The 71335-nt window shown below is 42.1% G+C and overlaps 3 protein-coding genes across 9 annotated transcripts in view; all 3 read left to right on the forward strand.

Moving 5' to 3' along the window:
- ADGRG3 (adhesion G protein-coupled receptor G3) overlaps positions 1-12171 on the forward strand; it is a 24574-nt gene extending 12403 nt beyond the window's left edge. Inside the window, exons 5-12 of the mRNA XM_074285861.1 lie at positions 2313-2447; positions 4010-4043; positions 4165-4265; positions 4424-4536; positions 8472-8752; positions 8884-8977; positions 9562-9836; positions 11593-12171. Coding sequence (XP_074141962.1) covers positions 2313-2447; positions 4010-4043; positions 4165-4265; positions 4424-4536; positions 8472-8752; positions 8884-8977; positions 9562-9836; positions 11593-11702 — 1143 coding nt within the window. The 3' untranslated portion in view covers positions 11703-12171. The remainder of the gene's footprint in view (positions 1-2312; positions 2448-4009; positions 4044-4164; positions 4266-4423; positions 4537-8471; positions 8753-8883; positions 8978-9561; positions 9837-11592) is intronic.
- A 6970-nt stretch (positions 12172-19141) lies between these two features.
- DRC7 (dynein regulatory complex subunit 7) lies at positions 19142-51067 on the forward strand. 3 transcript variants are annotated; one of them, XM_074285862.1, is made up of 19 exons: positions 19142-19311; positions 21896-22086; positions 23596-23796; positions 24740-24914; positions 28045-28170; positions 28912-29106; positions 29640-29798; positions 30258-30476; positions 31578-31709; positions 34319-34391; positions 36204-36332; positions 37629-37757; positions 40846-41066; positions 42140-42355; positions 42991-43101; positions 44483-44593; positions 46637-46831; positions 50438-50577; positions 50870-51067. In XM_074285862.1, the coding sequence occupies exons 3-19, from the start codon at positions 23615-23617 to the stop codon at positions 50961-50963; spliced, it is 2607 nt and encodes an 868-aa protein (XP_074141963.1). In that variant the 5' UTR covers positions 19142-19311; positions 21896-22086; positions 23596-23614; the 3' UTR covers positions 50964-51067. The 3 variants fall into 3 exon arrangements, with proteins under 3 accessions (XP_074141963.1, XP_074141965.1, XP_074141964.1); XM_074285864.1 differs by lacking the exon at positions 44483-44593; XM_074285863.1 differs by lacking the exon at positions 21896-22086 and having other exon boundaries at positions 19176-19311.
- Positions 51068-64942: 13875 nt separating this feature from the next.
- Positions 64943-71335, forward strand: part of KATNB1 (katanin regulatory subunit B1) — a 16753-nt gene continuing 10360 nt past the window's right edge. For 2 of the 5 annotated variants that reach the window (XM_074285874.1, XM_074285877.1), the window contains exons 1-4: positions 64943-65270; positions 66354-66662; positions 69160-69290; positions 70566-70683. In XM_074285874.1, coding sequence (XP_074141975.1) covers positions 66623-66662; positions 69160-69290; positions 70566-70683 — 289 coding nt within the window. In that variant the 5' untranslated portion in view covers positions 64943-65270; positions 66354-66622. The other 3 variants (XM_074285873.1, XM_074285876.1, XM_074285875.1) reach the window with 2 other exon arrangements.

Here is a 71335-nt window from a genome sequence, read left to right on the forward strand (position 1 = left end):
TCAGCTAATGCTATGAACCAGGACTTGATTTATTGTATTGCTGATTGACTAGACTTAAGAAAGTGATGTAAATTATTTTTTTTTCCTCCGGCAGAGTCAATTGTTACACATTGACCAGCACATGGATGCTTTTGCACCCAGTTGAACCGGTATCTCTGCAGGGAAGTTTTTTGACAGCCAGTCTGATTTCTCCTTCTGAGAGTGTGTCATTCTTTTAATTTTGGAATTTTACATTTTTTTAGGCAGTCACCAATTTCTTTGGGATCCTCCAATTGATTAGCATAGATAATCTTTTATATTTCTTCATTTCATCTCTCCTTTCTCACTTCTGATATTGATGATTTGGGCTTGCATTCTTAAAAATCATCTTTGTCTTTTCAAAAAAAAATCCTAGTTCTTGGATTTGTTATTTTAATTCTTTTTTTTTTTTAATTTTAAGTTGTTCTACACCCAGATCATTGTTATCTCTTTCCCCCTCCTTTTTTTTCTTCTTGTATACTGCTTTTTATCTGGAACAAGAATTTTATTTTTTTTAAATAGCTTTTAATAGCTATCTCTTGTTTTTTATATCACCATAAAATCTCCGAGTACTTCTTCCTTTTTTCAGATAGTTATCCTATATAACAAAAAAAAAATCTTTTAAGAGGAAGAAGTGTGTGTGTGTGTGGGGGGGGGTAGCTAGATGGTGCAGTGGTTAGAACACCAGCCCTAAAGTTAGGAAGACCTGAGTTCAAATCTAATCTCAGATACTTAACACTTCCTGGCTAGTGTGACCCTGGGTAAGTCACAGCCCCTATTGCCTCAGTGAGAAAAAAAAAAAGAGGAAAAAGGGGGAAAATCAGCGAAGCCAACAATACATGAAAAAAGTTTGAAAGTGTATGCAATACAACTCCCAATAAAATCTCCTTTTGATTTGTTGAGTGTTTTTTCAATTGTATGCAACTCTTTGTGACCCATTTGGGGGTTTCTTGGCAAATATACTCAAGTGATTTGCCATTTCCTTCTCCAGCTCATTTTACAGATGAGTAAAATGAGGCAAACAGGGTAACATGACTTGCCCTAATAAGTGTCTGAAGCTGGATTTGAATTCAGAAAGATGAGTCTCCCAGACTCCAGACATACTATTTCCTGGCCCACTCAGCTGCTCAATTAACACCTGTTTGGCTATTTAGAGTTTAAAGAGTTGCTTCAGGCACAGAAAAGTGAAGTGGTTTGCCCAGGGTTATATGGCCAGTATTTCTTAGAGACAGAACTTGAACACAGATCTTCCTGGCTCTGAAACTGGATCTCTATACTTTATGTCAGGTTGCCTCACATATGTTTTCATTACCAATGTTAAATATTGCTTAATGTCTTTAAATGTGTCTTTTATCTATTTGAAGGCTTAGTATGCCTTGTTTCCCATATTTTAGCTATTTCATGGTTCCACCATATTTAAATATATGTATATATAAATTTAATATTTTATTATATAATATAATAAAACATAATAAAAATTTCATACGTTTTTATTCTTTGCTCTTATTTTTTATTTCTATTTGTCAAATGTGTTTTTAAGCTATTTTTCTTCTTTTATGTATGTTGCTATTATTTTTACTATTCGAGGATTCTGTCTCTCTTCAAAATCTCATTCTGGTCAAGCCCTTAAGGTTTGAATTTGGGACATTCCTATGAAAGCCTTTACAATATATGTAACTCCCAGTTATCTATAAGAGATGTGGATAGTTAAAAACCTTTCCTATTTGGTTTTCTCAACCATATCTGAGGAATAAAATATTTATAAAAAATAACCTTAGAGATTTTGGGGGAAAAGTGATTTTCAAATTATATGTATAACATTGAAGTATTTTATGAAATATACAAATCATAGAAAATATTCCATATATTCCAAGGAATGAATTTTATTTTAAGTGTATAGACTAAAACACAGTACAATAAAAATGATTGTACATGAAACTTCAAATCTACCATGCACAGTTTGCTGTTCCTTTCAAATATACAACAAAATTATTATGTACATTTCATTTTTTCTTCTCCTGAACCCTAGAGATGGCTATCATTAGACACGATGTGTGTGTATACATACACGCATATACAAAATTCTATACATGCTTCTATTTATCAGTTCTTTCTCTATTTGTTGCTATTATTATTTATCTAATCCTGCCTTAAGTACCCAGATTTCAGAGATCCAGCTCAGAACTCTACTCCTCATTTCAATGTCCCAAGGGACTTTTTTGAGAGATAGAAGAGGGAAAGAGTTATATGAGTGTCCCTCCTGAAACCTAAAATGGTTTTTCTTTTCGCTTTAGGGCTCAGCCACTGGGCAGAAGTTCAGCAGCTCTGTGCTGGACAATCGCATGGTGGGCATTCGGGTCGGAACCGAGCCCATCAAGGACCTGCAGGAACCTGTGGAGATCACCTTTTCCCACAAGCAGCAGCACCAGGTAAACCCTCAGCCCTAATGAGTAGGAGAATGGGACAAGCACAAATGTATAGTCACATGGGCAAACCATGCATGTATTCTCTTGGGTGCTAATAATTTACAAATATATCCATTGAATACAAATATATATAGCTTTATATACATAGATACATACTATTTCACAGTTCGTGCGGCAAATGGACACTTGGCCAGGATCACCCAGTAAGTCAGTGTCTAAGGCTAGTTTAGAACTCAGTTCCTCCTGATTCTATCTATCTGGGAAGAATCACAGTAAATTATACATATTCTCTAGCAACTAGTGAGAAGGACTACATACCTGACTCTTCATGGGACTGGAAGGAATCTGTGGCACAGGAGGAGAAACAGAAAGAAGACCAAAACTACAGAAAAGAAGGGAAAACTGAGGACAGTGTTTGTGTTCTGAAAATGTCTTGGAAACAGAAAATTCGTGTTGAAACTACTGGCTGAGATCACTTCTTTAGAGAACTTAGGGAAATTGTAAAAGATAGACTATCTTACTGGGACTATGCTCAGGATCAGGCCTTTTAATACATACTGCTTGAATAACTGTGTGACCCTGGGAAAGTGATTTAAATGCCTTGTGCCTCAGTTTCCTTATCTACAAAATGTGATTAATAATAGAACCTACCTCACTGGATTGTTGCCAGGATTAAAAGAGATAATTGTCAGTCATTAATAAACATTTACTAATCACCTGTGATGTGTCAAACACAGTGCGTGGAAATACAAAAAAAAAGACAATTCCTGTCTTCAAGAATATTGTGATCTCATGAAGAAACACCTAAAAAAAGCTGAAAATGGTAGGGTAGGTGGGGAAGATAGCTAGATGGTGCCTTGCAGAGCACTATATAAATGCAATTATTATTATTATACACGATGCTATTATTTTGTCTAAGCATTTCCTATATATTTTTTCAAATATAAAGAAGCCAAGGGTTAGCTAGAAATATAAAAAAAAATTAAACTAGAAAAGAGAGCCAATGTCTGAATGTTAGGAATTTTCTAAAGTAGGGGCTCTGAACTCTTGTGATTGTATTAATCATTTTTCTTTGACATAAATCCCCCAAAAGAAAAAGACTGCCTGAATCTGGGGGCCCTTATGTTGCCCCTTTGCTAATGTAACTGTTAAATCTCTAGCCTCCAGAAGGCAACAGGGAACAGAAAGAACCAAAACTTAGCATAGGTCAGTTGTATCTGTGGCCATTCACACATCCATATGTGAGCACTTGTATCTTCACACACAAAAACAAACTCATACATGTATATATGTACTTTCACACATGACAATAATAAATGCATACTCACACCGATATGAGCACTCACATATTTGCAGATACATGCTCACCTGAACAAACACACAGATGTAAGTGCATGAAACATGAATGTAGAGTATGTTTGCATCCAGAACTCACACACAGTCCCCCACACACATGCAAAGCAGGGGATAGCTAGCTGCACATCCCTGAGGATATGTTCATATGTAGACAACACAAGAAACATATGGATATATTCTGAAATAAACCCCTTTCTCTGTGGTTTCAGAACCTACAATGCGTGTTCTGGGATATCAGTCAAGGTAGGTGCTTCTCTGCCACATCACCCCATCTCCTCCCAGTAGGAGGCCTGGGCAGGGTGGGGAGGAGAGAGACAGCTGGACCCTGGCTTCCCCTTCCGGAGCCTAAAAGATACTTTTGCAGGTACGGCTGGAGACTGGAAACCCACGGGTTGTTCCACAGAGCTAAGGACCAACCAGACTGTCTGCCGCTGTGACCACCTGACCTTCTTTGCCCTGTTACTGGTGACATACCTGGGCCTCTGGGGAGGAGAGTGGGGTACTACGGTCTCCTAATGGCTCAGGCTTCCCAGTGATCCTGGCTGGGGGAGAACTGGGAGGTTGCCTGCTATTCTTGTCTGATGAAGTGTGTTTGGGGTTTTTTTTTGGGGGGGACCTCACAGAAGCCTGTTCTTGATGCTACCACAGTGAAGGCTCTGATTCAAATCTCTCTTGTTGGCTGTGGCACATCCCTGTGCTTCCTGTTATTCACCATAATCCTCTATTTTGCTCTGAGGTAGGTCAGCTTCCTATTCCCACTTTCACACACTCAAATATGGCTTGCCTTCTCCCTCTGTCTCTGTGTCTGTCATTCTGTCTCTGTGTGTGTGTCTCTATCTCTCTGTCTCTCTGTGTGTGTGTCTCTGTCTCTGTCACTCTCTCTCTCTCTGTCTGTCTGTCTCTCTCCCTCTCTCTCTCTGTCTGTCTCTCTCTTTTTCTCTCTCTCATTCTCTCTGTTCTGCCCCCCCCCCCAGTTTTGGACCAGTTTCTTGGTCCAAAGAGATGGTCCAGCTCAACTTTTGGGTGATGTCCAGGACAGAGCTTCCTCCTAGGATTCAAGTCTCTAAACCTTCCAACTTCTAGTCTTCCCCCACTATCTAATAGGCACTAAGTTTCAAGGGGCAAAAAAATCACCTCCCTGTCTTCAAATCTTTTGCTTCCTTCCTGATGCCTACTAGCTTCTCATGTCTTATTCCTCCCCAGAAAAATCAACTTGTAATCAATATTTTAATATGTACATGCTTTCTCTTCTGATAGAATATAAGCTCCTTACAGATAAGGACTATTTCATTTTTTGTCTTTCTCTCCCCAAAACTTAGTCTAGTGCCTGGCACAAAGTAAGTTTAATAACTATTGATTTATTGATGTGGAAGGAAAGACTTCAATTAAACATACTCATGTGATCAACTATGATAGACTTGATTCTTTTCAGTGGTTCAATGATCCAAGGCAATCCCAATAAACTTTACATGGAAAATGCTTTGCACATCCAGAGAGAGAACTATGGAGAATGAACGTAGATCAACATATACTATTTTTACCTTTTTTCTTCTGTTTTTTTTCTCCTGGTTTTTCTCTTTTATTCTGATTTTTTTTTCTCCTAACATATGGAAATAGGTAAAAAAAAAAAATGAATATACATGTATAACCAAAAATTTGTTTTTTACAAGTAACTGGGGGAAATAAAAATAATAAAAAGAATTACTCATGATAATACATAGGCTCCAGAGCCAGAAGAAAGCCTAGAGATCACCCAGTTCAACCTTTTCATTGTATAGACAAGAAAACAGGGATTCAAAGAGGTATGGTTGATCACTTGCTTAAGGTCAAACAAGGACACAGGAGAAGTGAAAAAAGGAAAACAGAAATAGTGAAAAAAGCATAATTAGGGAACAAAAAGACTTTTCAAAGAACAGTGAGGATGCTGCTGTAGCTAGTCCCTCAAGACTTAATCAAAGGGATTCCTTTATTGAGGTTTATTCCCTGGTCTAGATAACAAGTGTCCCCTTATAAAACTGAATGGTATTGGAGGCAGCTAAAGTCATGTCTTAGGATCTGTCCCTGGTGCTGACATCCAGAAATTTGTTTTTCCTCCACGAGTCTACCTATGGCCTTGACTTCACTTTACCTCTAAATTCTTTCTTTTTTAACCTTCCTTCTTACTTCCTAAACTATTAGAGCTGGGGCTACCTGTAGAAATCACCTGATTCATCCCCTTCATCCCCTTCCCAGTTTTATAGAAAAAATTGAAATGTAGTGATTGATGTGAGCTATGATACAGAGTTTGTCACCAAATGATGGCAGCCACCAACAGTTGAGGTTCAGTCATGTGAAGAATTCAATATGGCTATTCTCTCTTGGCAAAATGTTGATTTATTTAGGGGAATAGGTTACAAGCAAAATGAAGAGATACAGCAGACACTGGGAATGGTAAATATGAAACAGAGTGGGAAAGCATATAAAAGACAAGTTCCTCAGTGGAACTCATAATTTCCCAGTAGAAAGGGAGCACCCCATGGGGTTGGAGCATGGCCTTGTCTGGCAGGCTAAATTCTGAAAGGGACTTATCACCTAAAAGAGTTAAGAAGAAGTGGGGTTGAGAAGTATGGTGAAGTTAGGGGAGATACCAAGTGGCATGGGGGGGCGTAAGGAGAAAGACACCCTGAGGCAGCTTGCCTTGTGGGCTGACCCTAAGGAAGGTAGCAGCAAAGCCATGGGCCACAAGTTGCTTTTTAGGGGAAATTTAGCCTCAGAGTCTTGCCATAATTGGGTTTCTGACTAGATTACCTTTAGAGGGTGGGACCAAGGAACTAAACTGATCTCAATTATCAGAGCTTTCTTCCTGCTTAGCCTAAGGGATTAATTTTTTTAATTTTCATTTTTTTATTTAATAATTATAACTTTTTATTGACAGTACATATGCCTGGGTAATTTTTTACAACATTATCCCTTGCACTCACTTCTGTTCTGATTTTTCCTCCCTCTACCCCCTCTCCTAGATGGCAGGCAGTCTTATACATGTTAAATATGTTATAGTATCTCCTAGATACAATATATGTGTGCAAAACTAGCCATATCTAACAATGAAGAGTTCGACAGTGATGGCCAAGATTTGCTAATTACTGGCAAAGTCAGGATTTGAATCCAGGTCTTTTGACATCCTATTCAATACTTTTCCCGTTAAACTAAGAATCTCTCCTACATCTTCCAATCCAGTGGGAAGAATGGCAAATAGACAAGAGGAACATATGGAATACTTCACATCCATCTGGCTGTAAAGATATCCTAAGGGTTTCTGAATAATCATAGGACCCCAAAATCTTTCTAAGAATGTAGTACATGGAAATATTCAAGCATTCCCTTTTCCCACAACCCAATTTGAGGTATTTGGAGTGAGGAGTAAAAAGTGAAAGGCACAACCAGGAAGGAAATAAATTAAAAATAAGAAACAAATACATTCAAAGAAGGTCCAGGCATAAAACAGTATAAAAAACCTTTACTTTCTCCTGGAAGTTTTGCTGCTTTAGTAACATCAAGCTGCAATAGGCAGCATAATATAGTAGAGTGCATACTGAGTTTAGAATCCCAAGACCAAGGTTCAAACCCTTTTCTATTTGTGTAACTGTGGAAAAGTACCTTCATATCCCCAGGTTTCAGTTTCCTTATCTGTAAAATGAGAGACAATGGACTGAGTAACCCATAACGTAACTTCCAACCATAAAACTTAATTCTTTCCCAATTTTATGAGCTAAGCAATTTTTCCTTGGGCCATGGTCCTGTATGACTCAGCAGCCTAGTCTATGCTGTTACCTCTACTCAGGAAACTCCAGGCACTATTTAGTTCTACTTCTTAGATGGCTTTGTCCTGATCTTAAGACCTTAAGAAACATGTCCAGTTCATCTTGAGCTGACAGCTTAGAGCAGGCATCAATTCACCATCCAGCAAAGCCCTTTATCAACTGCCTGGAAGATCCTTATATAGACTGTGAGGTCTTTTTTGTTCTTATTGTGTGACCTTGGACAGTCTACTTTTCCTTCTCAGACCTCAGTTTCCTTATCTGTGAAATAAGAGATTGGACTAGATAACTTTTAAGACCCTTTTCCAATTTTTACCAAACTATAAGTCCACAGCAAGAGTCAAGGAAGGAAACAAGTTCCATGTGCAATATTCATAATGCATGTACATACATTTACACAGATAAACATATATGTGTATATCTCTGTGCAAATATAGGCACATATGCATATACGTATGAGTGTATATAAGGAAGATAACTATAAAATGTTTTAAAGAAAAAACACTAGCATTGGGAAACGGAAAGTGGTCATTTTGGGAGATGGTATTAAAAGGGTCAGACCCAAACCCAAAGCTGGGTTTTAATTCCATCTCTGCCATTAACTGTGTGACCAGAGATATTGTCTCTGGCTCTGAATTTTCTCATCTCTACAATGAGGGTATGGGAGCTATTCTGCCCACTTCCTAGGACTACTGGGGAAAATGCTTCGATTATATAAAATGTTCCCTCATGAGGACTGCTATTATTTCTCTTCTCTGCCTTACATAAAGTGCTTCCTACTTTGGAGGAATCCAATAGCTTCTTTCTTAACCATCTTCCTTTTGTCTTCCCATACTCCATTTCCCTGACTCTTGTCCCTACATCCCTCTTTTAGATTCACAAGGGAGAGGTTCAAGTCAGAAGATGCCCCCAAAATCCACGTGGCTCTTTGCATCAGTTTGGTCCTTCTGAATTTCACCTTTATCATCAACCTGAAGCACACCCCCCCAGAGCAAAGAGTCCCCTGCCGGGCACAAGGAGGGATCTTCCATTATTTCCTGCTCTGTTGTTTCACCTGGATGGGTATTGAGGCCTTCCACCTGTACCTGCTGGCTATCAAGATCTTCAACATATACATTAGCCACTACTTCCTGAAACTCAGTCTGGTGGGCTGGGGTAGGTGACTGCCCTGAGTGTGTCTGGGGAGGGATAGAGCTTGGTCTCAATGCCAGGTCTGGGAACCAAATGGGAAGAGCATAGAGGAAAGTCCATGTTTTTTCCCTTTCTCCTCTCCTTCTGGGCTTCAGGACTTCCCTTCTTGGTGGTCCTCATCACTGGAAGCACCAGCAGCTATGGGCACTATGACATCAAGGATGGGGCTAACCATACTACCTTGCAGCTGTGAGTTACATCACTTTTCCACAGTTTCTATTGGGGTAAACGGGGAAGGCAGGAGGGATGAGATATCCAAAGCAAGAAGTTACTTTCTCTTCCTTGGGACAGGAGGTACCAAATTACGGGGCTATTTATCATAGGCATTTGAATTTAATGGTGCCTCAGAGATAATCTTGTTAAGCCCCAGACATCTCATTTTGCAAGTGAGAAAGCTGAGACCTTAGTTTACTCATCTGTAAAAATGGAGAGCATTTTTTCTCATGTCCATGTTGTAACAAGTCTAAGGTAGACAAGGCCAGTTCCCAAGGATGGTGCAGGACAACAAAAGTTAATCAAAGTTGGTTTTAGGAAACTTCAAGGGAGTAAGTGAGTTCTATATCACTAAAAACTAGATGGCTAATTTGGAAGGAATATTGCAGAGGCCGTTTCGGCTCAAAAATCAGTTTGGGATGGCTCCCGGGGTCCCCACCAATTTTAAGACTTAGGGATTCTGTGACAAATTCTGGGTGATGGGAAGGGAAACCATAAGGGAAGAAAAGATGAGGCAAAGAGGCTCACTCCTCACGCTGACCACCCTGGATATCGGTCAGGTGCTGGATAGAGAACAGAACAGCCCTGTACATCACAGTCCATGGCTACTTCATTGTCATCTTCCTCTTCGGTGGTGTGGTTCTGAGTCTGGTGGCTTGGAAGATTTTCCACCTTCGAGGTTCCAAGGCAGGCAAGGAGCAAAACCAAACCTGGAAGGGGGTCATCACCGTGCTCGGCCTCTCCTGTTTGGTAGGGGGGACGTGGGGGCTGGTCCTCCTCACCCCGATTGGTCTGACTATCATCTATGCCTTCACACTACTCAACTCTCTCCAAGGTAAGGATGCTTTCAGATCCTAGTCCTTTTGTAACTTGTCACATACTCTCATTTCTCCCCTCCTACCCTGGGAGGCAAGACAAAGAAACACCAATCTGTGCCTAGGAATGAAGAGAAAACAAGAGCCACAAATAGTAGTAGTCAGTAGTAGTAGTAGTAGTAGCAACAGCAGCAGTACCTTGTAGTAATAATAGTAGTAATTATAATAGTAGTAGCAGCAGCATAGTAGTAGTAGTAGGAGGAAAATAGTAGTAGTAGTAGTAGTAGTAGTAGTAGTAGTAGTAGTAGTAGTACTAATAGCAATTAGTAGTAGTAATAGTAGAACTAATATCAAGTAGTAGTAGCAACAGCAGCAGTACCTCTGTAGCAGTAATAGTAGTAACTATAATAGTAGTAGCAGCAGCATATTAGTAGTAGAAGGAGGAGGAGGAGGAGGAGAAGGAGGAGAAGAAGAAGTAGTAGTAGTAGTAGTAGTAGTAGTAGTAGTAGTAGTAGTAGTAGTACTAATAGCAATTAGTAGTTGTAGTAGTAGCAACAGCAACAGTACCTTGTAGTAGTAATAGTAGTAACTATAATAGTAGTAGCAGCAGCAGCTATAGTAGTAGTAGTAGTAGTAGTAGTAGTAGTAGTAGTAGTAGCAGCAGCAGCAGCAGCAACAGCAGTAATAGTACTAATAGTAATGGTAGTAGCAGTAGCAGCTATAGTAGTATCAGTAATAGCAGAAATAGCCTCAGTAACTGTAATAGTAGTAGTAGTAGCAGCAGCAGGAGTAGTAGTAATGGTGGCAGTGGTGGTGGTAGTAATAATAATACCAATAATGTTTATATAATACTTTAGGGCTTGCAGAGTGCTTTCTATATTACCTAGATCTTCACAAAATCCCAATGAGATAGATACTATTAATACCTCTATTTTACAGATGAAGAAGCTAAGGTTGAAAGTGGTTCTGTGTCCAGATAAAAGATAGCTAGTAATAACAATAGCTAACATATAGCTTTATGAGTTTTGCAAAGTATTTTACATGCATACATTATCTCATTAGAGATCCTCACAACAACCCTGAGAGGTAGGTGCTGTTATTAGCCCCATTTTACAGATGAGGAAATTGAAGCTGAGAAATGTTAAGTGGCTCGTCTAAGGTGACCACTTGATAATAATTAAAGTTGTAAGAGCTAACACAGTTTGGTGCTTTATATTTATGTGGTGTTATAGGGTTCCCAAAACATGTTGCATATATTGTCTCATTTGAAATGTTAATGGTTTTATGATGCAGGTCCTATTGTTAACCCATTTCCTGGGAGAAAAAACTGAAGCTTAGAGAGCAGGTCACACAGCCAGTCAGAACAATAGCTCACATTTAATGGGTTTGCAGAGCATCTAATCTTCCATCCTTCCAAAAGCTTTTTGAGTTGGATGCTATTATTATACCTATTTTATGGGTATTTTAATAGATAAATTACAGAGAAACTAAATTTCTTCCTTAAGGTCACAAAATTGAAAGTGGCAAAGGAGGGACTGAAGTAGAAGCCTCTTGATTCATGTTCACATGTTTATATGTAAGATCAACTTGTGGGGTAAGGAAGGAGGCAGGGACCTAGGTCCTGTCTTCCATAATGGTTAGAGAGAAGAAAAGCACAGAAGTCAGTGCTGAGAAATGCCAACTCTTGGTCTCTGTGTCCCCCAAGACCTCCCCCACTTCCCAGCCCTGCACTGGCTTCCAGCTCCAAGGCTCAAGGCAACCTCTCCTCGTTTACAGGTGTTTTCATCTTTGGTTGGTTTACCATCCTTTTCTATCCAAGTCTAACTGGGGAGTCTTCTTCCAGTACTGCCAAGTCAAATCCCAGCAATTCTGCATCCAGGGAGTAAGCAGATCCCTGCCCCTTTCAGCACTGGTGTGAGGAGGAACTGGTACCAGCTTGTGGTTGTGATGACTGAGGGGAGACCCAGGACATACTAACTCCACCCTAGATTTCTGAACTCCAGGTCACTGGCGTCTAGTCTGATTCTCCTCCAAATGGAAAAGGACTCTTGCGATGGTGGACTGGCCAACTCCAAAAGCCGTGAAGGAGATGAGGTGGATCTTTGGTGCTCTCTTTACCTCTCCTTTTGAGACTATGCTTGTTCTCATCCTATCTCCTCACCTTTGACCCAAAACCCACCAACCTTGACCAATTCCCAGAAATCCCCCTCAGAGAATCTTATATCATGAAGGAATTTTAGTGGTCATCTATAGTCTAAAGGTTCTCAGTCTTTGTCATAGACCCCTTTGGTACTCTGGTGGAACTCCTCAGGAAAACATTATTAAATGTAGAAATAAAATATATTACAAAGGAAACCAGTTATATTGAAAATTAGGCATCAATTTTTTTGAAGTTCATAGACTCCAAAAAATACTTCTAAATCTAACAGCCTCACCTCTACTCTGTTATTTTATCAGTGAGAAAATGGAGGCCCCAAGGTCATAACCAGGATACACTAGGGGGATCCCGAAATCCGGTCCAGTGGCCTTTCTACATATCTTCAGAACTTACCTGTTCTTATACCCATAGGGCCCTGAAGTTAGCTAGCTGATAAAATGAAAAACCATCTCAACTAATAATACATTCTCTCTCAGGGACACTTGTTTTTTAAGAGCAGGCTCTTAAAGACCAAAAGCCCTTAGCCCAAAGGAATCTAATGTCAAAGCCTTACTCAGTGGGGCTAGCAGATGGGTGGGATATTTCAGGGGATGGGGTGTGATATCCTTCAACTTACATCCCCTAACCAGCCTCCTATTCTAACAACTTCTAAGGCCCATTTGTCTACCATATTAATACTTATTGTCTGATTGAGCCAAACCTAGATTAAGGATTTCCCAGTTCCTTCTCGTCTCCATCTTTCTCATGTTGGATACATCATGACTTTGAGGGAGCTTACGCTGATTTGTAGTGGAGGGAAGAAGTTAGATGGGGGAAGTTAAGAGCACCAGGTTGAAGTCCCTGACCAGCCTTGGCAGGTCATGGAGCCCTGGGAGAACAGCTGTTGCCTTTTTTATTTCCCAAGATAAATCTTGTTATCCAAAGCCCCAAGGAGGACTTCACATTTTGATTACCTTTCCTGTGACTACTTTTCCTAGTCCCAGAGGAAGATGTCAGAGGAAGAGAGGGTTCTGTTTCTGTGCCCAGAAGAGTAGGGCAAATATAATACAATAAGCATTTTTGAAGTGCCTCCTGTGTGTAGAACCATGGACTGAGCACTGAGGAAGATGTCAACTCTCTGTCTCAGGAGGCTTACTTAATTCCCAACTTGAGCTCAGAAAAATAGACCAAATTCTACTTTCTTTTTATTTTATAGGAATCTTCACTGGCTTCTATCATTTCCTTCCTTGGTTAAATAGTTAATATTTTTCAATTATAATATTTATATGCCATGTTAAGATTTGCAAAGCACTTTATGAGTTACCTCATTTGAGCCTCATCGCCCCTCTAAGAGAAATGTATTATTATTATCTCCATTTTACAGATGAGGGAATGGAAACTGGCAGAGTTTAAATGACTTGCCCAAAGTCACACAGCTAATAAGTATCTAAGGCAGAAATTGAACTCAGGTTTTCACAGTTCCAACTCCTCCCCTTCATACAGCTGCCAATATAATTTTTTTTAAAGTAGAGAGTTGCCCATGTTACTCCCTTGCTCAAGAATAATGAATCAAATGGTTAAAGGATATGAACAGAAAATTAAATTAAAAGAATTTATTAATTTAATAATTAAATTAAAATTAAAACCATTTCTAGTCATATGAAAAAAATGTTCTAAATCACTATTGATTAGAGAAATGCAAAATTAAAAAACTCTTATCTCTCTGATTGGCTAAGATGACAGGAAAAGATAATAATGAATGTTGGAGGGGATATGAGAAAACTGGGACACTGATACATTGTTGGTAGAGTTGTGAACTGATACAACCATTCTGGAGAGCAATAAAGAACTATGCCCAAAGGGCTTTCAAACTGTGCATATCCATTGATCTAGCACTGTTTCTAATGGGCCAATATCCCAAAGAGATCATAAAAAGGGAAAGGGACCTGTATGTGCAAAAATGTTTGTGGCAGCCCTTTTTGTAGTGGCAAAGAACTGGAAACTGAGTGGATGCCCATCAATTGGAAATGACTGAATAAACTGTGTTATATGAATGTTATGGAATATTATTGTTCTGTAAGAAATGACCAGCATCGGATGACTTCAGAGAGGCCTGGAGAGACTTACATGAACTGATGCTGAGTGAAATGAGCAGGACCAGGAGATCATTATACACTTCAACAACAATACTATATGATGATCAGTTCTGATGGATATGGCTCTCATCAACAATGAGATGATTCAAACCAGTTCCTGGTCTTGTGTTGAAAAGAGCCATCTGTACCCAGAGAGAGGACTGTGGGGACTGAGTGTGGATCACAACATAGTATTTTTACTTTTTATTGTTGTTTGCTTGCTTTATGTTTTCTCTGTCACTTTTTTTTCCTTTTATGATCTGATTTTTTTGTGTGTAGCATAATTATGAAAATATGTATAAAAGAACTGAACATGTTTAAAAAAAAAAAAAAAAGAATGATCAATGGCTCCCTATTGCCACAAGAACAAAACAAAAACTTCATGGCTTGACATTTAAAACCCTTCATAATCTGCCTCTGGCTTATTTTTCCAGACTTAATTCACATTATTCCTCTTCATACATACTATAGTCCAGGCAAATCCAGTTTCCTGAACTTGGTCCTATGACCCCTATGTCTTAGTCTACCCCCCATCTGTAGAATATACTTTCATCTTCACCTCTGTGTCTTAGAACTCTTAACTCTCTTCAAGGTCCAAATCAACTGCCTCTTCCTCCAGGAAGCATTTCCTAATGCCTTAATTCTGATTTCCAGTTTATACTTTATCACTTTAAAGGATGTTGCTTTTATATCTTGCTCTAAATTTTGTACCCACATTTGCACCAATTAAAACAAATTTTTTACTGGTAAGGATCTTTTTTGTGTGGTGTTTTTTTGGTGGGATGATATCTTGGAGATTTTTTTGAAGCTCAAAATAGTGTCTGGCATAAAGTAGACACAATAAAAGCTTGAGAGTAAAATACTGGATTAAATCATTTTAGTGGGAGGCTAGGGTGTTCCATAGTGCATAGAGCACTGGATCTGGAGTCAGGGAAGGCTTCTCTTCTTGAGTCATATCTGGCCTCAAATACATATTAGCTTTCTGACTTTAGGCAAATCATTTAGCCCTGTTGGTCTCAGTTTCCTCATCTGTAAAATGAGCTGGAGAAGAAAATAGCAAACAACTCCAATATTTTTGCCAAGAAAACCCCAAATGAAGTCATATACATGACTGAAACTATTCAGCAAAATGGTAGATAATATTAATAATGACAGAATGCTCTATATTTGCCAAATTATCCTCTGATTGTAGCCAAAGCTCAAGGAAGGCGTGTGGATCACACAGTTAAGTTGCTTGTGATCACAGAATTTGTGGACAGCAGAGTCTAACCTAGACCCCAGACCTCCATATTCTTAATACACTGTTTTCTCTATGACTTTTGTTAACTGAATTTTCATCTCAGATATAGAGCAGAGAGAAAACTTAGAAATCATCTAGGCAGTAGTTCTTAAACATATTGGTCTTAGAATCCCTTTATATTCCTAAATAAATCATTGAGGACCCCAAAGTACTTTTGTTTATATCAGTTATTACTATCTATATTTGTTGTTGTTGAGTCATTTCAGTCAAGTTGCACTCTTTGTGACCTCTTCTGGGGCTTTCTTGGCAAAGATACTGGAGTACCATCTCTTTCTCCAGGCCATTTTAGGCAAATAGGGTAAATGACTTTCCCAGGATCACACAGCTAATAAGTGTATGAAGAAAGATTTGAATTCATGAAGATTTTCTTCTTGATTCCATGCCTAGTGCTTTCCCCACCTATATTTATTGTACTTAGAATTAAAATCAATAAATTATGATATATATAAAATACATTGCTTGTTAATAAATAACTGATTTTTATGAAAACCATATTTTTAAAAATAAAGGAAATTTAAAAAGAAAGTAGCATCATTTTATATCTTTTTTGCAAATCTTTTGAAGTCTAGGTTAAGAAAAGACAGCTGAATTCTCCAATTTACTTCAACCCACTATGGTGTGTTATTTTGGCTGAAGAAGAAGAAAATCTGGCTTCACACAGATATATGTTTGGGAAAGGGAAGTGTATTTTAGTAGGCAAATAATGCTTTAATTTTATTATGAAAACAATTTCCACCCTGAGAATCCTGTGGAAGGGTCTCCCAGGATCTGTAGACCAACCCCATATCCTGTCAAACTCCTCCATTTTACATGGGAACTATTTGTGTGTCCAAATTATGGCAGGACATTCTGAGCTTCTATTGGTCTAATCAGTCACAGTGGAACACACTAACTTTACTCTAATATGGTGATGTCATTTTGGTCCAGTTCGAAAACAAAGGACAACAACCAACTGACTGAGAACCAAGCAGAGAAGTGATGTGACTTGCCTATGATCAAACAACTAGTAAGGGGCAGACTGGTATGCTCTAAATCTAGGGTTCTTCCCATCAAATCTCATTGCTTTTCAACTGGTCTATTTGTTGATCCTTGCAGATTTTAGAAGCTAGAATTTATATAGTTTTATACAATTTCACTTCATTTGATCCTTACAAGAACCATGGAAGATAGTGCTATTATTATCCCTAGTCTATATACATGGGGAAACTGAGGCCAAAAGATTCTAAGATTTTGCTTCCTTAGAGTTGGGCACATTTAATTCTGAAGAGGGAGGAGCTGAAAATGAAATGAAAGCCGTGGAAGAGGTTTATATATCTGCTTTATCCCTTCCCATCTTCCTTTCTTCTACACTAAAAGAAGGCTTGTTCACACCTGCCCCTCCCAAATTTCTTCCTAGTCCCTTAACTGACTGTGAAAACCACTTGAAAGGCTGTGAAGACATATCTCCTCTCAAATCAAGGGTCAACACCCGCCCGGGTGGCTGCCTTGAGGGGGGTGAAACCTCAGGACCCCTCCTTTTCTTAGTCCCTCTGGTGGTGAGAGAATAGAAGGAGTGTTGTGAAGGTCACATCCTAGCTAAGGATGCTGAGGTTAACAGCTGCCTTGTTTGAGAGCTTGTGCACACTCACACTCCATCTCCCATCTCCACCTCTTGGTCTTTTCCATCTCTGGAATGCCCACCTTCCCTCACTTTTGCCTCTTGGAATCCTTATTTCCTTCACAACTTAATTCATGGACCATCTTCTACAAGAAGCCTTTCCTGATCCCTCTTCCACATTTCCCCAGCTACCTGGTATTCATTTTGTATATAACCATTTATAGATTTGTATGTTCACATTATCTCCCCGTTAGCATGTAAGCTTCTTGAGGGCAGGGACTGTTTCACTTTTGTCTTCATATCTCCAGCCTAAATAATAAATCCTTAATAAATGCATGTTGATTGTGGAAAAGAGAAGCATACAAATAGACCATTGGGGAGATTGTGAAGTGGTCTACCATTCTGGAAAGGCTGGTCTAAGAAAGTGACTAAAATGTTCATCCCTACGCTCCAGAGATTCCACTCCAGGGAAGCATTAACAAAGTCACCCAATACACCAAAATATTGGTAGCAGCACTTCTTGATTGGGGTTAGAATTGATTTGGAGTTTGAAGAATGAACACTAGAAAGGCAACTAGAATGGAGGTGGGTGGGTTTCAGAGGCAAGCCTGGCCCCTCTGGGTCAGCTGGAAAGAAGTAACTTGCTGGAGTGGGCAGCGCCCATTCCAATAACTATGGGCATCATGAACGCTGACCTGGTCTGCTGCTCGGGTGGCTGTTCTGAAAGGATTGTTAGGAAGTAATGAGAAGGGGGCGGCTAATTGGTATAGTGGATAGTGGCCTTGAAGTCAGAAGGATGTGAGTTCAAATCTGGCCTCAGACACTTAACACTTCCTAGCGGAAGGAAGAAATGGAGAGTTCATTCATTCCTTTCAAGATATGAGAGACAGTCACCCAAGTAAGGGTATTGGATAACCTGCTGCTCAATTTAGTTCCTGATATGATCTTATTAATGTCTTCATTGAAATGCTTCTACTCATGTGATCTGTCTTGGTTTGGCAAAGGGGATTATTGGCTAGGGATTCACAAGCTATAGATTGAATAAATGGCGTAACCTGAAAGGAGTACCTAGAACTCTGGTATATCCATGATGGGACTATATGGATTCCCTCTTCTGTACCCCACTAGGGAAACAAACATATCAAAAGACAGGCAAGCCGGGGGCCAGCAGAAACTCAATACCTCCCAGAAACAAAGTATAAGAAAGATGAAGGTCTCTCAAGTTCCTCCCAGAATGAGGGTCCCTGATGCTTTTTCAAAAAATAATTTTAAAATATTTTTAATATCACAAACCCAACGAATGTCAGCAAAAGTTACAAAAGAAGGGGTTCAACCAACAAACAAGTGGAGAAAATGCTTTTATTATGTAGCTCCCTTCCAATCTGCCCCAAATCCTAGTACCATTGATCCTATCATCCCTCCTTCTTCCTTTTTTTTTTTTTTTTTAAATGTACAGCTTTCCTTAATCACTGATCAGGCTTTGACTCAGTCAGACTGAGATGTGTTAAAGACCTTAGTTCGAAAAGGTCTCCCATTGCCCCCAGAGCCATCTCCAGTCATCGGGATCTATTTTGCCATTAGACCCAGATGGCCTTGCCCAGCCCCTCTTGCTTCCGTCCAGTTCACTTGCATGTCATGATGTCACCTCTCAGATCCCATGCTCCTCTTCAAGAATGAAGGACAAATAGCAGCCAGCCAATCCATATAAAGGAGTGGTCAGGACATGTACGTTCCTGTCCTGTACAGAAATCCCTCTTTACATCACCTTGCACAGACTGTCCGTATCTCCTGCTAAGTTCCCCAGTGAACATCCTTGTGAGTTTAATGTCCCATCACATTCAGATCTCTTTCCTTGTGCTCAGCTGTCCTCCGGACATCAAACTTTGAGGGTGTTTCTAGTGTGGGGCTGTTATAAATAGAGCAGCTGCAGATGGTTTCTGTAACTGCAGTGGTCATCGTCAGTCAGTATTTGTGGATGATTTAGACATAATGGTTTCTCCCTCCAAGAGATGAGAGGGAGGGAAGGATGGGAGGGAGGGTTTCAGAAGAAGCAGTTGGGCAAGTCCAGGGTCCAGAGGCTAGGGACTGGCCTGGGAAGTTAAGAGACTACAACTCCCAGAAGCCTTCTCTCCCCAGCTTCCGGAAGCTAGTTCCTATGGAGACGGGACTAACAAAGTAGAGCAGCTGTTTAGTGGAGGAGGTTGCTGCTGCTGTTCTAGGGAGTGAAGACGGTCTGGGGGGGTAGGGAGGATCACAGCTCGACCTCCCTAAAGGGAGGGGGGGTGGGCATACCAACTGCCCAGAGATCTCTAGCTTTCATCTCCCTGTAAGCTAATATGGATTGGGGAATGGAGGGGAGCTGGGGTGAGTGGGGGACAAGGGGAACAGCTGAGGAGGAGGGGCTGGTCAGATGGACAGATGGAGTAGGTAAGGCTGAGGAGGAGGAAGAGATGAAGCAGCCCTCTAGAGCCCAGCGGTACAGGTTGGAGGGAAGTCTCTCTCTGCCTCTGTCTGTCCCTTCCTACCTTTCCTGAGTTCTGATATGGGAAAATCCTCCCTACTCTCCAATCTCTCCACACACCCAACATTACACCTTGCTCTTCTCACAAATTCCATCCAGTGACTCCATTTTTTCTCTTTGATATGCCCCATGTCTGGAATGCTTTGCCTCCTCACCTCTGCCTCTCAGTTTCCGTGTGTGTGTGTGTGTGTGTGTGTGTGTGTGTGTGTCCATCTCTCTGTCTCTCTCTTTCCTGTGTTTCCCTCTTTCCTCTCTCTGTATCTCTCTCTCTCTCTCTCTCTGTCTCTCTCTCTCTCTCTCTCTCTCTCTCTCTCTCTCTCTCTCTCTCTCTGTCTCTCTCTCTGTCTCTTTTTGTTCATCTCTGTCTCTGTTTCTCTCTCTCTCCTCCCTCTCTCTTTCCTCTCTCTCTCTTTCTGTCTCTGTTTCTCTCTCTCCCCCCCTCTCCTCTCTCCTCTCTCTCTCTCTCTCTCTCTCTCTCTCTCTCTCTCTCTCTCTCTCTCTCTCTCTCTCTCTCTCTCTCTCTCTCTCTCTCTGTGTTTCTCTGTCTCTGTGTCTCTGAGTGTCCATCTGTTTGTCTATTTCCTATCTTTCCCTCTTTCCTCTCTCCATCTCTGTCTCTTTCTGTCTCTGTTTCTGTCTCTCTGCCTCTGTGTCTCTATCTCCCTCTTTCCTCTTTCTCTCTCTGTCTCTATTTCTTTGTATGTGTGTTTGTCTCCCTTTTTCCTCCCTCTCTCATTTCTCTCTATCTCCCTGTTTCCTCCCTCTCTCTTTCTGTCTCTATTTCTCTCTGTCTTTCTGTCTCTGTCTGTCTCTTATACACACACACACACACACACACACACACACACACAAACATGCGCACCCACAAGCACACACCCCTATACAATAAACTCCAGGGACTCCCTATTAGTCCATAATAGTTTGGCTTCTTCCTACCTTTCCTGACTTCTGATAAGTGAAAATCCTCCCTACTCTCCAATCTCTCCACACACCCAACCTTATCTTGCTCTTCCTCACAAACAAATTCCATCTAGTGACTCCAAATTTCCTCCTTGATATGCCTCATGTCTGGAATGCTTTGCCTCCTCTTCCTCTCAGTTTCCCTCTAAAACTCAGCTCAAATCTTACTTTGGGGAGTTTTTCTAATTCCTCCTCTCTGCAATTGTCTCCTAATTACACTATTATATCTTACACACTGTCTAACTGAGGACTGGGACAGTATTTCTGCCTTTCTTTGTATTTCCAGCACTTAGGATAGCTCCCCACACATAATACTTATCAATGCTTATTTGGCTGACTGAGGGGGGCAGAGAATGGACTGGTTCATAGGACTCTGAGGTACTTAGTTCAGTGCTTATTTTTATTGTTATTATTTATTATTGTGTGCTTATTTTTATTGATGAAAGGAGCAATAGCAGTAATTTGAACATGGAACTTCAAATATTGGAGTCCTCCTACTGAGCAAAAATTATCAATATCATCATCATCACTCACCATTTATCATTAACACTGTTATAACAAGCATTGAAGATAGGGATTTGACCCAAGATTTCACTGATTCAGGGAACTTCCAGATGAATAACTCCTTTTTACAAATGGGATTGTTGATATTTACTTTTGTAACTTAAAGTCTTGAGAGAGTTGTCCAGACTAGTAAAAGGTTGAAATTTAGAGTTAGTGTTTTGATCCAGATGTATCAAACCTGATGTATCAGACCTGAATCCTGGTCTTCTTGACTCTCTAATCCTGTAAGTAATAATGATGATGATGGTAGTGGTGATGATGATGATGGTGATCATCACCAGATGGTGGTGGTGAAGAAGATGATAGTGCAGATGATGATGGTAGTGATAGTGGTGAAGAAGATGACCCTCATGATAATGGTTATAGTAGTGAAGATGATGATGGTACTGGTGGTGATGATGATGATGATGATGATGATGATGATGATGATGATAATGACACTGCTGGTGGTAATTGATAATAGCTCTTTTATATGAAATTTAAAGGTTTGCAAAGCACTTCATATGCTTTAGCTCATTTTTGCTTCAAGAGAACTTGTTGATTTTAACTGAGTCTTTCTAGGGAGATAACTAGCTTTAGAATCAGAGGCCCTAGGGGACAGCTAGGTGGCACAGTGGATAGAGCACCAGCCCTGAATTCAGGAGGACCCGAGTTCAAATCTGGTGTTAGACACTTAACACTTCCTAGCTGTGTGACCCTGGGCAAGTCACTTAACCTAAATTGCCTCAGGGGAAAAAAATCAGAGGGCCTAGTTCAAATCCCACTACTTATTAGCTAAGACTGACAAGTCACTTAACTTCCCTGGGTCTCAGTTTTCTCCTTTGTAAAATAAGTTAATCTAGACGGCCTCTGTGGTCCCTTCCAGCTCGAGGTTAATGATCTTCGGCCATAAGGAGAGCATTCCTGAACTTCTCGAATAGCTGATCAATGCCTGCTAATCAGATTCAGAGATCCTTCCACCACATGAGTCTTGTAGTTCATCTAGTGCCTGGCACTGAGTTTTACAGATGATGAAAAAGAAGAAGATGCAAGTTCAGTGATTTCCTCAGACACCCAGTAAGTCAATAGTGGGAATTTCCAGGACTTGGAGCGATGTTTAGGTTCATTATCAAGAACAGACAATTCCACCAGCAGGTGGGGAAACAAAGCAGAGATTAGAGGCTCATTTGTCTCTCCCAGCTTGTTCAGACTCCATGAAACACCTCAGAGATTCTTATTCAGGTTTCAGTTGAACTAAGTGACCCCAAGACTCCTTCCAATTCGGAAAATCTACGATTGTAGAGTTGCTGATGGGGGCCTATGAGATGTGTTATGCTTTGCTGTATATGATATTATTGTATGAGATATGACAGATGTTATATGATATTAAATGTTACCTATGTGATTGTGACATATGGCATGATTTGTGTGTGGTATGACATATTCTCTCGTGTGACTGTGACCCATAAGATGGTACATCATACATGAGGTGACAGGTGATAGATATAGGGATGGCGTGGGTGTTATAGGTGATCAGCAACCTGCATATTGTGTAATATGCCATATGCCATGATCTGATAGATGGCATGTTATAAATTACCTAATTATATGTGACCTATGACATGATATGGGATACTCTACATAATGTGCTAGGTCATATCACACATCACATGACACATACCCATTGAGTTGTGTGGAATTATGTTTTGTATGTGATGTATTATATGATGTGACATGTTGGTATGATGTAGGATGTGATTGACATGTGGCGTGCTATAGAATGTGTTATTGTGATAGATGACAACATGCGTGATGTATTATAAGGCATAATTGAGCAATTAAGTGCTTCCTCTGAGCTAAGCACTATTCTGGAGACACAAATATAAGCAACAAAGACCATTTGTGCCCTCGAGGAGCTTGGGTTCCAGTGGAGAAGACAATACATATAAAAGGGCACTAGACAGAGGAGGCAGCGATCTACTCAAAGGAGCATGGTTTGGGAATGGCCAGGCAAGAGCTCAGACACTGTGTATGTCCAGTTCTTTCTTTTTTATGTGAAGATTCTCAGTCCTTTTCCTGCTTTCTAATTACTGTCCTCTTTAGAATAGGAAATAAATTGGGGGAGGGAATCTTTGAATGTCTAAAGCTTTCCTTAGAGTGAGTGTCTTGGAGAGAAACTTCTCAGTGGTTAGCTCAGATATTGGCAAACAGTAGGTGTCGAGTAAATGTTGTTGGTTGATCAACCTATCCAATCCAATAAACATTTATCAAGGTGTTTATTATGTGCACGATACCTCTGCTGAGTGCCAGTGAGGGAAGGAGAGCTCATTCTGAAATTGCCTAATGTTATTGAGGCCAGGGTGCCATGGATCTGAATAGAGAGAACCCAAAACCATACAGTGTTACCATTGGAAAGCATTTTAGAGATCAGTGAGTCTGACACTCATTTTTCAAAAGAGGAGATGGAGATCAAAAGAGTGGAAGAAGCTGGTCCAAGTGAGATAGTAAGATGCAGATCAGAAACCAGGGCCCCTTTCTTCTAGACCAGGGCTCTTGACTCACTTTGTCTGCCCCCCTTGTTTTCAGGAGTTAGATAGAAGTGAACATGGAGGTCCTGAAGGAGAAAGTAGAAGAGGAGGAGGCAGCAGAACGAGAAGCGGAGGCTGAGCAGGCAGCCAGGAGGGCAGCAGAGAAAGAAAGAGAAGATAGCATCCTCAGCCAAGAAGAACTCTTAGATCTGGAGCAGAAGCTGAGCGAGATCGAAGTCCACATCCCTGAAATTCCAGTGTTAGTAGTGGGGGGAACAGGGACTCTTCATGATGAGGTCAGAACCAGGCAGGACGGGAAGGAGAAACCAGGGGAAAGGAGGGCATCTTTCTTCCCATTGGGGAGCTAGGGAAAGAGACAAGCACAATGGGGAGAAGCAATTTCTCCATCATCATAAGCCAGTGGCTGAAGGAATTTGGGGGTTGGAGCCCCCAGTGCCCAAAGGACTCTGTGCAGCACTTCCTACTGTTCTTTCCTTTTATCCTCCTCCCACCTACTGCTCCCTCTGCTTCCTCTTGGATCGGGACACAGAGGGAGTTCTTTGACCATATATGCCCTGCTCCCCCACAACAAGTCCTTCCTTCTGAATTCAGCTGTCCAAACACGCTTATCCTTGGCATAAAACTCCCATTCCCTCATGGCCCCAGTCTCAGATGAAAGAAATTGTCTGACAAAGAATTCATACCAAGGTCTTAATTAATTTTTGGCTGAACCTATGATTTCATTCCCAGTGAAGAACTTTCTCTACCAATGAAAACTGGCACCTTCTCTCCCATTTATATAGTATTAGAGTCTTCTAAGTTCGCCAAGTTTATGACTGACTTTAGGTCAACAGCCAATGTAGAAGGGCCAAGACATCCCAAGGGCCAAGTCTAAATACTCCAAGTTCCAGTAAACAGTCCCTAACTTAATGAGTCCTCTCTGCTCAGGCATATTTTTGTGAAGAGAATCAAAAGAAAACTTGGTTCATCCAAAGGAAGGACTCTCTCATGGTAGAATTTTAGAGAGTGTGTCAGGCTAATGGGGCACAAGGCACTCCTTGGGCTCCCTCAGATCAAAACACAGAGGTGAGACCTTACAGGGTTGTATTACCTAGAACATGGGGAGAAAATCTAAGTGATGCTTCAGAATTTGTCTCTATTCCTTCCCTCCTTAATCTACCTTTTCTATCTCTGGACCACAGGGCCTTCACCAAGAGCACCATAGACACATCCACACTGCCCGAATCCTACAGAACCAACACTCCCAAGGAGGAACTGCTCATCCAGGTGGCAGATAATTTCTCCCGTCAGTACGCCCACTTGTGTCCAGATCGAGAGCCACTCTTTCTCCACCCGCTGAATGAATGCAATATACCGGTAAGGACAAAATAAGGAAAAGGGCCATCGCATCATAAACTTAAAGCTGGCAGTGACTTTAACGTCAGTAAAGGGAAAACCTTTGAGATCTTTGTCCCCAAAAGCAAACTGATCATAATAATTTTCAAGCTGGAAAGAACCTTAGACATCACCAGTTCCAAAAGTACCAACACCCCACCTTGTGTTCTAGCCACAGATTGCGGTCTGGGGTCAATCAGTTCATCAATATACGCTTTTAAAACATTTACTATGTGCTGAGTACTATATTCAGTTTTGATGATACCAAAAAAAGACAAAATCTTGGTCCCAGCCCTCAAAGTGTTCCTATTCTTGTGGGGGAAATAACACACAAACAATATGCCGAAGTTAGTCATTGTTGATGGAAGGCATTCTCAGAGGGAAGATGCTAGCTTCTAGAGAAATCAATGGTGTCCTCTGCAGAAGCTGGGATTTTGAGCTTGAAGGAGGTCAAGAGTAGAGGCAGAGGAGGATGACATGGAGTTGGGAGGTGGGAACATTCTATGCATAAAAATGACAACATTCAACTCAGGACTAATGAACTCCAATCAGTGCTCTTCTCTCTGTAATATACTAGAAGGATTTACTAGAGGGTTCTTGAGCAAGGGAGCAGGATGAAAGGGAAAAGGAATAAAGGATGGCCGGCTTGTCATTTTCATTAAAAAAAAGAAGAAAGGAAAATGGTTTCCCTTAGGATCTGGTCTTTGTAGCAAATTCACTTCTTTGGGTTGCTTTATATAGCTTTATTCTCAAATAAGCCTTTGGTTTTAAAAATCTACACATTGAACTGAACCCATGCTTTGTGCCAGAAATAATACAGTAGAAACAAAGCATTCCCTGGTCCAGTGGGCCCTACAGCCCTTCATGGAAGGACAGTGAATGAGTATTCATGAGAATTCATTCATGACTATACATGGGAATTCAACCATCTCATGCGCACTAAAGGAGAGTGACCCAAGGCTATTGCCACTATGTTATTCACCAGCATAATTTACTATATGTCCTTCTGCCCTAAGGGAGACTGTTTTATGAAAGAGAAAGGAATATAGAAACAAGAGTTGGGGGGGGCAGATAGATGGAGGGAAAAGAGACAAAGACAGAGTCAGAGAGACAGACAGAGGGGACACAGAGAGAGAGAAAGAGAGAGAGGGAGGGAGGGGGAGAGGAGGAGAGAAAGAGGAGAAAGAGAAGGGGGAGGAAGAGAAAAAGGAGAGAGACAGAGGGAGAGAGACAGACAGAGAGACAGAAAGAGGAGAGAAAGAAGAGACAAAGAACAAAGACAGACAAATAGAGGAGGAGACAGACACAAATAGAAAAAGAGGAAAAAGACAGACAGACACAGGCAGAGAGAGAAATAAATAAACATAGGCAGAGACTGAGGTTGAGGAGTAGAAAAGGGAGTGCTTTATGATTGAGTGACTAGTATAAGAATCAGAAGCCTCTGACACATGACCATAATTTACACATTAGGAGAATTCATATAGGCCTAAGGAGCTCAGCTGACATTAATGTAACTAATGATAACCCAAAATGACTAGTTCTCTTCACAGAGATAAGTCTTACTTTATAGACAGCTAAATTTCTCATGCTGGTCTGCTACTTCAACTACTACCCCCCCCCTTTAAAAATTTTCAAAACTTTTATTAATACCTTTTGTTTTTCTATTGCTTTCATTTGTGAACTCTTCTTCCCTACTGAGAGTCACCCCTTTTGATGAAATAAAGAGAAAAAAGAAGGAAGGAAAGAAGGGAGAGAGGAAGGAAAGGGTGCAAGGATAATGAGACAGGCAAATGAAAGAAAAAGAAGAAAAAAGGGAGAGAAGGAATGATCAATAAACAAAACAAATAAACTGATCTGACAGTATATTCTGGTTCCTACCTGTAGTCCTTCCCCACACTCTGCAAAGAAAGGAGAGAAGTGTATTTTCTCATCTCTTCTTCAAGGACCATCTTTCTCAATCACTGTTTACAAAGCAAATGAGATGACCGATTGTGGATGGCTAAATTCAGCCCAACTCCTTGCTATGGAATGTTAGGGGGACATTGGAGATCATTCTACCAACCAGAATTGTCCACAATTGGAATGTATTGTCTTAGGAGGTAATAGATTTCTCCATCCTTGGAGGTCTCCAAGTAGCAATTGAATGATCCACTTGTCAAGGGAATTACTGGTGAGGTACAAGATGGACAAGGTAACTGTGAGCAATGAATTTTCTTTAGTATTTCAGAATTTAAGGGTTGAGAGGGGTCTTGTTGGTCCATTAGCCCATTGCTTCAGTTAACAGTTAGGCAAACTAAGGCTCAGGGAAACGATGTGATTTGCCGATGTGGCCACAGGACCGATCAATAGTTGAGTAAAAACCTGTATCCAAGTCTTCCATTAAACTGTCCTCTCATAACACAACATCACTTCCTTTGAGATTCAACAATGAAACAATACATCATTATTGTACCCAGAAGCCAGCATAGCCATTCCAAGAGAACTGAAAACATGAAAATAAGAAATGGGAAAGAAAAGCTAGATATATAAATATATATGTATATACATATATACATATATATATATTTAATAAATATAAATATATATTATATAAAATATATATTTGTATAAATTATATATATATATAAATATATATTATAAAAATAAATATAAATATATAAATATAAGAATTGTAGGGGGCAAGACTGCTCTTTGGAAAAAGCAGCTCTTCCTGCTTATCCAGTGTGAATGTCCCCTGGAGGAGGAGAAGATGCAATAAATTATCCTAAGAAGTTTTATAGTTTTTGATTAACAGCAATAAGATAATCAATTCAATTCATCAAGGATTCTCTAATCCTATGCTGGGGGCTGAGCATACAAATAATAATAATAATAATAATACATTCCCCGTCCTCAGGGAGCTTACAGTCTAAAACACAAACTGATTCTTCCAGGAGCCATATCTACACTCTCTCAGGATGGTTTCTTAGGGGCTCAGTGCCTAATTTGTAGACTAGGGAGGGTTTGTAGTGGCCACTCTTGTCAGGATTTGTTTCCTCATTCCCTAGAGATTTAAGGTAGTTTAAAAAGGGATAACTCCAACCCCCAGCTCAAGCCTGACCTCTCCTTACAGAAGTTTGTGAGCACCACGGTCCGCCCAACACTGATGCCCTATCCAGAGCTCTACAACTGGGACAGTTGTGCCGAATTTGTCTCTGATTTCCTCACGATGGTGCCCCTGCCATCTGCCATCCAGCTGGTAAGAGTATCACATTGGGCTCCGTGTGGGAACCTGGCATGGCTATTTTACAGATAGATAGAGCTAAAGACCTTTGGAGTGAGGGGAACACCTAGTTATAGGTCACTCAATGTATTTGGGGGTAGAGCTGAGTGGAAGATACCAGGAGGATACTTTCTCAGACTAGATAACTTTGAATTCATGAGTTTTCTAAGATTGTAGGATTTGGAGCTGGAAGGAGCCTTGGCAATCACCTAGTCCAAGTCACCAACCAACTGGCAAAGTGGACAGAATGCTAGACTCGGAGTTAAGAAGACCTGGATTCAAATCCTGCCTCAGACATTACATAGCTGAATAACCTGGATCTTCCACTTCCCCTTTCTCAAACTCAGTTTCCTCCTCTATAAAACAGGCTCAATAAGAGTACTTCACAGAGTTATTATAAAGATCAAATGAGATGACATCCTTTACAAAGTTTGCTAATCTTAAAGTCTTACATAAGTAATGTCATCATCATCATCATCCCCAACTCTGAAAACAGATTTTAAAAAGGGAGGTTACTTACCTCTGGTTCCATTAGTAAAGACCCAAATCCATATTCAGGGCTCTTTCCACTACAATCACTGATTCTCTCCCCTTCTCCTATAAGCACAGACTTCAGGTGGGCTTGTGTTCCCAGCAGGCAGAGAAGCTAGGGATTGCTCCATGACCAAGGGGCTCCTTAGACCTGTTCCCTGACCTGCTTGCTTCTGCTTGTCCCAGCCAGAATACCTGTTCTCCCCTACCTCTGTCCTCAAGTACCAGAAGGGGAATTGCTTTGACTTCAGTGTCCTGCTGTGCGCCATGCTCATTGGTGCTGGCTACGACGCCTATTGTGTCAGTGGCTACGCCAGCCAGGAAATGTGCCTCATGGACCTGACTCGGGAGATGTGCCCTCTGCTGAAGAAACCCAAGAAGGTAAGAGGGGAATGCATCTGGGGCTGGGCAAGATGCTTATCCCCTTACTTTTTCATCAATGAAACAAAGGACTATTATTATTGACTACTGACTAGTAACCATCCCCTTCTTTATAAAGGGGAAAGAGAATTTCACAAGCCATTCCATTTCATTGGAAGAGGAGGAAAAAAGAATAGACAACCGAGATGTTTCAGCACATAATGGGGGGAATCTTGCCCAGTGGTGGGACCACTCATGTCCCTGTGCCATCCAGACCTTGTAGTCTCTGATCTGATGCAGATCATAGGGCATTCAGGTAACAAGATACTGGACCTGGAATCAGGAAGTCCTTAATTCAAATCTGACCTCAAACACTTCCTAGCTATAGGGGCAAGTCAGGTATTCTTTGCCTGCCTCAATATCCCCAACTGTAAAATGGATGTGATAATAGCACCTTTTTTGAGTTAACTATTGTAAAGTGCTTTGTAAACCTTAAAGGACTATATAAGTGCTAATATTTGCTATCTTCATCATTATTTCTTATTGGGCTACAGGTAGTTGAAGAAAAAGAGAAGGTAATACCCAAAAAATATGCAATCAAACCTGCAAGGGATCTCCGCAGCAAGTTTGAACTGGCGCAGCAAGCCAAGAAGGAGAATGAACTTAAAGCTGCAGAGGAGAAGAAACAGAAAGAAGAAAAAGAAAAAATCTTGGTGGGTTCCATGAGCGCCACAAATGTGGGGTTTCCTGGATACACTGATGAGGAAGTTTTCTTATGCACACAGGGAAATCAAGGCACAGGGAAAGAGTCAGACTTCTATGAGACCATTCACTAGAGGCATCTGAATCTGAATTCAGAGCTCTGCCTTCTGGGATGTTGAGTTTTTCCCCTTTGAGTCTTAAACTTCTTCTCTTACACCTTCTTTCATCTCCTAGAGGCAGAAGTTGGTAGTTTTCCTAATCTTTTGTAGAAAGGAAGGGTATTCCCTGAGATTCCAGACCCAACTAGATGGTTTTCAAGGAATTGGGTCCTAGTTGTTTCCACCCCATAAGAAAAGTCTATGTTATTCTTCTGGGTCACCAGACCCACACCTGACTCCATCCGTCACACCCAGGTTGTCCTTTCCTGAGCTGTAACACCTGGCACATTGTTACTGTTTCTCTCCTCATAGGAAGCAAATAAACCTCCTCCAGACCCGATGCATGGTCTTAGGATCCATGCCTGGGTCCTCATCCTGAGTGGAAAGCGTGAGGTCCCTGAGAGCTTCTTCATTGATCCATTTACTGCCCGCAGCTATAAAACCCAAGATGAACATTTCCTTGGGATTGAAAGCATCTGGAACCACAAGAACTACTGGGTCAACATGCAGGATTGCTGGAATGGTTGCAAGGTATCGCCATGGGAGGAAAGCAGCCCAACCCAGGCCGGTCAGAGGAACAGAGAGCTTGGCCCTTTGGGTCTCTCTGCCTTGTGCATGTTCAGGGATAATAGGCATTCTTGCTGAAAACAGGAAAAAAAAAAAAAAGGACTTGATGTTTTGAAAACCTGGAAATTCTTTGAGGGGATAAGACATTTCTTTTCCATTGCCTAGACTTTAAGGCCTAGAAAGATCTCTTAGTCTATCCTCCTGTTCTCAGGCAAAACTGCATACTCAAAAAATCCTGGATAGAGTAAATAGGGAGAATAGAGTAAATCTAACTTATATTAAAAGAAATAACACAACCTCCTTTTATCACCCATTCTAGTTTGTTCTCACATCATCCCATTAAGAAAATCTCCCTTTATTAAACCAAAGTCTCTTAAATTGCAATTTTATCTCATTTTCATGTGATCTTTCCCAAGGAGAAAGGGAGAGCAAATTGTCCACTATCGTCTTTAATACAACCATTCAAGCATTATTGTTAAGCTTTCCTCCTCCCCCTAAATGATGATTATCATACTGAAAAGATGGCATCCAATTTAGAGTGAGGTTTAAAGAACTATAAATACCTAAGTAAAATCAATAACGTCTTCACTAATATTTAATTATTTTGGACCATTGCTTAATCTAAGCTGTCTATTCCCTGAGGCTACAGGATATTGATACCATATTTTCTAATGTACCCTTTTAAAAGAGTTATAAAGCTTTTTGGGGAATATAAGTATAGATATAAAAATATAGAAATAGCTATAAATATTGATATAAACACAGATAATATGTCTTATAAGGAAATCCATGTTTAGATTAAGCAATGTTCAAGAATAATTTAAATTCATTGTGAAATATATATATAATTTTATCCAGATGTTTATTTTTTAGTTTTATTTTATTTGAAATTCCAAATCTTCTGCCTTCCCTTCCTTTTCCCCACATATTGAGATTTTTTATTTATTTTTTATTTTTTTTATTCCTCTGTTAAATAACCTTTTATGTTCAATTTAAATACATTTTAAATAGAAGTCCTAACAGTTTGAGTTTGTCTGGAGCTCAGAATTTTTTTTTCCTTCCCAGGATCTCACCTTTGACCTGGGAGATCCTCTGAGGTGGGAATTCTTGCTTTTTGGGACTGAAAAGCCTTATTTGTCCCTGATGGAAGAAGAGGAAGAAGAAGATCTCGCAGAGGATGACGATATTGAAAATCTGGTAAGCATGGTGCTGTGTGTGTGTGTGTGTGCGCCCACGGGTGTGTTCTATCTGTAAACATCCTCACTGTAGTGAGAGGAGAAAAGAAGCTGAGGAAATGTTCGTTCAAGCAAGAGAAGTCTGAACCCTCAAGAATAGAAACATACTAAAGATAACTATCGATGGAAAGAGCAGATCCTCAGAGATGGAAGGAGTCGTTTTACTTAAAGGAAAATGGAGATACAGAGCGGGGAATAAAGAACTTGCTCATAATTTTGCATACAAGACAGACAGATTTACATATAGACAGGTAGGTGTATACATAGACACATATGTATATAGATACATACATACATACTTAGGTAGAGAGATAAATGAATAGATAGCTACATCCATACAGAGACATACATATATACAGACAGACACAAATATATGCCTATATAGACAGGTACATACACACAGATAGATACATAGAGAGGTAGAGAGATGGATTAATGTGTACATTACATACATAGACACATAGATACATGCATATGTAGACAGATACATACATAGACAAATGGATACATACATAGACTGACAGAGGATAGATACATACATACATAGACACATAGATACATGCATATATTCTTACCCAGCTAGATATATACATAAATACAGAGACATACAGAGACAGATACATGCATACATAGAAACAAAGATGCATACACAAATGGATACATACATACACAGACAGACATGGGCAGCAGATAGATAGGAATATAGATATCTAATTGATGGGTAGATAGATTATAATTGATAGGTGGGTGATAATTGATAGATAAATGATAGGTATATAGATAAATGGATATATGATTGACAGATAATTGATTGACAGGTAGGCAGACAGCTAGATGATAGGTAGATGAGGGCAGGGACAGACAGAAGAATCGGTTTGCTCTGCGCCAGGTGCCCGGCTCAGCCGGGGAGCACACACAGACACAAGTCCCCGCCGGGACCTTCCATGCTAACGTCTCACGGGGACTTCTAAAGGGGAACAGGAACCAGTGCTCGGAGCCAGGCCCCGGCCGGCCGTGTCCAGGAGGCGTTCTGGGCCAGGACGAGCCTCCGAGGCGCTCTAGGGCGGAGCAGACCCATCTCTTAGACTCCTGCTCCGAGCCCTCCCGGTCCCAGATCTACTGAAACAGCTTCAGCTTCCTAATGTGGAGCCGAGGTCGCCCCCTGCCGGCTGTAAGGTGTCATACATGTCACCATTTATGGTCCATTCTATCTGGACCTCAAGGTCATCTCCATCCCCGCCGTCCCGCCGGCTGTGCCTCGGAAGAGAGCGGGAGCAACTTGCCTCATTTAAGTTAAATTCGCTCGGAAGTCAGGCACGTCAATGGTGGAGCTGATGGAGCCGGCTTCATAGTCAGGAAGTCCTGGGTTCCCAACGCACTTAAGGCCCCCCTGCACTGAAATCACATGGTGCCTCCCCCACCCCCAGCCCTTGTCTCACTTCATCAGGAGGAAACGGCTGTGTGTGACGGGAAGCACTGAGACACACTAGCGGAGGTCCGAGAGCTGGGGTTCGGGGCAGGCAGGAGGGAGCGCTAGAGATATTCCGGCCCAATCCCTTCTGGCAGCCACGGGGAAAGGAGGCCTGAGAGGTCACGGGATTTGAGATCTTAGATCTGGACTCCAGAGATTGTAGATAACAAAGTCCTCGTACTGCAGATGAGGAAACAGAGGGCCGGGTGGTCAGCTGGGACCCCGATAGAAAATAGCTGCCGCTTATCTCACCTGTGGGGCTAACTCACTCCTGCACACTCACAGAGGGGGCAGCACAAGCTGCGAGGTCACGGGGAAGTGCGAGGCTGGGCAAACCGCTTCACTCCCAGATGCCTCTGCGGACTCTCCCAGAGCTAAATCCGGGCCCTCTCCGAGACTCAGTTTCCTTTTCTGTTAAAAAGGGAATTGGACTAGATCAGATCCTCAATATTTTGCATCTCAGAACCCCAATGGAAGCATATGAATCTTTCTCAGGAGAGAGACAGAGACAGCGACAGAGACAGAAACACAGAGAGACAGAGAGAGAGAGAGACAGAGAGAGAGAGAGAAAAACAGAGACACAGAGAGACAGACAGACAGAAAGAGACAAAGACAGAGACAGAGACAGAGAGACAGAGAAAGAGATGAAGTGGCAGAGAGTCAGACAGAAAGAGAGATGAAGAAACAGAGACAAAGAGACAAAAATAGACTAAACCTTGTTCTGAGTATCTCTGTCCTTGACTAAGAAAAGATCTGCTGGGATCTGAAGCATCACACAGAAAGAGGTCCATTATTCATCTATCTTTCAAGTTTTAAGATACGTTAAAATACACAATTATAATGAAAATTCTAGCAAAACACAATTATCAAAAAAATTAAGTCGACAAATTTAAGAACCCCTAAATTAGATTATTGCTGAGATCCTTGCTAGCTCTGAATTTTTTGCTCCTAAGTTATTTTGACCTTTCTGGCATTCAGTTTCTTCCGCTGCGAGACAAGCAGGCTGTATTCCAGGGTCTCCAAAGCCCTTTGACCCTCTAAGTTCTTTAAGCCTAAAAAGTCCACCCAACCTTGGCTGAAATCACTTTATTTCTCCATAGGACAAAGAAGATGAAAACAAGAACTTTGATATGCCCTGTTCTTGGGTGGAACCTATTTATATATCACCCAAAGGTAAATACCCGGGTTTTCCTCCTCAGACAAGCTCAGTTCCCTAAGACTCCAACAAGGAGTCTCAAAGATTGCTAGGGTGATGTTAACTTGATTTCAGGCCTATTCCGGGCTCATATTTTAAATCTAAAATCAGTTTCCCCTCCGTGTTTACTGTTCCGCCAGAAGGTACTCATTCTCCTCTCTTTACTTCCCATGTAGGAAATTGATGGAAATAATTTGGTTATCACCATTAAGAGTGATGGTCGTGTCTTTGGTTATTGCCATTGAGAATGATGGTCACATCTTTGCCCCAAGTATGAGCGGGAGGAAATTGATAAAAAATAATTTGATTATTGTCATTGAGAATGATGGCCATATCCTTGCCCCAAGTAAATTTGGGAGGAAATTGATAAAAAAATAATAATTTAGTTATTGCCATTGAGAATGATGGGAGATACACTTGCTCCAAGTATACTCCCCAGAAACTGAAAATGGTTCGGAGGAGACCCAGTGTCACCTAGAAAAAGACTAGCAGGCCCTCTGGCACTTTTCTGGAAACCCAAATAACACTGTACTAAAGTCAGAAGCTAAATGAAAGATGCTTTTCTAAATAGGAAGTCAAGGAGAAAGGGGCATACAGTGGTCCCTGTGGCTCCACAGATAATCTAGTCATATATGGGTAGGATTGTGCCAAAGTGCCAGAGAGACAGAGGCAGCTGAAACCTAAGGAATTGGGAAGAAGGGAACTTTGCAGGTGCCGAACTGTCTTATCAGAAGTTGGAACCTTCCTAGAGAAATCCAATCAACCAATCAACAAATGTTAATGAAGTGCTTTTCTAATGGGCCTGGAACTGTGATAAGCACTGGGGAGGCAAAGAGTGCCAAAAACATGGTCCCTATCTTCGAGGAGCTTACTAAAAAATAAAAAGTCCATATACAGGTATTGTTGAATGATAAAATAAAATTAAAAATAAGTAAATAAAATAAAAACCAGATAACCCTTAGGAATTCAGAAGGGTCTCCTGCAAAAATTATTCTTGACTAAGACTTATAGGAAATCAGGGATTCTAAGAAAGAAATGAAGCAGAAGTGCATTTCAAGCAAAGCTAGTGAAAAGGGCAGGGAAATAGGAGATGAGGGATTTTGTTTAAAAAATAGCAAATAGATGTAAAGAGCATGAAGGGAAATAAAGTATGAGTATCCTAAAGAGAGGCAGGAAGGGGTCGGATTTGAAAAAAAAAACATTAAATGCCGAGCAGGGGCTTTATATTTGATCCTAGAAATAATATTTCCCACAGTTTATTGAGTAGGGGGAGGGGCATGAGATGGCCAACTAACTGTCCAGGGAGCTTAAAATTGGGGATACCAAAATCTCAGTGTTGGGATTTATTTCACTTGACAACAGTTAAATAGAGATCCAATTATGGAAAAGTATTGGGGAGAAAAGTTAGGAGAAGGAGATACTAGGCATTCTTGCTGCCATCAATAATATAATGAATATAAGTCATTTGACTGAATTCACTGCATTTCCTATATTAGCAAAAGGATACAGAAGTCTAAAAGGTAGCCGGTGACTATTAAATCAAGTAAATAGAGACTCTGAATTTTAAGATAAAAGTGATAGCACATCCTATGCGTTCTTAGTTGGCTGAATTAGATGGTGTCATCAAATACCTTTCTTGATCTTTTTTGTTTGTTTGTTTGTTTTAACATGTGGGTCCTTTCTCAGTTTCTTAACTCCTAAAATCTCATTGTCTCAGGGAGCTTGACTCTGGTTAAAGAGAGGCATGGGGCTGACAAACTTCCCACTAAGATACTTTCTACTCTCCTCAGATTTTGAGACCCGCTCTCCTCAAGGGAAGAAGGTGATCCAGTATAAGCAGGCCAAACTGGAGAAGTGGACTCCATATCTGAATAGCAATGGCCTGGTGTGTCGCCTCACCATCTATGAGGATGTGGACTGTAAGGAGGGGAGATGGGGGGGGGGCAGGGAGGAGAGGGGAACTTCTTTCAAATCAAAGGGGAAATCCCATCGGCAAAGGGAAAAGCAAGGTCAAGGATAATGAGATAGATAGGCTGCCTAAGCCTCTGGAAGGCCTGTGGATGCTGGAAATGCTAGGATGCGGTCTAAAAAACAAGCAAGGAAGCAATTCCACGAGCATTTATTAAGTACTTACTATGTGCCAAACACTGTGCTAAGCCCTGGGGATACAAATAAAAGCAAGGAAATCATCCCTGCTCTCAGAGGAAATTATGGGGGAAGAAAACTTAAGTAGATAGGTAAGTAGATAGATGAGAAACATATACATAGATGGATGATAGATAGTAGATAGAAGAATAGATAGATGATAGATAGTAGATATATGGATATAGATGACAGATAGTGGATAGTTGATAGATAAATGGTATGTAGGAGATAGATGAATATAGATAGAATAAGTAGATAGGTAGATAGATGATAGACACATACATAGATGGATGATAGATAGTAGATAGATGAATAGACAGACAGTGGATAGTTGATAGATAAATAGATGATAAATAAATGGTAAATAGTAGATAGGTGAACATAGAAGATAGTTGGTAAGCAGACAGATAGACAAAAAGATAATACAAGTGATGTTGAAGAATAATGATGAGATTTTACAATTGATCATCTATGTTGGTTAACTGAGAGGGATTCTAAGATGGAGGTAACTGGAAGGATTTTGATACTCTCAAGAGTAATAGGGAAGTTTGAAAGAAGAACAGTTTGGGAAGCGGGAGAGTAAGTTCTATTTTGGACAAATTATGTGCTTCTACAATCCCCATTCTGAGAAGTACAAAATGTAGTTTGTGAGTAGGACAGGGTCTTAGAAGAGAGTCTAGGACTGGATATACAGATCTTCAAGTCGTTTATATAGAGATGATAATTAAATCAATGGGAGCTGATCAGATGAGAAAAATAGAAAGCAGGGAGAGAAAAGAGAAGCAGACCTAGGTTAGAATCTTGGGATTAAGAAGGAGCAGTCAAAAAACTAAGAGGAGAGGATTGGATCTAGAATCAAGAGACCTAAGTTTGAATCCCATCTTTGACATTCACTAGCTTTCTGATCCAAACTAGTATTTTTACCTCTCAAAATCTTGATAACTTTAACTATAAAATGGAAATAATAATAACAATAATAATACCTACTTCTTAAAATTATTATAAGAATCAAATAATATATGTGCCACTTCTAAATCATATGTCACCTATCTATTATCCTCTCTGGTCAGGTCTTAAGCCCGTGGAAGTGAGAGAATGGTACAAGAACAGGGAAGACACGTTAGAGATGAGACAGATGGATAAGATCTCGAATTGGACCACTGAATACTTCAAGCCTGGGCATTTCCTGGCCCTGAGAGGTACAAAGCTCTTCTTAACCATATCAAAAGCCTTAGAAGCTCAAGGTCTTTAAAGTCCTCAAAGGTCATCCCATTTCTTTAAAATGCCCCTAACTAAGGATCCAAGAGCAAAGTTAGCAGATCGGAAAAATGAAAGAAGCACAGATAAAAAAAAAAAAAAGATGAAATATTTATAAGATTTTTAGGATGGAAGGAACCTTAGTTATCATCCATTCCAATTCTTATATTATTATGAATGGGTAAACTGAGGCTTACAGAGATGTCCAGTCATACAAATATTAACTGGCACAGCTAAGATTCAAATCCAGGTCTCCCAACCCCAAATTTTGTGCCTTTGCTGCTCATCATTTTGCTGATCAAAGAACACTTCCCCCCCACTCTCCATCCCCCCCAACATCTCAAGTACTTGGCCAATGTCCACCAAGAACATATCCTAAGATTTGGACCCAGAGTAGGGTGGGGCAAATATAAACATTATGGAGCTAAGCCACATTAACAAGCATTCATTAAGCAATCACTATGTGGGAGGCACAGTGCTAAGTGCTGAGAATACAAATACAAGCAGAAATACTGTCCCTGCTCTCTGAGAATTTACATTCTGATGGGGGAAGACATTACATGAGGATGAACTGAATGGGGAAGAAAGTGGAAGGTGTCTGGCTGGTAAAAAAAAAAAAAAGTGCAGAAAGCCAGTAGTGAAGCATGGAGGAAGGAAGAGGGCTCACTCACTCAGGGATGAGTTTTTATGGATTCAAGTGATGAGCAAAGGAGGTGGAAACCTAGAATCATGGAATCTCAGAGAGACCAAGTACTTCTGGGGTCATTTAATGCAAACTTCACCCCATTCAGGAATCCCTTCTAGAATATCCTGGTGGGAGAGATGAACAGAAACATCAGCCCTTTGTCTGAATACTTGCAGTGACAGAGAGCTCATTGTTTGTTTTGTTTTGTTTGAAGTGGCCCATTCCATTGTTAAACTGTCTTCATTATTAGAAATTCTTCTTTATATCTGCCTCTTGGTATCTTCTACACATTGGTGCTACATCTGCTCTTTAGGGATAGCCAGACAAAAATCTAATGTAATCCCTCTTCCGAATGGCATTCTTCAGGTAAAAGAAGATAGCAAAAAGAGCCTCCTCTAAGATTTCTCTTCTACAACTAACCATCCCAAAGCATAGTGCAGTGGAAAAAGCTTAGGGTTTAGATTTCAATAACCTGCTTACCAAACCCACCTCTGCTTCCTTGACCAACCTTCATGAATTTGTGCAATTCTATTCTTTTCTCTAGATCTCACTTTCTTCATTCATTGAAGTAGATGCTCACTTTGGTCTTTTCCAACTCTAAAATCCCATGTTCACGACAAGTCTTTTTAGTTTTTTTTAGTTCCTTACATGACAAGGAATCCTTTCTTATCATTCTAGTGGGTTTCCTTTAAATATGATCCAGATTGTTAATATCCTTCCTAAAATTCATTTTCCAGAATTGTAAATGGTATTCTAAATGTAGTTAAACCAAGACAGAAGAGATGTGCATCCAGATGTTCTCCATTAGTTTGTTCTAGTTGTTGGGTTATTTCAGTCATGTCTGACTCTTCATGATCCTATTTTAGGGTTTTCTTGACAAGGATACTGGAGAGGTTTACCATTTCCTTCTCCAGCTCATTTTTTTTTAACAAATGGGGAAATTGAGACAAACAGGATTAAACGTTCTTGCCTAGGGTCATAGCCAGTAAGTGCATGAAGCCAGATTTGAACTCATAAAGATGAGTTTTTCTGATTCCAAGTCCAATATTCTGGCTACTGTACCATCTAGCTCCCTACTCATCATTAATAGATATACTCTATTATATATCATAAACATTAACTATAGCACAAAATAAGATTTTGCTGCAACTTGCTATCTCATTAACTCTTTTGGCTCTTGCCACTGCTTATTAATTTTGAACTTTCTTGTCTACTAAAACTCCAAGATCTTTTGTACTTTGAGCAGCTAAGAAAGATTTTGTCTATTCGGTAGTCTTGTCATACATAGCTTCAAAAATCTCTATGATGACCTGAGAAATAGGTGCTCATTTCTCTGACCCACGAGCCAGATCCTGGGACCTTATCCAGTGGGACTCGGGGGATTGTTGTATCCCTGTTACATTACTTTGGTACATTGGCCTCACCCAGAGTTCCCTAGGACAATCTCTAAATATATCCAAGATCTAACTCATGTCTAAGTATCTCCAAATATGGATAACATTTGTAGTCCCCATCTCCCATACAAGCATTAAAGATTGGCATATTAGAGATAGGGCAGCCTATATTTCACTCTATAAAAAATGTATGATATAGAAAGGACAGAGAATCAATACAGAACCAATGCAGAAACACATAAAGCACTCAAATACTCCATTAGACTATTCCACTAGATTCTATCTGAAAGACAAATAGTCTTTGGAGGATGCTAAACAAAAATCTTCTTGTCACTGACTGTAGCTATGAAACTCCAAGCAATGGCAAGATGAGGTTACAAGGTATAACTTTCATGGCCATCAAGACATGGCTCTAGTCATCCACTCTGGGGTGCCATGTTAGCAATCCCCTTCCTTCTCTGTGGAACCTTCTCCCTCTAGAACAGTGGTTTTCAAAGAGAATCCTGGGGGTCTCCAAAACCCTTTCAGAATATTTACAAATACAAAATTAGTTTTATTTCTAATATGATAAATATCTACTTGATACATTACCCACATAAACAAAAACTCTTTGGACAGATCCTCAATAATTTTAATAGTGTAAAGATACTGAGAACAAAAGTTTGAGAACCACTGCTCTGGATAACCAGTACTCAATCTTCTGAACTCAGGATTTCTCCAGTTTGGGATTATCTACAAGACCCTTCCTCAAACAACCCCAGGTGTGCACCAGAACTATTTCCCACAGTCCTATTTTGTGGTATAGAAGTGAAAGGAGTTCACTCAGGTCTCCTTAGGTCCACCTGGCTTATAGCATAAAGTCTCTCAAGTGAAGGTCCTAGGGGAAAGTGAACATCATCTGAGCAAGAAGGCTCTGACATGACTCTCTCATCTCTCCTTTCTGCCTTTTAGTGCACACCTACAAGACCATGATACCTGAAACAGAGCGTACAATGGAATTCTACCATCAAGCCAGAGTGGATGGCCTCGTGAAGAGAACTGAGACCCCCCGATCAATGACCGAATATTATGAGGGGAGGGCAGATTTCCTTACCTACCGACATATTGATTATGGTCCCCGGTCCAAGAAATTTAGCCTCAGCACTGCAGAGACAAACCCTCGGCCCATGTTGGTACGAGCTGTAGGCCTGTAGGCCTGACTTAACCCTGCCTGCCTCAGTTTACCCATCTGTAAAAACAAGCTGAAGAAGAAAATGGCAAGCCATTCTAGTACTTTTACTAAGAAAACCCCAAATGGAGTCATAAAGAGTTAGACATGATTGAAATTGAATAATAGTTAAGCTCACATTAATATAGTCTAAAAATTGTGCTTATGCTCCACTTCCTTTTCTGCTGCTTTACTCCTATCATTACAGAAGCCAAAGAGGACCACATGCTATTTTATATTTTTTCTTTGTTTCATGGTCTACCATAGCTAAGTGACTTGATGTTTTTTTCTTGGATGATCCTTGGAAAATGGGCACATTAGACTATTGTGATGAAGGTGCTTTATAAGGTGCTATAGATATGACAGTGAATGTCATTGTCAATATTATTAATAATAGTAGTAGTAGCTATAATTTATATAGCACCTTAAGGTTTTCAAAATGCTTTAAAATATCTTTTTTATCTTCACAATAGCTCTAGGAACAGGGAGGTAATCATTATTATTATTAAGTGCCAATTAAAATATGATTTCTGGCACTTCACCTTGTCAAGCACTTACATCAACATTTGAAGTGGATAGATTGAAAAGTCTACTGTGATCTGGACAAGGATTAGAATTCTACTACCACCTGCCACAATGATCCAGCCATCTCTCCTTCACTTCTGGTACTTTTGCTGTTGTTCTATTGTGAACAACTCATTGTGACCCCATTTGGAAATTTCTTGGCAAAAATACTGGAGTAATCTGCATTTCCTTTTTTAATTGGTTTCTACCTTGACATTATAAATTTCTTCTCTCCACCTTTGATAAATTAAGAGAAGAAAGAAAAAATGGGGATGAGAAAAAGTCAAGGAAGAATAAAAGAAATGAGACTTTTTAAAATGGCTGATTAAAATTTGACTCCCCTACTAAAGGAACCCCAGTTCTCATCCTCCAAGCATCACTCCAAACCTACTGAAGGGATGCAGAGAAATCAGTGATAATTGCTCTGGCTATGATCCTTTCCATGATTTCCCACACTCCAATTTCTTCCCCTAGAAAATCACAGAGCGATTCAACCGAAACCCTGAAAAGATGGCAGATGATGATGTGGCTGAGCGTATATTTGTGGTCTCGGATGAGCGGATTCAACTTCGGTACCACTGCAGGGATGATTACATCACTGTCTCAACACGGGAATTCTTAAAAAGGAATGAAGTGGACAACAAAGGGAATAAGATCATCATGACTCCAGAAATGTGTATTTCCTATGAGGTAGGGAAACAGGCAGTCTGATAGGCAGGTAGACAGAAGACAGGCAAACAGAAAGACAGTAGACAGGCAGGTGGGCATGTAGGTAAGCAGACCATATTTTCCTTCTCTAGTGATTCTGTCTGTGCTAGCTCTTAAGTATAAACAGAATTCTGATGTTCAGACCTGGTCACTTCATTCTCTCTTTTTTGAGGGAGAAGAGGAGTGGTATGTTCTTTTATTTTTTTCCTACAGAGTCTTTAAAGCCCTTCAAAATCACAACGATGAAATAAAACATTCATAGTTCCTCAATCTCTTGTCCAGCTCCTTTTCCCGAAGAGTTCAAGGACTATACCTTAGATGTCACTCAACTTAATTTTAACCCAGCAAGTGACCTCCATCCACCCTAATGGGCATGCATTTCAGTATCAGAACCTAGTGAGGGAATAAATGATGACAATACAGTGGCATTGCCTCAAATTCATCCCAGGCATGTCCTACTGATGGTGTTACTATTAGTCATCTATGACCTCAGCAGTGAGGATGGGCAAGGGACAGAAAGACATTAGGATGCAGAGAGTCAGTGACTTAGAGCATATCCTAGGAGGATCAGAGCTAGAATCTTGGAATCTCCCTTATTATCTTCACTGGGATTCCAGGTTGAACCTCGGGAACACACCAAGAAGCTGTTATTCCAATATGAGATGATGATGGACTTAAAGAATGAAGAGAGGCTGTCTAAACACCAAGTCTGGGAATCTGAAATGGAGGTAACGGTCTACCTATCTGGGAAGGGGAGACATGTCATGGGGACTCATAGACCCTAAGGTACATATTTAAAGAACCTCAGGATTTTAGAATTAGAATATGTCATTGTTGTTCATCCTTCATTTTTTTGGAAGAGAACCAGTGAGGCAGAGTTGTAGACCCTTGGGGAATGTCTAAGGAACCTTTTGGTTTTGTTGCTAATGGAAGTTCCTCCAAGTTCACAGACTCTGAAATCTCTCCATGGACTTTAGGTTAAGAATTTAATAGAAATTTTAACACAAAGGATAATGTGCTCAAAAGAACCTCTGAGACAGCTTGACAGAGCTGTTTACCATAGAACTTACACCTGGAAGAGAACATAAGGAGCTCTGAAGTCATGTAGTACAACCAACCCATTTATGTTATTGATGAGGAAAGTGAGACCAGAAGAAATTTAATGATTTGCTCAATTTGACCCAGAAAGTAGTGGCAAGGCTAAGATTAGAATCCAGGACTTCTGACTCTCCTTCCAGTGTTTCACCAAGACACCTTATCATCTCTCCAGCTGTCCATCAGGTCTATCCATTTTTCTCTGTTTCTTGGCACATCAACAGCTTGTATCATTCAAAAAGCTAACTTCATGGCCCCACCTACTCAATTCTCTGTCTCTTCTCTAACCAAACCCAGTTCATGTATTTGAACCAACTTTCCCCCTTTTTCCTGCTAAACTGTACTTCTAAATCACACCCCAGTGACCTCTCCTGGGAATTTTTCAGGATTAACTGAAATAGCTAATTATCAAAAAAAATTACTTCACTTACTTTTGAGTTCACTGAACCAACATGGCCCCAGAGAACAGCCCAAGAAACCTACCTGCCTCCTCTCAGCAAAGAGGTAGGGAGATTACTTAGGCAGTTTCCCATACATTGCCAGATATATTTTTGCTGATTTAGTCACTCCCTACCCTACACAGAATAATTGGTACTTTTCATGGAAATCACTAATACGGATGATTCATAAAGAGTTGTTTCCACATAGAATTGCCTGGTGGTACTGTGGGAGAGTTGTCAATGGGTAATAGACTCTCCACAATTTTTTATCTTTCTGCATATACTGGCAGCTGAAGGGTGAGCAGTCTATCTCTCATCTCTACAATGAGAAGCGCTAGAATTAGGGTTAGGGTTATCATGGATGGTGAGTCAGAGCCACAGACCACAGCAACCTTAGCAATGACAAAGAAAGCCACCTCCAATAATATTGAGCTTCCTTTACAACAAAGGGCCCTGAGGGAGGTTGTGACATGGTGCCCAGCTGTGGTTTTCCCTCCATCTCCTAACAAGCCTAGGCAAACAGAGAAGCCATCATAGATCCAAATGTCTCAGCAGGCTTTGTGTTTCCAAAAAGGTCCTAGAGATTCTGAAGGTCCGAGAGGAAGAGGAAGATACTCACAATCTCACCGTCTCCATCTATGACACCAAGAGAAATGAGAAGAGCAAAGAGCAACGTGAAGCTATGGTAAATGGCAAGAGGGTGGCTAGGAAAGCCTTCGCCACCCCCTGTGGAACTGGGAAGTCACCTTCATCGGTCCCTCACTCATTCAAAAGAGTGTTTCAGTCTTTCTTTCCAAATATCCTCAAGATCTATGCATCTAGCCATGGTTATGCCTGAATATCAAACAGTCATACTTCTATGATCAAAAGAAAATCCAGGCTCTAGCTTGTTTTTACAGTTGAAGAAAGGGAGACACAAGGATGTTAAATGACTTTTCACAAAGTAATTAGCATTAGAGACCTAGGACCTCTTGCTATAAAGCCAGTACTCTTTCCACAGTACCACCTGTCCCAAGGTGAAAGCAGATTCTTCTCCGATGATATCTTTGTCCTTCGGGGACATAGGGATCCGGTTTAAGTCAAGACCCAACAGGTCAAGCAGAACAGGGCTTATTAAACTTTTTCTACTCACGATCCCTTTTTACCTAAGAAATGTAGGCATATAAAATTGGTATGTGAATCATTTAGTGATAATAGATCATGATTTCATGACTCCCACATTCAGTTACAAGACCCCACAGGGGGTTGTGAACCACATTTTAAGAAGCTCGGAAAGCAGCTAGGTAGCAAAGTGGTTAGAGCATCACCCCTGAAGTCAGGAGGACCTGAGTTCAAATCTGGCCTCAGATACTTAATGCTTCCTAGATGTGTGACCCTGGGCAAGTCACTTAACCCCAATTGCCTCAGGAAAAAGGAAGGAAGGAAGGAAGGAAGGAAGGAAGGAAGGAAGGAAGGAAGGAAGGAAGGAAGGAAGGAAGGAAGGAATGGAGGGAGGGAAGGAGGGAGGGAGGGAGGAAGGAAGGAAGGAAGGAAGGAAAGGAAGGAAGGAAGGAAGGAAGGAAGGAAGGAAAGGAAGGAAGGAAGGAAGAAAAGGAAGGAAGGAAGGGAAGGAAGGAAGGAAGGAAGGAAAGGAAGGAAGGAAGGAAGGAAAGGAAGGAAGGAAGGGAAGGAAGGAAGGAAGGAAGGAAGGAAGGAAGGAAGGAAAGGAAGGAAGGAAGGAAGGGAAGGAAGGAAGGAAAGAAGAAGGAAGAAAAGAAAAGAAAAAAGAAGCTGGGTACTAGAGGAAATGTTGTCTGTGACTGAAAAAAAACAATTGGGTTGTCAGCCTACATAAACATCCTTAATACTGCTTGGGATGACAGAATATCATTTAATTGACTGAAATCCTATTAAGCTCTTTGCCTTTCTCTATTTTGAGCCCGCCATTGGTGATGTCCATTCAGGTCCTCAGGATAGGGCTGCCCTCACTAGCCCTGAGTTCTGCAAATTCATGAGGGAGGAGTTAGGTTAGATTGTCATGTTCTAAAACAAAATCTTTTGGAACTTTGATTTCCCCCAGATAGGCTAAGTAGCCCTTGGGGTTGGCTAATTAGGACACGTGTACAAGAAATCACTGAGGAACATAGATCCATAGACTTATCTGGTTCTGTCGAACTAAATAGCGACAAAGCCTGCTAAACTGTATATAAGAACTGAATTCTAGTCCCAGCTGTGACCCCAACTCTCTGAGCAATCATGTACAAATCACTTTCATGTGTCTGCTCTTCAGTTTTTCCATCTATAAAACAAGCTTATTAAAAACACAATACAGTACTCAAATAGGAGTCAGAAAACATGGGTTCAAATGTAGCAGTTAATTAACGCTGGCCCTATTCTCCCAGAATACAAAGTGCTGTTTTGGTGACAGTAGACAAGCTACCCAGAGTAACTCTTTTAAGTGAGTGGGGTAGGGGAATGAGCTAGATATAATGCAGTTTTCCATGTAGGAGGTTCCCTGTGTCCTAAATCCTACAGTTCTAAGTCCCTTCTAGTTTCAGCATCTAAGTTTCAGGGCTGCTTTATACTCTGAATCAGTTGAGGAAAGGACAGTTCTTAGTCCTTCGGGCCACAGGAGACCTGGATTCCCATCCCAGCCAAAGAGTGTCCCCCCTTTCCCGAGGCTCGAGTCTTACTGGGTGGAACCCAGCAGCACTGGATGAATGTGTCTCCCCTTCTCTGTCTCCTCCAGGAACGGCAGGCCCAGGAGGAGCACATGCGCCAAGTGGAGGCTGACCTGGATTACTTGGCACCCTTCCTGGTTCAGCTCCCTCCTGGCGAGAAGTTGACTCGATGGCAGGCATTACGCCTGAAAGATGAATGCCTCAACGACTTCAAGCAGAGACTCATTGACAAGGCCAATCTCATCCAGTCCCGCTTTGAGAAGGTGGGTACTGCTTGGCTGGCCTTGGGCTAGTCCTTTCACCTGAGCCTCGGCATCAGGAGGACCTAAGTTTAGAGAGAGATGACCTAAGTTTAGAGAGAGATGGGGGAAATGAAAAACAGAAGGAGGAAGGAGGGAGAGACAGAGAAGGAGGGAGGGAGGAATAAAGGGAGGGAGAAAGGGAGGAAAAGAAGAAGGGAGAAATGGATGGAGGGAGTAAAGGAGGAGGGGAAGGAAGGAGGGGAGGGAGAGAGAGGGGAGGGAGAAAATGGAGGAAAAGAAGAAGGGAGAAAGGGATGGAGGGAGTAAAGGAGGGGAAGGAAGGGGAAGGAGAGAGAGGGGAGGGAGAAAGGGTTTAGAAAGGGAGAAAGGGAGGGGGATAGAAAGGAGAGAAGGGGAGAGAAGGAAGGAGGGAGAGAAAGAGGGAAGGCAAGAGGGAGAGAGGGAAGGATGGAGAGAGGGAGGGAGAAAGAGATGGGGAGAAAGGGAAGGAAGGAGGGAAGGGAAAGAGAGAGGGAGGGAGGGAGAGACTGAGACAGAAAAACAGAGAACAGAGACAGAAATAGAGACAGAAAGAGAAAGGGAAAGAGAGGAGAGGAAGAGAAAGAGGGAGGGAAAGAAGGAGAGACGCTATCCTGAAGGAACTCATAGTATAAGAAAAAGTATAATAGAGAGGCTAGAAGAAAAAGAAGTAGATGTAGATATCCAGAAAGTTCTGCAGAGATAAGGTTTTTTAATCCAAGGGCACTGTATGACACAAGATAGAGAGCATTGAGCCTGAAGTCAAAAGCCTGTGATCAAATTCCACTTTCTTCACACTGGACAAGTCCTTTCAAACCTCAGTTTACTCATCAATAAAAAGTGGGGGGGGGGGGAGGTAGAGGACTTTTGGAGTCATCCCTTAGGGCTCTCCAGCTATGCCTTATCATCCTAGTGAGTGGTGGTCAGAACAATTCTTGTGAATGAGATTATCAAGGGATATAGTGTGGACAGAAGAGAAAATGAGTACATATATACCCTTGGGGAATATTCTTATTGTGAAAAGGAAGAGGAGCCAGGTAAGGAAGAAGAGAAGGAACAATTAGTTCTGTAGTGAAATTCAGCCATCTTGGGATCAGGAGCAGGGAAATGGCAGGGTATGAGCGGAGGGCGACCCAAAAGGAGACTTTGCAGATCAAAAATGTCAGCATGTCAGCAAAGGATTCTGGGGTAACAACAGATCCTCCTAGAGAGGAAGAGTGCAAACAATGATTTCAAGGCTGGCTAGGGAAGGCAGCAAAGCCAGAATGAGGGATCTGCGGTTGGAGAGCAAAATGTCAAAGTTCCGAGTCTTGGAGGTTCCAGCCTTCTAAGGATCGGCAGGTTCTGAGGCATGCTTGTGGTACTGGTGTGTAACTGAAGTAGGATGTGGAAGGATGGAGTTAGGATTGGAGAAGTTGCGGGACCATCTAGGCAGGTAACTGGAAAGGTTGTGAATATGAATGCTGGGGGGGGGGGGAAGAAGAGAAATTTAAAAAAATAAAAATATATTTAAAACTTTTAAAATTATATGAATGCTGGAATCCCCAAGGAGAAAGGCAAGGGATTCACCAGTTAGGTGAATAATCTTTTTACCCAAATTCAGTTTCATGAAACAAGCTGACTTTGGAAGAAAGAAATCCATGAGTTTGGCTTTTATTAGCTGTGTAGTTTAAACAGTGAAGTTTGTTCTTGTAGGCATTTCCTCCATTTGAATGAACCAAAATAAGGACAAGTTGTTGATAGTAGATTGGAATCCAACACTATTGATGCCGGGGGGAGAGGGGAGGGAACAAGAATGGAGGCAGTCCTAAAGAACTCTTTCATTCCTTATCCATAACCCTTAACCCCTCTCTCTTTCCCCTCTCTTTTTTTTTGTATGTGTGTGTATCTGTCTATCTCTGTCTCTTTCTCTGTGTGTGATTGTCTCTCTGTATCTGTCTGTGTGTGTCTCCCATCTCTCTTTTTGTATCTCTGTCTCTGTCTCTCTGTTTCTGTATGTGTGTGTTTGTGTCTCTCTGTCTCTGTTTCTGTGTCTCTTTTTCTCTATGTGTATATGTGTGTTTGTCTCTCGGTATCTCTGTCTCTTTCTGTGTGTGTGTTCTCTCTCTCTCTCTCTCTCTCTCTCTCTCTCTCTCTCTCTGTATGTGTGTGTGGGTGTCTCTGTGTCTCTCTTTCTCTCTCTGTCCCTATCTCTTCTCTCTGTCTCTCTTTCTGTCTCTGTCTCTCTGTCTCTGTCTCTCTCTCTCTCTCTCTCTCTCTCTCTCTCTCTCTCTCTCTCTCTCTCTCTCTTTCTCTTTCTCTCTCTCTCTCTGCCTCTGTGTGTCTCTCTCTTTCTCTCTCTCTGCCTGTGTGTCTCTCTGTCTCTCTCTGTGTGTCTCTCTCTCTCTTTCTCTTTCTCTCTGTCCCTGTCTCTTCTCTCTGTCTGTCTCTCTTTCTCTCTGTCTGTCTGTCTGTCTCTCTCTCTCTGCCTCTGTGTGTCTCTCTGTGTCTCTCTCTGTGTGTCTCTCTTTCTCTCTGTCTCTGTCTCTGTCTCTTCTCTCTGTCTCTGTCTCTGTCTCTCTCTCTCTGTCTCTCTCTCTCTCTCTCTCTCTCTCTCTCTCTCTCTCTCTCTCTCTGTATGTGTGTGTGGGTGTCTCTGTGTCTCTCTTTCTCTCTCTGTCCCTATCTCTTCTCTCTGTCTCTCTTTCTGTCTCTCTCTCTCTCTCTCTCTCTCTCTCTCTCTCTCTCTGCCTCTCTCTCTCTGCCTCTGTGTGTCTCTCTCTCTCTTTCTCTCTCTCTGCCTGTGTGTCTCTCTGTCTCTCTCTGTGTGTCTCTCTCTCTCTTTCTCTTTCTCTCTGTCCCTGTCTCTTCTCTCTGTCTGTCTCTCTTTCTCTCTGTCTGTCTGTCTCTCTCTCTCTGCCTCTGTGTGTCTCTCTGTCTCTCTCTGTGTGTCTCTCTTTCTCTCTGTCTCTTCTCTCTCTCTCTCTCTCTCTCTCTCTCTCTCTCTCTCTCTCTCTCTCTCTCTCTCTCTCTCTCTCTGTCTTTCCCTCTCCCTCTGTCTTTCCCTCTCCCTCTCCCTCTCTCTCTCTGTTTCTCTCTGTGTCTCTGTCTCTGTTTCTCTCTGTGTATATATGTTTGTTTCTCTGTCTCTGTGTCTCCCTCTCTGTCTCTTTCCCTCTTTGTGTACGTGTATTTATCTCTCTGTTTCTCCATATCTTTCTGTGTCTCTGTCTCTGTCTTTGTGTGTGTGTCTCTCTGTGTCTCTCTCTGTGTGTCTTTCTCTCTGTCTCTGTCTCTGTCTCTTCTGTCTCTCTCTCTCTCTTTCTCTCTCTCTCTCTCTCTCTCTCTCTCTCTCTCTCTCTCTCTCTCTCTCTCTCTCTGTCTTTCCCTCTCCCTTTCCCTCTCTCTCTCTGTTTCTCTCTGTGTCTCTGTCTCTGTTTCTCTCTGTGTATATATGTTTGTTTCTCTGTCTCTGTGTCTCCCTCTCTGTCTCTTTCCCTCTTTGTGTACGTGTATTTATCTCTCTGTTTCTCCATATCTTTCTGTGTCTCTGTCTCTGTCTCTGCCTGTTTGTCTGTCTCTCTGTCTGACCCTCTCCCCCACCCACAGGAGACTCAGGAGCTTCAGAAGAAGCAACAATGGTATCAAGAAAACCAGGTAACCATGACAATAGAGGATGAAGATGCTTACCTCACATACTGTTCTCAAGCCATGTTCCGGATCCGTATTCTGGAGCAGCGACTAAACAGGTGAGGATTTACTGGCTCATGATCCTCTGGCGACAGCCATGATCTACCCTGGGTTCCATACATGTCCCTGGGGTTCACAGTTCTCCTCTGCAGCTCTCAGTTTGCCCAAATGTTAAATCAGATACCTGCACAATTTTTAATGTGCTTTCTAGTTCTGTTAATCTAGTCTTCTGCAAATGAATTGGGATGTTGGGCTTTTGCTTTCCATAATGGTCTCTTGTCCCAACACCTTCCATTTCTAATTTCTGGATAAAGGACTAATCAATCCCTCAACCCTTTTTTCTCTTTTCAGACACAAGGAACTCGCCCCACATAAGTATCTGGCCCTGGAGGAAAAGTTGTACAGGGATCCGCGCCTAATCGAGTATCTGAAAGTGTTTGTCTAACATTCCTTGTGCTTGCCTCTCCTTCAGAGAAGGGGACACCCCGCCCCCTACCCCAGCCTGCCCCACCTCTTAGCTACTTGCTCAATAAATAGTTCTCCAGCCTACTCTTCAGCGTCATAATCATGTCACAGAACATACAATGGTACCATTGATCTGTTGTCTGTGTCCATCAGGGATCTTGTCCATGCTAATGATTTGGGGGGAAATTTTAAGAAGTGATTTTTTTTTACATGAAATTTTATTGTGATTTCTTTCAGTTTCCCTAGAAATAAATTTTTTCTTAATAAGCTTTTTGATCCTCAAGCCCCAGAGTTACCTTGAAAACTATTGGATAAATTTCCAAATTTCCAGCTATTTTTCTAGCTTTGATGAGAACAGACTAAGACCATGTCTTAATTATTTTTGCTTCTCCCAGTATCCACCATGATGCCTAGAATATAGCACATGTTTGATAAACATTGTTGAATGAATGAGTAAATCAATCAATCAATCAATCAAGATTCATTATGTGCCACATACTGTGGATACAGACATGGAGCTCACAGACTAATGGAGGAGACAAAAAGTAAACAACTAAATACACACAGGCTACAGATAAGATAAATAGGAAACAGCTAATAGTAGGAAGATGGGAAAGTCTTCCTGTGAAAGATGGACCTTTAGTTGGGACTTATGGAAGCCAGGGAGGTCAATAGGTAGAAATGAGGGAGAGGAGTCCAGCCTTGGATAGACATCCAGAGAAAATATCCATCTTATTGATGGAATGGCCAGGAGACTCAGTATGGGTATAAGGTGTAAGAAGACTGGAAAGGTTATGAAGGACTTTGAATGCCAAATAGAAGATTTTCTATTTGATCTTGGAGGCAATAGGGAGCCACTGGAGTTTATTTAGGGGTAGAAGGGAGGGAAGAGAATGATCTGGTCTGACCGACATTTTAGGAAAATCATTTGAGTGGCTGAATGGAGGATGAACTGGAGTGAGGAGAGCCTTGAGGGAGGCAAACCCACCAGCAGCTATCACAGTAGTCCAGGTGTGAGGTGATGAGAATCAGCACTCGGCGGCATGGCAGTGTCAGCAGAAAGAAGGGGGCATATGTGGGAGATGTTACAAAGGTGAAATCAAGACTCTTTGGCAACATACTGGATAGAGGAGGAGGAGGAGGAGAATCCAGGATGTCCTCTATGGTCTTAGGAAAGGTGGAGAGAATGTCTACAGAGGAAAATAATCAGTTCTGTTTTAAACATGTTGAATTTAAGCTGTCTACTGAACATTCAGTTTGAGATGCCTGAAGGTAATTAGAAGCCAGCAGTGAGGTTGGGGCAGAAAAGGTAGATTTGGAAAACATCGGCATTGCTATTCAGTTATTCAGTCTTTCAATTTTGATCAATTATGGCCTCTCTGCTATCAGTGGTTGGAGCACAGGCTTGTATTGCTGTGTGTTGAATGGTTTGCCCTGGATGGGAACATATGTTTTGTTGCATTTATTTGTTAAATATTTCCCAATTTCATTTTAATGTGATTTAGGAATGTTGTGGACCACATGTTTGCCACCTCTGCCTTAAACTATACCCTAGGAAGAAGTTAGGAAAGTTCTGGGAAGGATTTTTCCTTTATCATTTAGGGATAAGAGAGCAGAATTCTTCCCTTGACTGCAACAACTACCACTTTTACAAGGGATAGGGAGCAGGGGAGGGGGGGGGGTCTGTGTCTTTATCTACAATAATTTAGAGGCCTTTAGCATTTGGAGGACCTATTAGGGAAATTCTCCACCCAAGCTTCTCATCATCAAATAACTTAATTTCAGGGACACAATTGAGAAATTTAGCTTTTCTCCTTTATTTTAGATTTCAGTTAAAGTCTTTTTTTCCCTCCCCCATCTTCAATGTGTTTCCTGAAAAGTCAGACTTTGAATTTGAGTTCATATTTGAATTTAATTATGAATATGTTATATCACTATATTTATTCAAGATCTTCCAGCTACTTCAGTTCTTAGAATGCAAATGACTCAAAAGTATTCATCCCCCCTCCTTTTTTTTAATTAGACCTAGACTTCCTGGTTTATTGTGATAGCCTTATTGAGCTCCAGCTGAAAAACATTGCCCGCTGTCTTGGAAACCACAAATTATTCATTCTTGATGAGTAACCCGCTTGGGGAGTCCCAAATATATACAGGGTCTAACTGATTCTGCTTACTTGCTTTTTGAACTGAGCCTATTTATCCTCACGAGGGATGAGTTCAGACCTCTCATTGGAATTCCCTTACAGTGATAAAGAAATTTGGGATTCCCTCTGTTGTTTCTAGGATTCAGATGAATTTTATGGTTTTAAACTTGGTCTGTGGGTTTGAGTCAGTGCAGGAACACTGAGACAGCAGAAGAGGAAGAGGATAATTCCCCATACTTCCCCTGAACCTAATATAAGTTTGTTGTAGTGCTTGGTACCTGTAGTTCAAATGTTGTTATACAAGTGTTATGAGAGTTGGTTTATCACCTTCGAGTGAAGATGTGATTTCCAAGTCAGCCCAAGATTATAAATAAATTAAAACACTTGGAAGTCTACTCAGGAATCATATGACCATAATTTTATAATTATATAAATATAAATTATATAAATAAAGACAACATCTAAAACAATGGGAGAAATAATTTCTATGGGCAGGCTGAGCCAACATAAAAAAATGACAATTTTAAATAAATTAATTTACTTATTCAGTGTCAAACCAATCAAACTACCAAAATTATTTCATATATTTAAAAACAATAACTTTTTTCTGGAAAAACAAAAAACATCTAGAAAATTAATTGGGGAGAAAAGTGAAGGAACAGTCTAAGATTTCAAACAATATTACAAAGCATTAATTGTGAAAACAATCCGGTATTTGCTAAGAATTTGAGTGGTTGCACTGGATTAAGTACACAATACACAGTAGTAAATGACCATAGTATCTTGTGTTTGATAAACCTTTGGGGACAAGAATTCACTCTTTGACAAAAATTGCTGGGAAAATGGAAAGCAATTTAGCAAAAACTAGGTATCAACTGATGTTTCGCACCATATACCAAGATAAAGTGAAAACGAGTGCATGATTTAGAAGTAAAAGCATGATATAAGTAAATTAGGCAAGCATGGAAAATTTTACCTGTCAAATCTATGGATAAGAAAAGAATTTATAACTAAACAAAAGATAAGAGAGCACTGAATAATTTTGATTAAATTAAAGGCTTTACACAAACATAACCAATGCAGGAAACTGGAAGGGAATAGTTTTACAGTAAGTTTCTTTGATAAAGTTCTCACTTCTCAAATACATAGAGAACTGAGTCAAATTTATAAATACATACACACACACACACATGTCATTTCTGAATTGATAAATGATCAAAGGATAAAAACAGTTTTCAGAAATCAAAGCTGCCTATAATTATATAGGAAAATGCTCTAAATCACTAGAGAAATGCAAATTAAAACAACTCTGAAGTATGACCTCACACCATATTGCTTAACATGATGGAAAAGGGAAGTGACAAATGTTGGAGAGGATGTGGAAAAACTGGGACACTAATGCATTGTTGGGGGAGTTGTAAATTGGTCCATCCATTCTTGAAAACAATTTGGAACTATATCCAAAGGGCTATAAAACTCTGCACACCTTTTGACCCAACAATCCCACTGCTAAGTATATCCCAAAGAGATCAAAGGGGGAAAAAGAAACTAAAAGTACAAAAATATTTGTGGTATCTTTTTTATGATGGCAAAGAACTGAAAATTGAGGTGATAATCAATTGATTAACTGAACTAGTTGCAATGTATGATTGTGATGGAATCCTATTGTGCTATAAAAAATGATGAATAGGATGTTTTTAGAAAAAAACTTGGGAGGACTGATGAGGAATGAGGAGTGAACTATAATCTGATATGAAATTATGTAGAGTGAAGTAAAAATACACACTACAAATATTTTTATACAATGATAAATTGAGCAACTTGGTTTGCAATGTTCTAACACAGTTTCAAAGGACTTATTGTGGAAGATGTTCTCCACCTCCAAGGAGAGAACTGATACTTTAAATGCAGATTGAAGCATAATTTTTTTAACTTTTTTTTTCAACATTGCCAGTATAAAAATGAATGTTAAATGATTTTACATATATAATGAATATCACATTTCTTGCTGTTTCAATGGGTGAGAGAGGGTGGAAGGGAGAAAGATTTCAGAACTCATTTTTTTAAAAATGAATTTTTTTTTAAAGGCATTGAAAGACAAAAAAAGTTTTTTACTTGATCTTAGAAATAATAGGGAACCTCTACCTACAAAAACAAAGTAAGAAACTTTATGAACATAATTACAAAACACTTTTCCACATAAATAAACTATTGGGAAAATATAAATTACTCATGAGTAAGCTGAACTAATATAATAAAAAAAATGACAATTCTACCTAAATTAATCTACTTATTTAGTTCCAAGAAATTACTTTGTAGAGCTAGGAAAAAATAGTTCATTTGGAAGAACACAAGTTCAAGAATTTCAAGGGAATAAATGAAAAGATACAAATAAAGGTGGCCTACCTGTACCAGACCTAAAACTATATTATAAAGCAGTGATTGTCAAGAACATTTGATATTGAGGCAGCTAGGTGATACAGTGGATAGAGCCCCAGACCTGCAGTCAGGAGGACCTGAGTTCAAATCTGGCCTCAGACACTTAACACTTCTTAGCTGTATGACTCTGGGCAAGTCACTTAATCCCAATTGCCTCATCAAAAATAAATAAATAAATAAAAAACAAAAACAAAAAACATTTGGTACTAGCTAAGAAATAGAATAGTTGATCAGTGAAATAGGTTAGGTAAACAGTCAATGACTATAGTAATCTAGTGTTTGATAAACCCCAAAACCCCAGCTTCTAGAATAAGAACTTGCTTTTTGACAAAAAATTTCTAGGAAAATTGGAAAATAGTATGGTAGACACTAGGCATTGACCAACATCTAACACCCTCTAACAAGATAAGGCAGAAATGGGTTCATGATTTAGATATAGTGATACTATAATAAGCAAATTAGAACAAAGGATAATCTACCTCTCACATCTGTGAAGAAGGAAAAAAAATTGTGGCCAAAGAAGTAGAGTACATTTTGAAATTCAAAATGGGTAATTTTGATTATATGAAATTAAAATTTTTTTGTGCAAATAAAACCAATGCAGGTAGGATTAGAAGGGAAGCAGAAAACTGGAGAATTTTTTTTTTAACATCCAAGGGTTCTGATAAAAGCCTCATATCAAAAATATGTAGAGAATTGACTCAAATTTATAAAAATACAAGCCATTCTCTAATTGATAAATGATCAAAAGAATATGAGCAGATAATTTTCAGATGAAGAAATTAAGATCATTTCTAGCCATATGAAAAACTAATCTAAATCATTATTGATCAGAGAAATGCAAATTAAGACAGCTCTAAGGTACCATTACACACCTTTCAGATTGACTAAGATAACAAGAAAAGATAATGATAAATGTTGGAGGGGATGTGGGAAAACTAGGACTCTGATACATTGTTGGTGGAGTTGTGAACTGATCTAACTATTCTGGAGAACAATACTGAACTGTGCCCAAAAGACTATCAAAATGTACATACCCTTTGATCCAGCAGGGCCTGTATCTCAAGAAGATCATAAAAAAAGGGAAAAGAACCCACATGTGCAAAAATGTTTGTAGTGGCAAGGAATGGAAATTGAGTGAAAGCCTATCAATAGGTAAATGGCTGAATAAATTATGTTATGTGAATATAAAGGAATATTATTGTTCTATAAGAAATGACCAGCAAGATGTTTTCAGAAAAGCCTGGAAAGACTTACATGAACTGATGCTGAGTGAAGCGAACAGAACCCAGAACTATATACAATAACACGAGATTATGTGATGATCAGCTGCGATGGATTTGGCTTTTCTCAATGATGATCCAATAGACTTGAAATGGAAAATGCCATCTACATCTAGAAAGAGAACTATGGACACTCAATAAGGATCGAAGCATAGTATTTTTGCCTTCTTTTGGTTTGGTTGGTTTTTTCATTCTTATGGGTTTTTTTCCCTGCTTTTGGTCTGATTTTTCTGAAACAACATAACAAATATGGATTATATTTAAGAGAATTGTACCTATTTAATCTATAACAGATTACTTGCTATCTTGGGGAGGGGAGAAATAAAGGCAGAAAGGAAAAAAAAATTTAGAACACAAAAATCTTACAAAAAAGACTGTTGAAAACTAACTTTTTCATATATTTGGAAAAATAAATTATTGAAATTTGTTTAAAAGAAATAATAGGGAATCATGGGAGTTAATTAAGCAAACCAATAACATGATCAGATCTGTACTTTAGGGTTGGGCAATCATACAGAATATGGATCAAAGACTTGAGACTGAGATGATTAGGAGACTTTTTTTAGTTATGTAGGCCAGAGCTTATGAAAGCCTGAAATGTCTTATAAGATAAATTTGAATTTGAATTTGTCTAAAATACCTACCAGCTGTATAATTCTGGGTATTACTTGACCTCTCTCAGGCTGTTTCTTCTGTAAAATAGATTTAAGAAAGCATCTACCTCACAGGGTTGTTGTGGGGATTAAAATTAACTAAAATAACATATCTAAAGTGGCTTTGCAAACTTTAAAGCACTCTCAATGTTATCTATAGCTTTATATTTTCAATATCCCCCTATATACCTACTGGCTTTTCCCCCACTGCCTGCAGGTCTTACCTGTCCTATCCATAAACAACTGGAGTCTATACTCCCTCTTTTGCCTCCCCAATAATCTTCCTAGAAAGAGTAATCTGTATTTGCTGCCTCTGATTTCTTAAACTTTCTCCATCTTTGACTTTCAATATGGCTTCCAAGTCTGTCACTCTATTGAAATTACTCATCTCAAAATATATGAATGACGTCAGATCAAATGCAATTGCGTTTTCTCAGTTTCCACCCTCCTTTGACTTCCCTGTGGCCTTTGATCAACTTCTCTTCATCCTGGATGTGCTCTCCTCCTTTGGTTTCCATGACAGTCACTTCTCCAAATACTTGTCTCCCTACTTTCTCTTCTTCACCTTTGATAGCTCATTATCCATCTCCTTCCTGAGGGCTATCCACATTTCTTATCTATTCCTATGGCATCCATTAGCTTTTCTACACAGAACATTTTTTAACCTCTCTCCAATTCCAATTCCAGTCTTCTACAGGAAATCTCTGATCATATTACTTCCCTACTTAAACAGCAAGCATGGTTCCCTCTTATTCTTTTTTTTTAATTTTCAAAAGTATTTTATTTTTCCAATTTTCTTCTGGGAAGTCAAACAATAAACATTTATAAGTACCTATTACATATGAGTCTCTGTGTTAAATCCTGAGTCCTGGCAAAAACTCAAACTGAATCTATCTGAAGATAGATTTAGAACTCGAAGAGGCTGTAAAAACCACTAAGTCTTTCATTTTATAGATGAGGAAGCTGAGGCTGAGAGAGATTAAATGATTGACTGATCCAGAATCACACAGCTTTTAAGTGTCTGCGATAGGACTGAACTAAGGGCTTCCTAACTCCAAGCCTCTTAATTATGCCATCGTTTTTCTATCTTCTGCTACTAAACCTCCTTCCAGCAAAATTCCCACCTGTTAAGACTGCCTTTCTCTCAATCATAGAAGTCCATCTCCTATATCTGATAACCTCCCATGTCGAACTGATTGACTTCCACAAGAATTCTGACAACCATTGGTTTCAATGCCTTTTATCTGGACTAATGTAATAATCAACTAAAATTCTACCTTCTGCAAGAAGCCATTTCTACTCCTTGAAAATTACCGCCTTTCCTCAGTTAATTACCTCCATTTTATCCTGAACACATCTTGTTTGTACATAGCTGTTTGCATATTGTTTCCCCAATTAGAGCAAGAACTATTTTTGCCTTTCATTGTATCCCCAGCACTTAACCAAGATGCCAGGGACCTAGTGGGCACTTAATGTTTGCTGACTGACTTAACTGACTGGTTGATATTGCTTCTCCTCATATGGTTTCTATTCCAGCCAAACTGGACAAGTTCTCTGAACTTGACAGCATTTAGACTCCTACCCTTATGCATTTCTCCCAAGCATTTTTTATGGCAAGTATGTGCTTCCGCACCTAATCTCTGCCTTTCCAAATCTCAATATTCCTTCAAAGTTTAGCTCAGATGCTGCCATCTTTGGGAAGGCTAAACATCACTTCCACCATCCCTGGTGTTCTCCTATTTCCTCTCTTTTGAAAGTGTTTAACATTATTTATATTCGTATTTATTAATTATAGTAATATTATATTATAACCCTGAGTTACATTAGGCCTTACTTGTGTACATGTGGTTCCTAAACCTCTATTAAATGTGAGATCTTTGAAACCAGTATTGTTTTTTAGTCTGTATAATGTAATCCCATCCCCTAGCATGATGCCTTCCACATAGTAAGTGATTATTCAATGTTTTGGGGAGTGTGTATGTGTTTAATTAAAGTGATGGAGAAGGGAGGTTTTGTCCACTTTATAATTTTAACTGGTGCTGATCTTGATGAAGTTTTGGGAACCCAGACCCAGCCTTCCTCCAACAGGGTTTTCTTCTTTCTTGTTCTCTCTCTCTCTCTCTCTCTCTCTCTCTCTCTCTCTCTCTCTCTCTCTCTCTCTCTCTCTCTTTCTCACACACACACACACACACACACACACACACACACACACACACACACACACATCTCCCTTCTCTATCTCCTGAACTGGGTTGATAAGGCCCAGAGCATTTATCTAGTATCACTAGGTCCCCTCTGGTCAACCATTAGCTTCCCACCCTAGTCACATGATCACCATGTGGTCACTGTGGTAGTCTCTGGACACACCATTGCAACAGATCCATAAAGACTACTTTACAACCCTGCTAAGGTTACTATGGTCTTTCCTAGAACTCCAGGGCTATCTCCCTGACCCCACCCTTTTCTAAGGACTCAAATGATTAGTATTTAAGTTTGTAGTCTTTTAAAAATCATTTTAAAGGATCATAGAATGTAAGATCATCAGGAACATGGTCCTCTTTATCTGAGGGCTGCTTCCCTATCCCAGATCCATCTTTTTAACCTAATTTTCTCATTAAAACTAAGCCTGAGCAATTGGTATTACCTCTCCTAGAACCAAAAACCAGCTGAATAGTGATTTATGCTTCTATGTGCTCAGCCCTAAATATAACCTTAAGGGACATAGAGAATTAGAAATGTAGCCTTGAATACACACATGACCAGCTTCTAATACATTAAGCCTCGTGGCTGGGTGGACACTGATATACTTGGAATCAAGAAAACTAAAGTTCAAATTCTTTTTCAGACACTTAGAGTTTGACTGACCTCAGTCAAGTTATTCTCAGGCTTGGTTTTCTCATCTGAAAAATGAGAAGACAGAGCACTGATCTTAAAATTTTCTATTTTGTTATTTAATTGGATTTTTAATTTGGTTTTCTAGAGAATTTTTTAATTGCACATCTAATTCATTGATTTATTATTCCTCTATTTTATCAGGGAAAGTATTTAGAAATAAACATTTTCCCCTAAGGACTAGTTGGGCTACATTACACAAATTTTGATCCATATAGTTAAATATTGTCTATGGTGTCTTTCAACATAATATAGGTCCCTTGTTTATCTTTTTTAATCAAGGTTATTTTTGCTGTTGTCTTATTTGAGATCATGAATCTGCTTTTTCTAAGTTCAGCTGAAGAATAATACTTTTTGTTTTGGCCCCATATTTTAACTCCATGTATTAAATTTTTTTGGATGATATTTCTAATCAATTGTATTTTCTTCCTTTTTATGAATTTATCCCACATTCAGAGTTATGACTAATTTTCCATTTCCCTGCAATTTATCTTACATTTTCTTTTTTCCCCCCTCCCTCACCTTCCCTATTTTTACAAAAAAAGAGTGATTAAAAGAGGAGTGTACTCAGCACCAGTACTCCAACTGACTTCACCTTTGTATGGTCCTTTCTTATTGTTCATTAAAGCTATCTTTTTATGTTTTCTTTTAACTCATGTCTACATTTCAAAGTTTTTACTCAGCTCTGATCTTTTTATTTGGAATACTCAAAACTCTTCTGTTTCATTAAAGGATAATTTTTCCTTTACAGAATTATACTGAGTTTTGCTAGATAAGTTATTTTTGTTGTAAGGCTGTATCTTTTGCCTTTCATAATATTGTATTCTAAGATTTCTGTTCCTTTATTGTGGTAATTAATAAATCTAGTTGCAAACTTGCCTATGATATTTGAACTCTTGCTTTCTGCCTGCTTGCAATATTTTTTGTTTGACCTAAAAGTTCTGGATTTGGCTATGACATTGCTGGGAGCTTTCCTTTTGGGATTTCTTTCAGAAAAGGACAAGTGGATTCTATTTTCACTTTGCCTTCTGGTTTTAAGAGATTGAGGCAATTTGCTTTCATGCCTTCTTGAAATTGAATATATAGGAATTTTTTTGTTCTTTAGGGTTTTGTTGTGTTTTTGTTTTTTGGGGGGATCATAGTTAACAGGTAACTTATTTTCCCAACCAATTACTTTTCATAACTAGTTTATTTTCTTCTCTTTTCAGGCTTTTGACTTATCTTGATACATCTGGTCGTCTCATGGAGTCATTAATTGCTGTTTGATAAAATTCTAATTTTTAGAGAATCTTTTACTTGAACAAGGTTTCGCATTTCTTGTTCTAAATTTTAAATTCTCCAACTTTTCTCTCCAGTGCTTTTTCAAAAAAATTTCTCTAAAATAATTTTATTTATAATTTGAACTCTTAAAAAAAAAAAAAAAAGCTCATTTATCCATTGCCATTGGTAAACATTCCCATCCCTCAGCAACTTCTCCCCCAATGAATTTGATGCCATTCAAATTTGTCCAGACCCATAGGTGGCTGTTTTACTAATCTCTAGGATAGCTTCTTTTTCTCAGTGAATTCAGGGCATGATTCACACTTTAGTTGTATTCTCAGGGCCTAATACAGTACCTACCACATAATGCTTAATAAATATTTAACAGCTGACTTCTCATTTCCCCACTGTTTAATTCCTATGACCACCTACTTAATTCTCTCAGTGACCCACAGAGGTCGTCAATTCCCTGATCTCCCCATGACCTTTGAGAAGGAGAGAAACGTCTTTATCTCATACAATCTCCTGCCAAACTGTCTCTCCTTTATATTCTTTTCCTTCCCGTGACAAGTAATCTCTCTCCCCTTTGGTATCACAGAATCACACAATTTGACGGTTGGGACAGTCTTCAGTGATCTACGAAAATCCAGTCTAAGCCCATCTCTCACCCAAGGCCACGCACTGCGACCCACCAGACGAGCGGCCGAGTTTTGCCAGGCCATCTCTCCTGCTCTGGCTCTCTTCTCCTCCTATCTCAGTCTCAATCTTTCAGAGACCCCCTGCTCTCCAGGCTTTGGACTTCCTTTCTCAAACCACTTCCTCCATTCCTAGGACGTACTGCAAGCTGAAGAAAGTTACGCAGCTGTAATGACGAGGTCTACTACATATCAGTTATCAAATCTCAATTGTATAATTGTATAATCCCTGAAAATCCCATGAAAAATCCCTTTATAATCCTCTAGCCCGCTCTCCATAAGGGCTGTTACAAAACTTGTTTTTTCCCTAAATTTCCATAATACCTACCTCCCCTACTCTCTTAGCTAAGCCCTCAATTACTGGTAAAAAAAAATCACAGCCATTAACCAAGAGATTCCCTCTCTCCATTCTCCCCCTAACAACTCCTACTCCCCTCCCCACATCCTACTCCATCATAATCTCTTTTATTCCAGTCTTTGTTACAAAAACCGAGCCCCCTCTACATGTTCTTAACCCCACTCCATCCTGTCCTGTCCACTAGATTGCTCCCACTGCCATCACTTCTCTCCACGTCAGCCTGTTTCTGTTTTCCTGCTAAGCACAAATATCCCTAACTAAGTCTCCCTGGTCCTTAAAGAACAACTCTCACTACATCATTATTCCTGCCCCACTCCCCCTTCCTAGGAAACCTTAAAAAGGCAGTCTTTACCCAGAGCTTTCACAATCTTTCACCCTTTTCATAGTGCACTGCGATGTGGCTTCTGACCTCCTTGACCTTTCTCTCCCCAAAATGGCCAGTGATCTCTTAACTGACAAATCTAACCGCCTCTTCCCTTCCCTCCTTCTGGGTGTCTCTTTTAGATGGGATCACCTTGGGCCGCTAGGGGGCGCAGTGGACAGAGCACTGGCCCTGAAGTCAGGAGGACGGAGTTCAAGTGTGGCTCAGACGCTCACCAGCACCCAGGCATAGTCCACCTGCAGGCAGACTGGGAAGCATTAGGTGGAAGGAAAACTCAGGAGAGAGGTATCTCGAAGACCAGAGAGGAGGTTGATCCAGGATTGATTGGCACGTCGTCCACTACTGAGTAAACTTTTCACCATTTTCACTTCATCGGCGCCTCTAAATTCAGTTGCCTCTTCTGCGCAGATCTTCATGTCCGGTCCTGGTCTCTTGGCCGAGTTCCAGCACTAGGCCATCAAACGCCCATATAGGCTTTCTCACCTTACAGAATTCACTGTGTAAAACCTCCGCCCTCTTCTCTCCACTTCCACCTCCAGCATTGTCCGCCTCCTTCCCGGGATCGGGTTCATAGCCTCGGTGCCACCACGCACGCCCTTGTTAGCCAGACCTTCCATATTCCCATTCCTACCAAACTGTTACCATCCCGATTCGCGCCTTCCTGACCTTCTGCGGGGACTCCCCGCCCGGGGTATCCCCACTTTCTCCAGTGACTTTCCCTAAGTGTAGTCTGATCGTGTTATTCCTTTAAATAAACGCCCCTATTGTTCAGTCACGGCCCTTTGGGGTTTTCTTGGCACGGGACTAAATGGGTTTGCTATTTCTTTCTCCAGATCATTTTACACATGAGGAAACTGAGGCAAACGGGGTGGAGTGACTTGCGCAGGGTCACACAGCTGACTTCAGGGCCCGTGCTCTATCCGCTGCGCCCCCTAGCTGCCCGCCTTCCCCCCTTCTTCCCTCCCCCCCAATTTAAAATTTTTATTAATGTTTTATTTTTTTCATTGTTTAATGTCTTTTTTATGTCACTGTTCTTTTTCCAATGACTCTCCCCCCTCCTCCATACATGGTCCTCCCTATAAGAAAGCACAGTTACTAAGCCAAAGCAGCAGCACGTGGCTCGTCTGGGGCCAGCACTTTCCGGCTGACAAGTTGAGGCACGTGGGCCTGCTGAGCCTCATGGTTCCTCATGGCATCGCTTGGGGCGCTTTCGGCCATTTCCCTCCGGGTCCGCGAACGAGTTTCCAGGTTTCTCTGCTATCTTCCTCTCAGTATTTCTCCGGAAGGAATATTCCATTTCATTCTTAGGCTACAATTTGTGGCGCCATTCGTCTACTCAATGGTTCTGCTTTCTTTAATATGCACATTATTGATATACAATCGATCACATAATCGATATATAATATACCTGTATCGATACATTTTAATGGACATCTGACAGGTTTCATATTTGTATATTTGGAGCCTCGTCCCGGCCATCGCGGCAGGGGCCTCTGGGGCCTCCCTTTTTCCTCTGTTAAATCGAGGGGGACTTAGATCTCCAACTCCTCGGCCAGCTCCCAAACCCCGCAGCCAAAGAAGCATCTCCTTTTGAATGACTTCGAACACTTGGCTCGTCCTAGTGGCGCTGGGCTCCAGGACTGGCGTAGAAAAGCCGACCACCAATTCGCCCTTTTGGAGACTTAAGGAATCTAAGACATTAGGGTATGGGAGAAGGGGGAAGGGTCTCACCCCAGATTTGCCCAAAATCAACATGACAGCCCAGCGACTTCAATGATTTTCTTTAGGGCTCTTCCTATTGACTGAGGCGCGACCGGCCTCTCAACAATAAGTGCTGTGATTGGTTAGAATCTGATTGGTTGCTAAGGGGATTGGTGCGGACGCCGTTAGAGGCGTGCCGCAGATTTTTAAACGTAAATGAGAATGGGAAGAAAGGTGATGGGGGGAGGGACCAGGACGGATGGAGCTCTGAGGTAGAGGCGGGACTTAAGAAATCGCAGGAACACATTGGTTCACCGTAAACCGGGGAGGGAGGACCTCGAACTCCCTTTCATTGTGATTAGTCGAAATAAGTGAAAAAAGGGGCCGTGATGAGAGAGAGCAGAACCAGGGTCTATTTCGATTGGTAAAGATTTCCTGGAGGCGTGGCATCGGCGGCGGCTGATTGGCCTGAGGGCGAAGGTAGGCGGGGACGGAGGCCGGAGGTTTTGTTGTGAGGGTCGGTTGTCAAGCAGCGGCCAATCAGGTCGGAGGATGGAGTCAGGTGGGGGCCGCGCTGGGAGCGGATCCTCTACCATCCGAGCAGCCGTCGCTGCCGCCGCCGCAGGTGTAGCTGGGGGCGAGGGCTGGGGACCGAGGGCCCGCAGGGGCGGGGGGCGATCTGATCCGTGCTTCCCTGAGCCGCGGAACCGGGGCCGGGGCGCCGCGAGAGGTCGAGGGCGGGAGGCTCCCCCGGCCCGGCCCTGGCCCCGTTCCCACCAACCCCCGGTCCGGGGAGGAACGGAAACGGCGCGCGCCGGGGGGAGGGGGGAAGAATAAAGAGGGGGACCTGAGGGGGCGGGGCCGGGGCACCGAAGGAAGAGGGTATGGAGGATGGAGGGAGGAGAAGGAAGAGGGTCAGAATTTGGAGGACGAGATGGGGAGGAAGGAGGATGATGGACAGGAGGAGGGGGTAGAGTGGAAGCGACAGTGAGGGGTGACCGGAGAGAGAAGGGAGGATGGAAAGCGGAATGAAGAGATTCAGATCAGGATAAACGGGGAAACGCAAGAAACGAGAAGATGGGAGACTGGAGAAGTGGACGGGAGGAAGGAGGGGAGGGGAGAAGAGAAGGGAGTGGAGGAGCGACTGATGAAGGAGGGGGGCGAAGGCGTGAGTATGGGGTAGAGGAGGGCAGGGGAGCACGGTGGGGGGGAGGGGCGGGGAGGGCGGCAGCTTTGGGGCTCTCGGCCCTTTACTCCAAGTGAGCGCAGGGAGAGGGAGAAGGGGCCGCCTGCACTCTGGGGCGGGGCCTCTAGCTGCTGCGCTGGTGTCCGGGGGGCTGCAGGGCAGGGGCAGGGCAGGTCTCGGGGATGTGCACTCTGCCGTCTGGGCCTTTCCCCGCCTCTGTTCCAGGTTGGGAGACAAGCGTTGTGTCCTCGGCCCGTGGGAGATTTCCGAGCGGTTTTTAGCGCTGGTCCGAGTCCCCACATTTGGGAGACCCCGGGCCCCGGGGTCCTTCAGGCAGCTCCCCTGTGTCAGGCTAACGGAAGCGGACTTTTTTTCAGATTAACAGAACTCTACAATGGACCGAGACTGACTGTCCGCGGTCTGGGATGTGCGCCGGCAGACACAGAGTGCTCGCTTGGATGTTATAAAGCAGGACTTACGGCGCCGCACAGGGAGCGTCTCCGCCTGATGTGTGGGAACTACGCCCGACTGCAGACTTGAGTCTGGGGGGGTTCTTCCCCCGCCCACTGGGGAAGTGGAGCGCTCCGCGGCGATCCTTCCGGCGGGCTTGGGGGCGCTGGCCAGCTGAAAGGAACTGGCCGCAAAAATGGCGACCCCTGTGGTGACCAAGACCGCGTGGAAGCTCCGTGAGTCTTTTCTTTTTCTCCTGCTGTCTGCCACCTGTTGGCCCCTGGAGAGTGGAGAGCTCCAGTGGGATGCTGGCGTTAGTCCGCACCCCTCCCCCTCTTATTGGCCCAAGGATTTGCACCAGACGGATAGGGCCAAAATTAGACCGAAGGGACCGAAGAGCGGCCCTCTGTGGTTTTCCTCCACCCTTAGGGGCTTTTATACCGGAAAGAAGGCTTGTTTTCCCGGGTTGTCTTTGTCAGAATGACCCCTGTGCCAAAGGTCACTAGCCTAGACGTGGAAGCCGGGGCCAGTCTCCCTTGAACCGTGCAGCCAGACATGGCAGCCCCGCGCCGGCTCCTGGAATATGCTCATGTTGTGTTGCTGGGTCGGGGGCAGGACAGGAAGTTGAGCTGGAGGGTGAAGACCACAGTGTGGGGGTCCGGCTGCTGCTTACGGCCTGCGTAGCCAGGTCACTCTCCTCTGGGCCCCTGAGTCGGGGATCCTGGCACCTCAGGTGCTAGCGGCCGCCCCGGGGGCCACAGCTGTCCAAGGGAGACAGGCCCCGCCCTGGGCCCTGGCTGCAGGGGCCGTGGGGACTCCCCGCCCCTTCTCGTGGGGGGTTGCTGCAGGACCCCGTTTCTCTGCTCTGGCCATAGTTCCTGGCTGTCAGCGGGGTCCAGATGTGATGAGTTCTCATGTAGGCCGGGGGCCCGGGGGGCCGACGAAGGCGGGCTTACAGCAGATGGCAGCAGGCGGGCTTGGCTTCGGGCTTGCAGCCGATTTCCTCTCTGGCACTGATGGGTGACATCACTGCTATTTTCCACAAGCAGCTAAGCCATCACTTTTCTTGTTGACTGTGTGCCTGCCGCCCGTGCCCCTCCCGGCTCCGGAGCGCCCTCCCTCCCCGCTCAGCCCTGTCCCTGCAGCACCCAGTCGGTCATTCCAGGCCTGATGACCATCTAATCTCAATGCAGCACTCGCCACCCTCTCCCCTCCCCCATTCCTGCAGAGTCACTGCCTGGGCCTCTAGGAAGAGTGTGCAGTTGCAGGAGGAGGAGAGGCTCTGAAACCCAGCCGACAGCTCCATTTTACAGGAGGGAATACCGAGGCCAGGGCTGGGACGTGACTGACCCAAGATCACTTAGCAGTAGAACGGGTCCTCAGGAAAGAGCTAGAAAGGGATAGCCATGACAGCGTGGCTGGTGACATCAGGCCCCTGAAGAGAGGCCGCTCAGGGTGCTGCTCTCAGTGGGAGAGGCCAGGGGGCCCACACGGAGGAGCAGTGCAGGGGGCGAGGGCCGCTTGGTGCCAGGGAATGTGGAGAAGGCCCAAACCAAGCAGGGGCCCAGAGCCCAGCACCCTGCCCCTGGTGCCCCGCGGCCCTGCCCCTGGTGCCCCTCGGCCCTGCCCTGGTGCCCCGCGGCCCTGCCCCTGGTGCCCCGTCCATTCTGGCAGTTTGTAGCTGCTTCCTAGGTGATGCTGTTGTGGAGGGGTGGTACCCGAAGTCCCCAAGGCCATCCTCCCTGGGCATGCTGCCCTCCTGTGGGTGCATTGTCAGTGGCCCTCAGGGAGCTTCTGGGCTCCTCGGCCCCAGGGGATTCGGGGCATAGGGTGCATGCGTGTCCGGCCACATTCCCACCTGCCCTCCCCACCACGATGTTTGAGACCCATTGTGAAAGCAGAAAACTTAGCTCCTGAGGGCTGGAAAAGGACATGGCCCTGCCCTGGGACCCTGGGAGGCCCAAAGCAGGCCCTGGTGCAGCGGCTCCCTGGGGACCCTGCCTCCCAGGACATTAAGGCATGAAAGCAGCACAAAGGCCTCCTGCCTTGAGCCCCGCCCTGTGGCCCACATCAAGCATCTCTTTCCCCCAGAATAGCCTCCCCCTTTCCCCCCCACCTCATTCCCATCACTCCCTGGGCCTCAGCTTCCTTCTCCTTAGAATGAGGGGTCCGCCTTCCAGGCCTCTGACCTCCTGCCCTGGAGCTGCTCCTGCCCCATCTGGGGCCGTTTCCTCTTCAGGTTTGTAGGCATTCCGTGAGGATCAGTAATGGTGTCATTCTTCTAAATTGGGAGACCCCCCCCCAGGCTCATCCATTTATTTCACAGAGGAGGAAACAAGAGGCCCAGAGAGGCAGCAGCTTGCTGGAGGTCACACAGAGGTGGTGGCCTTTCTCACTCTGAGACCACCCCCAGCCACTGGGCCATTCTCCTTCCTTGAAAGTGGATGTCAGCGCCTTTTATGGCTGGAAAGGGGGTCCTTGGGGTCCCTCCCTTCCCCAGGTTTCTTGCACTCGCAGCCTCCTGGTAGCCATTCCACTATTGTCCAGGATGGGATTCCCAGCTTCTTTCCAGCCCTGAGACTTCTCTCCACAAGCATTTCAGTGACATGAGGGAGGCCGGGGCTACTGGGCTCCGAGCTGATAGGGAGCAGGCACAGGTGGCATTTCCCCCCTCCCCCCCGGGCACAAGGCTTCCAGTGACTTTGGTCTCTTCCATTCCACCCCCTTCTGCAGAGGAGATTGTGGCCCATGCCAGCAATGTGTCCTCCCTGGTGTTGGGCAAAGGCTCAGGACGGCTTTTAGCAACAGGAGGAGATGATTGCCGGGTTAACCTGTGGTCAGTGAACAAGCCCAACTGCATCATGGTAAGTAGCGCCAGGGCGGGGGGCACAGAAGCAGGCGCGTCCCCAGGCAGGAGGCGCTGGGTCATCTCAGCATTCCCTTCTCCTAAGTGACTCCATGGGAGTGGGGAAGATGCCCATGTAGGCCCTTGGGCCTGAGAGCCGATGTGCCAAGAACCTCAGAGACTGGGAGACAGGCCCGCAGCGCGGCGCTTGAGGCTGAGCATCCAGCCAGAGTCCCAGCTCCGCTGTTACACCCTGTGTGACCTTGGGAAAGCCATTCAGCCTCAGTTTTCCTCCTCTGTAAAATGAGAGGATTGAGCTACATAATGTGCTAAAACCTCTGATCCTGAGAAGGATGTAGGAAGGGCAGAGGGCAGAGGGCTGAACTGAAGCTAAGGGCAGGAGCATCGCCTGAGTGTGGGAAGCAGAGGATTGGCCCTCGGGAGCTCCTCTCACCCAGAGAATAGAGCCATTTTTCACACTCGGGCGGGCTCGGCTGTGTTCCATTTGGAGCCAGCACACTTGGGAGATGGCTGCAGGGCCGCAGCCAAGGAGCGTCCCTGACAAGATGTGGTTGTTATCCTTTGGACGAGCCCCCACAGGGACAAACCGCAGGTTCCGTTATGGGGGCAGCCCTTCTCCCTCATCTAGCCTGAGGCTGCTTTGGCGCAAGCCTGGGGACAGAGAACGGGCTGCCACCCTTCATCTCCTGGGGTCCCAATCTACTGCCATGTTTCTCGCCTGCTCTGAGCCCTGTGAGAATCTCCTTATCTCCCAATCAGGACCTTCTCACAGTCTGTGCTAAGCTGAGCCCCTGGGGAGCACGGCAGAGCCGGACACTGCAGTTAGGGTGGTAGCAGCATCCCGGGGACTAGGTAACGCCAGGGGGAGCCCGCATGCTGCAGCAGATTTCTCCCCCTTGGAGTGTTGGCTCGGGGATAGGCCGTGTGCCTTTATCCCGGCTCCGAGCGCAGTCTATGGGGGGGCATGTGTGAGGGGAGCATGGAGAAGGACCAGGGTCTGCGTTGACTGCTTTGGGCTAAAAGGGTCACATGTGAGGAGAAGGGCAGTAAGTAGTTGAGGGCAACAGGATCAAGTCATCTGAAATGGCACTGTCCCCTTTGAGAGTTGAGGAAACTGAAGCAAAGGAAGGTGATCTTCCCACAAGTAAGCCACAGAGCCCCACCTCCTCAGAATCGCACTGTTTCTGCTCAAGGAAAGCAGCTTTGGGGCAGCAAGCTCTGGCCCTTCATACTAATAGTGCTGCCCTCTAGGCCATTTGTCTTTTGTTCCCAGAGCTTAACTGGCCACACGTCGCCCGTGGAGAGCGTTCGACTCAACACTCCTGAGGAGCTCATTGTGGCCGGATCCCAGTCGGGCTCCATTCGAGTTTGGGACCTGGAAGCTGCCAAAAGTAGGTTTGGCCCTTGTTTTTCTCCATTGTTTTTGTCTTTATGTTCCCATTGAGGGTCCGGTGGCTTCAAAAGTTGCCCACAAGATAGCTTGTGATAGCTAATTAACAACTGAACTAGCTAATCGATAATTGTTCTAAATGATTTGGATTTTAGTCAGAAAGGGCAGGAGGGGGAAAAGCCATGGTTTTGTTGCCCATATTGTTTGTGTTTCTATTTAATCTGCATTTCTGTGGAATATTGACCTAACAACTATATTATTTCTGTATATAATATGGAGATTATGTACATATAGACAACAATATATATTATATACTGATATAACTAAATTGTTGTAAAAGCACTTCCAACCAGCACCCCAGTGGCTCCAGGTTCAGAGCTGGGACATGGGCTTCAGACGGCTTTCTTTCCAGCATTCCGTCTCCTCTCATGGCTCCCTGCCCACCACAAAAGCTGCCCCCACATGCTTTCGGCCCAATGCCCTTTTTCATCTCCACCATGGAACAGCAACAAATAGATCATAAGGCAGCTGACTATGTCTTATTACATTTTGAAAGCCTGATCTTGCTCAAGAACAGAGAACTGCTTAATTCCCAACCCTCTTGGAGAAACACCCATCAGATGGCAAGAACAAATGGTGGTTGTAAAGTGCAG

This window comes from Sminthopsis crassicaudata, chromosome 2 (assembly GCF_048593235.1).
Source record: "Sminthopsis crassicaudata isolate SCR6 chromosome 2, ASM4859323v1, whole genome shotgun sequence".
Lineage (NCBI taxonomy): Eukaryota > Metazoa > Chordata > Mammalia > Dasyuromorphia > Dasyuridae > Sminthopsis > Sminthopsis crassicaudata.

Coding starts and splice junctions, on each gene's coding strand:
- DRC7 (XM_074285862.1), top strand. CDS start 23,615: ATGGAGGTCCTGAAGGAGAAAGTAGAAGAGGAGGAGGCAGCAGAACGA. Junction 28,171..28,911: donor TGCCATCTGCCATCCAGCTG/GTAAGAGTATCA, acceptor TGCTTGTCCCAG/CCAGAATACCTGTTCTCCCC. Junction 29,107..29,639: donor TGCTGAAGAAACCCAAGAAG/GTAAGAGGGGAA, acceptor ATTGGGCTACAG/GTAGTTGAAGAAAAAGAGAA.